The sequence below is a fragment of the Lathamus discolor genome, chromosome 1 (genome assembly GCF_037157495.1).
Source record: "Lathamus discolor isolate bLatDis1 chromosome 1, bLatDis1.hap1, whole genome shotgun sequence".
Taxonomy (NCBI): domain Eukaryota; kingdom Metazoa; phylum Chordata; class Aves; order Psittaciformes; family Psittacidae; genus Lathamus; species Lathamus discolor.
In genome coordinates this window covers 158,124,813-158,186,668 of record NC_088884.1, presented here as the reverse complement: position 1 = coordinate 158,186,668, position 61,856 = coordinate 158,124,813, and the positions used below count along the sequence as shown (strand labels likewise).

Below are 61,856 nucleotides of genomic sequence, written 5' to 3'. Positions count from 1 at the left end.
CACAATCACCATTCACAATCTCCTCAGTGACTTTATAGCCAATGATAGGATTTTTCAAGTTCATAGAAACTCATCAAAACACCTCCTGGTATTTTTTTCTTCTCCATCTAGCCATGCTCACTTAAAGCATAATCTGTACTGCTCCTGCTAGCGAGTGAGGGCTTGGTTTGATGCCTTAGGGCCCGCTGAGCACTTCTTTATTTCTGGCAGCTCCTTGGGATTTGTGAACTGGAAATGGGAATGTTGCGGGCTGCTGCAGCACTTTGACACGTTCCTTTCCCAGGGGTCATATCTAACCTCGAGCGATGCTTTGTGTGTACTGTTAACAAGTCAAGCTTTGCAGGGTCGCTCTCTAAAGTTATTGTCAGGAAACTGAGTGGTTTTATGCTTTCTTTTGCTGGTCTTCTGGGGTTAAGGTTTCATAGCTCTATATTTGAGGCTCCCCAGTTCTTTTGGGTGGGTGCTACTTGAGCCCATAAGTTCTTTACAACATGACTGGCGTACAACATCTTCCAGCAGAAGAGGACATGCAATATGCAGGGTGGGGATCTCCTTGAACCTCCTCTCCTCAATTTCATGGGCCGTTTCTGATCAACATAGGGCTTGGAAGCTGTCAGAGAGAGATACTCCTGTGTTTCTGAACCACCAGGAACTCCAGTCCCTGAAGCCAGAATCGTACCACAGCAGTGCAGGCTGTACTGGTTTATGCCACTGATGGCTCCAGCACATGACTAAATGCCACTCTGGTTCTGATTTAGCTGAGGTGTGAATGGGGAAAGGAGGGAAGAGGGAATATGGAAGTTTCATAGTCTCTGTGGATGTGTGTTTTTCCATGATGTAGTACAGCTGTGGCTGTGTACCTGCGCACATTTAGATTGGGACTGTGTGTTTCCTTGTTGATGAACACTGTCTCTATCCCTGCACAGCTCCAGGGAGATTTGCTGAAGCAATAACATGGCAAACACAGGTATGGCTGTGGGTACAGAGCTGTTATATGGCTGAGTGGGAATGTGCTGAGGGTGACTTTCTGAGGTAATGGGTTGCACCAAAGCCTCCCCTTCTAGGGCAGGGGTTAAGAATTGACTCAGATAAGAGTAGGTCCAAGTACTACCCTATTATAAGGCCTTTCAGGTGTTATTTGTGAGCAGCCTGTATTTCCAAATTGATTTTTTCCCCACTTATATTCTGACTCAGAGCAACCTCTTGCTCTAAACAGGCTGCACACTCACCCTGAGTGATGTTTCCCGCATCCAGGGCAGCTCCCCTCTGACAGAGCCAGCAGAAGGCATCGCCAGGAGGCTGTAATTAAGGGTGTTACCAGAGTTATTTGCTCTGTTCCCAGCAGGCTCTGAAAGGGTGATCAGGAAGAAACTAGAAATACTTGCTGGGCCTAATGAGGTAGGCTTGAAGTGATAGGGGTATCCCATTCTCATTTTCTCAGAGGGAAGTAAGAGAGCTTGGTGTCAGGTAGCAGACAGCATGGACTCAATGAATGAATGAATGAATGAATAGTAAGTTGGTTTTTAAGCTGTATATGTGATGGTAATGTTAATGTTTAGTGGAGTGTTTTTCATCAAGGGTCTTTTTTCCCCTTTCTTGTTTTGCCCTTGCTGCTGCTCATCTCAGTTCAACAGAAAAGGAAGACTGTGCAACCAAGAATGTCACAAGATTAGCTCTGCTTTGTGATAAGGCAAGATTTGGCCCATACAAAGTGCTGCTGGAAGAACAACAGTAAGCTGAGGAGCTGGTAGCTCCTGAATTTTTGGGAATTAGAAATCCCTCAGTCATTAAGAGGTTTTCATTTCATGTTAACCTCTTCCCAGGCTTTTCACTTTCAAAATGTTGTCTTCTATTGTCACAAGGATTCTGGGGAGGGACTCTTCGTCAGAGACTGTAGTGATAGAACAAGGGGCAATGGGTTTAAACTAAAACAGGAGGAGTTCAGGTTGGATATAAGGAAGAAGTTCTTTACTGTGAGGCTGGTGAGGCACTGGAATGGGTTGTGCAAAGAAGTGGTGAATGCTCCATCCTCTGGTGGTGTTCAAGGCCAGGTTGGATAGAGCCTTGGGTGACATGGTTTAGTGTGAGGTGTTCCTGTGCACCCCAAGAGGTTGGAACTAGGCTATCTTAAGGTCTGTTCTAGCACTAACCATTGTCTGATTCTTTGTTATTTAGCTCCTGGAGAAAAGGGGACATTTGTGTTGTGATTTTGGTTGCCTACTCTGAATCCATTCCTGGAACTGTGACCAAATGAGGTCTTGGTAGTTACTGCATTTAGCTAGGTATTTTAGAACTCCTTAGAGCTCTGTCCTGATCCTCCTTGCTGTGAAACTGATGGCAGACCTCCTGCCTTTCTGAAGGGACGTAGTTAGGGTGCATTGGCAGCAGCAAGGAAAGCTGTATTGTGAGTTTGTGGAGGGGATGCACGCTGAAGATGTCCTGATCTTGGTTGCTGTTACTTGTGTGGGGGCCTGGACAGTTGTTTCTCTTGTGTGCCTTTTCCTTCTCACATTTTGTCTCTAAGACAGTAAATGGCACACAGGAGGAACTTGCAGTGGTTTTCCATGGTCTTTCAAGTGTTTTCATTCCCAACAGCACTTGCCATAACATAATGATGAACCTTGGATTGGGTCATGGGAAGAGGTTGCTGAGGTAAGCATATGGGTAGTGTGTGTGATGCTCTGAGTGGTGTTTGGGTTTCTGCTGCCTGATCATCTGCATTCAATACCCTGGGCAGGAGAGGGGGAACAGGGTCTGAGTTGCATGCTCGGTGCACTTGTGTGCCCTTAAGGGTGCCTGTGTCTTAGCAGAGACTTTGTTTTTGATATTTTGCCAATGAGATCACAGGTGGCAGCTTAGTAAAATCATTTAAACGTCTGTAACATGCTATGTCAAAACCTGAATACAAATTATTGCCCAGATTCCACTAATTGATGCTTAATAGAAAGAAAAATAGTGCAGGAGAAAAACCCTCCTAGAAACAATCAATAAATTAAAGATGCTTGGGGATATAAATTCAGCAGTTAAATGAGATACTAATGAAGATGGGAGTTTAATGGTGAGTAGTCTCATTACACTGTTTTAAAAACTCCATTTGATGTAGATTTTGTACTGGTAAAAGGAAGACAGCCCAGTGACAAACATCCATGAGAACAAAAGTTGTTCTGGTATATGAACACAACTACTACTGTCTATTGCTAAGAAGCTTTACTTCCCCATTTCTGTCAGTTGTTGAAAGATCTGGGGGGGGAAATATGGAGCAGTTAATTAAAAAACAACTAATGACTGTTCCACAGGGTCAGTTCGTTTCTCGGAGCCTAAAATGTGCAGGATATTAACACATGTATCATTTTTTTGACACTGGAGGACAATTGCAGAGCCCAGCATTGCTGCTACTGGTTTTAAAGCAGAACTTAATTAACTAAAGATGGGCTGAGCAGGTTTGGCTGGAAATGGGCAATGGGTTTCCAAAGAGACGAGCTGCTTGCATATTGCCAGACTACAAATTAAGGATGTTGCTTCCTAACTCATCTCAGCCTGCTGAGCAGCACGGTGCTGTTACCACCCAGCTCCCACCTTTACCTCACGGCTGGATGTCATCCCTATCTCCAAACCCTTAAGCATGTTTCACTTAACCTGTTCTAGGCGTCTGCCTTAGGGTGAGATGAATTATGCCCCTAAAATTCCCATTTCTCACTGTACTGGGGACAATAACTCGGACAAATCCAGCATTTGCTGTCAGGTAAGATACCCTAGAGTGGGCAAGTTTGCACCTGCAGGCTGCAGCCCACTTGTGCTTTGGCTAGACCAACAAAGCTCTTGGGTAGAAAAAATACAGCTAAGTCCATTTCTGCACATGCTTCAGCCCCACTGTGGCTGGGAAGAGGTGGTTTGTTAATGCCCCTGCTTTGCTTTGACACTGGTGAGGCATTTTTCTTATGTCAGGGTGGAATTTGGTGAACGCAATTATTTTCCTTTATCTTGCAGTTACGTTTAAACTGCATCTCTGCTGGTACATGCTCTGTTTTGATTAATATTAAACTTCCAGATCATCTTTTTGAATTGGAGCAATTTCTTAGAACAAATAGACCGGAGAGCCAGATTTCTGAGTGATTAGTAGCAGGCTGAGAGCGCTGGATGCTTGGGGAGCTTAACGATTCATGGCCAGATTCATTCACCATGGTTAGAGTGGTGGGCATGTCACAGCTGCGATTCCTCTGGCAAAACCTCAGCCTGAAATGATTTTAAATCAGGAGTTCAGTTTTCCATCCCCTTTCTTTCCAGGTTGGCTGCCTTGCTGAAAGGGGGGAGGAGAGACATCCTCCCATCCCAGGATATGCGGAAAAATATCTGGCTATGAGGACCCGATGGGCTGTAAGTCTGTTCTTCCATTTTCTCTAAATTCCTGGGCACAGGCAAAAAACCTCCCACTGGCTCCAGTGTTTTCATCCCAGGGGATGCCTATCTGGGTGCTATGCAGGGTAGGGGGCAGACCTGGATGCAGCATGGCTGTATTTTGTTCTGGCTTGTTTGGTTTTTTTTGTGAGGAAGATGCTAAATGGGAGATGGAAAGAATGACTAGAAGAGGTCAGCTATAGGTGCCACATGACCTGATGTAATATGAAGGGAAAGAGGAGGCTTTCACTGATTTCAGCTGTAATCTAATGGTTCGGCACTAGTGGAAGTTCTGGCTTTAAGGGTTTTGGAAGCACAGCAATGACATGTTTCTGATTTCCCCCCAAATACACCCGATATTGGTATAATGCCAATGGGTTGCCGTCAAGCACATATAGTGCTGTTTCTGGACTAGTCTGCTACCAGAATGCAGCATGAAAAATAGTATTTGTAGCCAAATGAACACTAAACCCTTTTTTCGTTTATTTAGTTTTAATGCATAAATGGGTTACAAACAGTATGTGCAAAAGATGGATTTTCCCATGCAGGACATGAGGGGTGTGTGCTGGCTGAGCCATAGGGGGTCAAATGCAGATAGGTGAGATCATTGACTGTGCAGGAAGGCAACAGCAGTGCTTATGGGACAAGAACCTTATGTTTTAGGACTAAGAAAATATATACTTTGAAAACCAGATTTTGCATCTATGTTGACACTTTTGGCCCTCAAACTCATTTTTCATAACTAAGATACAAATTTACCTTCTGCATTGAATAAGGTCAGGTATTCAGCTGGGATTTGGACCTAGGCTGTTACAGAGCAATGAGTACTCAGTACCTTCAAAAGAATTAAAAACATGAAGGGCCCATCACATCTTTGGGAAAGCTGTTGTTGTTGCTGATCCTGTGAAGTTTTGAGCACTTGTTGAATAGGAATTCAGGATTTTGAGTGTTTCTGGAGACTGGGACCAAGGCCTGGGTACTCTATTATCAAAACTCAGAAATTACTTTAAGATGTTGAACATTGGCGGTGCATTATATCTTGCTGTGGAAAAGGTCATCCCTGTTATTTGTAGAGGGAGGGTTGCCTTTGCTTCATGGCTGGCTGACTTTTTGGGCTACATGGTATAATTTATAACTACTTATTGTTTGCAGACACTGGGCTGAGGATATTTTGTGTGTGAAATTTAAAATGCAGCCTGTTGTAGTTGGATATGTGGAACAGAATTCTTTTGTCTGGAAGGAGACAGACACCTGGACTTGCCACCCTTGGCTTCCTCTTCAGTTAAAGGGGAGGAAAACAGGGATTTGTAGGGCATGAATTATCATAAAATAGCTGTTTAAAATATTTCAGATGCACCCATCCACAAAAGTAGAGAGACATGCAGATACTGGCAATACAGAGAGATTGTCACTATCTCACATGGTAGCGTTTATGTTGTAGATGTTGGAGGTAGGCTGTGTTAACTCTTTTTTCCTGGTGTCTTTCTGTTCTCTGCACAGCTTGTGTAAAATCAAGGAACTGATGCTAATGTGCATGGAAAATTAAGAACCCACTTAGTGAAGGATTTAGATGCTTGAGCAATTGTGTTAAAATGCTCACCTGCACGTCACAGTGAAGTCAGTTGCCTTAAAAACATGAAGGAATGTAAATTCCTTAATAAATGCAGAACAATCTATCATATTTTTGGGCTGTCAGTCTCAGAATTTACAATTCCATGCAGAATTGGTTCAAAACTATGCAGAAATGCATTAGCTGTCACGGCCCATTTCTTCAGTGCAACTCTGTTTTTGAGTAGTAGCGTTAGCTTTTTAAGCAGGCTCCAGGTGTTTGATATTGATATGAGCAAATGAGTTGAGGTCTTCTTATGCCAGTCACTGCACAAACCCAATGTGGCCTTACATAGCAAGTGTGAAGTTCAAGCCTTGCCCTCATCCATGATTGGCTTGGGAGCCAAAGGAGTGTGGCCTTGCATGACAGCTAAACCTGAGCAAACTATGAGCTGCTGGTTTTCCCCACTTCCAGCCATATGTTCTTGTCATTTTTCCTGCAACTGTATGATCTGAAACAAAAAGGAGAACCAAACCAACCACAAACAAATCCTCATTTTCATCTGGCTATCCAGTTGAATCAACACCTGCAAAATCATGATATCTAGATCCCAACTGTGGGAAATCTTACAGCTCTCTTGGATCAATGCAAGTATCTTGTGAATCTTCACCATTAGTCTCTTGGTTACTGGACCTGCCACCTTGACTAGAATCTTGTCCCCCAGAGAATCTCCCTGTGCAGTTTGCAATACCTCTTTCCAGGCATTTTGCTAGAGTTAACAAATGGCTGTGTCACAAAGCACTGATTTGTATCTGTTTGACACTGATTTTGCTAGTTTGGTGTCAAAGAATAAAATCATAGAATCATCTAGGTTGGAAGAGACCTTTAAGATCATTAAGTCCAACCATTAGCCTAGTACTGCCATTTTTGCCACTAAACCATGTCCCTAAGCAGCACATCTACATGTTTAAGTACCTCCAGGGATGGTAACTCCACCACTTCCTTTGACAGCCTGTTCCAACACTTGACAACCCTATCAATGGAGACATTTTTCCCAATATCCAATCTAAACCTTCACTGACACAACTTAAGACCATTTCTTCTTGTCATGTTGCTCGATAACTGGGAGAAGAGACTGACCTCCACCTCAGCAATGAGGTCTCCCCTCAGCCTCCTTTTCTCCAGGCTATACAGCCCCAGTTCCCTCAGTTGCTCCTCATAAGACTTCAGCTGTAGACCCTTCGCCAGCTTCATTACTCTTTTATGGGCATGGTCCAGCACCTCAGTGCCTTTCTTATAGTGAGGTGGAATGAATCAGACTTGTTTTGTGGGACCAGTCTCTGACTGCATAGCTACAGGTGTTTTGTTGTTATGGAAATCCAAGTACTAGCCTCTTTTGTGAGTGGAGAATCAGAGACTTGTATCAATGAAGCACAGCCTTCCGTCTCTTCTCATCACTAGTTAAGTAAAACTGTATGGAGCAAGTATCACCAACCAAGACCTGGATAAAAACCATGTGCTGCTGTTAAACCCAAGATACTCTCCAAAGCTTTACATTCATTGTAAGTGACTGTGAGGAATACCTTTTAACTAAGTAATTTTCTTGTCAGACAAATAGTCTTTGAAGTCATGCAAAGTACGTACAAAGTGTGTGTATGTGAGTGGCAGGTGGAGAAACATCACAAATTACATTCTTGGCACATAAGAATTCACCTATTACTCTGTTATAGCTGTGATTTCAGTACCTCCCAGTAACCGCTGTTTGTCCAGGTGTCAGGTAGGTGATGGTGGAATGGCCAGATGTGAACCACAAAGGACAAGAAAGCAGCGCATAAGTTTGCATTAACCCTTCCTAGCCTGGACAGTATGTGCCCAAGTGAGCCTGCCCAAGAGGAGAAAAGTTGATGGGATCATTGTGTCCTATGATCAGACAGCACTGCGCCATGCAGGATATTAAAGGCTGTTCTTTTGAGAATCAGTTGAAGGAGAGGCACAGTTTATCAACAGTAGTCCTTGGAAAAGTTTCTCAACAAATGGTCTCTGGAGAGAGGACACATTGGAAGACTACACTTCTGATAACAGCCTGTTAAAATATCAAGGTCAATGGAAGAGAACCGTGTCACTATAATGTGGGCCATGAAATGGTTTACAAGTTGACACCAGTTTTCCCCTGAGTGTTCCTTCTCCTTTCCTCTCTGTGTAGTGTGGTGTAATTGTGTGGAAAATAACAGAATTTGGATCAAAACCAGTGAAAGAAACTCCTCGGGAAGGAGCAAGGAGAAAGTGAGATAACATCAAGTGGCTGTTGGCAGTTACTGCAATACATTAGTGTCTTCATCAAGATCCTAGACATAGACAAATAGAAAAGGACTAACAGAAAACAGCAGAAACACTTTTCCCTAGTAGTTTCTTAAGTAATTCATTAAAGAATATCATGAACTTGGTCAAGGCAGCTCCAGAAATCACTGAGAGAGGCTTTATTGCTGCAAAGCAAGCACTTGCTGCATGCTGTGCCACCTAGCCAAGCTTTCAATGTGGGCATCTCTCCTGTTCTGAGCAAGAGAACTCCTACAACACCAATCCTCAGTGATCTTAGCAATAAACCCAGGGTCTGTTTGAACAGAAGTGTGCTTCTTCCTAAAATTTTGGTACTTCTGAAGAGAGCTGTTTCTCTTTTGTTGCCTACTTTGTGTGTGCAAGTGGAGTTTCAGTTGCTTTTGCCCCATATTAAGCTTACTGCTGAAATGGAGAAGGCTTTGCCTGGCCTGCTTGCCCATCCTGTGCCCTTAACTAAAACTGAGCAGTACAACTGTTGCTTACAGGTGTAATCTCGGTTAAACCTCAACACCTTTCCCTTCTCACGACCTTTGATATCAGCAGTCAAGAAAAAACACAAGGGGAGAATTATAAAAATTGATTTCTATTTCACTAGAAATATTTCCCCTTTTGGCCACAAACTGAGACTGTTCTGACTCTAACCAGTCCTCCCTGGGGTTTGGTAACAGTAGCTCACAGGAGGATCCAGCTTATCTGAAGACCAAACAGTATATTTCTCATTTCCGCTTAGTGGTGAGGTGTTTAATTGCTGCTTAGTTTCACCAGTCAAGTAATTCACATTGATGTGTTAAAAGCAGCCAGCAGCAGTTAAGCTTCATTCAGGGGCTGCTGTGAACGATCCTGACATCTTTTTGCTGGTGCTGGCTCTGCAGGATGGAAGTGCTCAAATTTCTCCTCTCAAGTGGGCAAACAATCTATAGAAAATGAAGTCTGAAAAGCCATGAGGTTGTAAGGCAGCTTAAAGCAGAGGCTCTATTGGCTGAAATTTCTTGTCGTGCACAAATTCAGGTTGAAAATTAAAGTGTTGCCAACTTACTGGTAATTTAGGAGGGGAAGTATTGCTTAAATACAATGAGACAGGGTTGAACAAGAAACAGAGGGTATTCACTTCATAAAGTCCATGCAGGTTTATGTATCTACTGAGCAAACGCTGTCCTTAAGGATGTATCAAGTTATAGAGGTCGGTAGATATAGAGATGGCTATGTTTGAAGTCTGTAACTCTGCTTGGTGGACTCAGTCCTCACTTGCATTACTGTAAATGAGGTGCAATTCTTCCAAAGTCTAAAGCCCTGCCTTGCATGGCTGTTTGCACTTTTTGGCAGAGTTGTAAAGTGCTGCTGCTAGCTCAAAATCATAAAGAGTTTATACTCAGTAGCAATTTAAATCTACCTTATTTTCTGTGGGGTAATTGTGGGTCTGCAGTGAAGCAGCATAAGCAAATAGTCTGGCCTCTTTATTGATGTATTTATTTTCTTAAGTTACTTCCTTTTTTGTCTTGTCTTTTCTGATGGTCTGATACTGCCAGCCCTGTGTGGGAGCTCCATGCAAGATACAGAATACCCTACATGTCTCTGCGTATCTATAGGTACAGAGGCTGTGCAACTTGGAGGCAGATAAACAATTTATTTTCATGAGTTAGAAATGACCAGATAACTCATGAGTGACAGAGCACAGCAGAGCCAGAGTCAATGATGCATGAATGTACCAAAGTGGTGGAAGTAAATTGTTTGCTGCAACTTCTCAGAGTGGCTGCTGTGCTGGATGGGAAGTTACACTTGTACCACCTTTTGGGCAGTCTATGTAGACTTATAGAACTTGTAGCATGATTTGCTATGAGGGAATGATCATCGGGTTTTAGCTTCTTGGTGGGTCACACCATCAGGCTCGCTGGAGCACTATGTGGGCACTGTTGTAAAGGGCAGGCTTCGTGGCTGCCACAGAGTTCAAGAAATAATTTGCTTATATAAATTATGCAGTCAACTGATTAATATATTAAGAGGTGCAACTGCTGTAATAGCAGACTAATAATACAGAGCTGCTGCTCGTGCTTAACATGGTCATAGAATCATAGAATCATAGAATAGTTAGGGTTGGAAAGGACCTCAAGATCATCTATTTCCAACCCCCCTGCCATGGACAGGGACACCTCTCACTAAACCATCCCACACAAGGCTTCATCCAACCTGGCCTTGAACACCGCCAGTGATGGAGCACTCACAACCTCCCTGGGCAACCGATTCCAGTGTCTCACCACCCTAACAGGAAAGAATTTCCTCCTTATATCCAATTTAATCTTCCCCTGTTTAAGTTTTAACCCATTACCCCTTGTCCTGTCACTACAATCACTCTTCTTCAATTCAGACAATGCAAACAGACACAAATAAAAGGCTAAGCTGAGTAATAACAGCTGCCTGATATTCCATCTGCAAGCGTGAGGGTCTTTAGATGAACTGAAAGCCTTAGAGTATGAAATAGCCACTCATCTACAGAAACTCGTATCTTACCAAGGGGTCTGTAACTCCTGCTCCCAAACTCATCTTACCCTCTGTGCAATACTGCAATCTGATGGCAGTTTGAGAGATGGTATTCCACTTGTCTTTCAGTTAATGAATATGAGTTGAAAGGAAATGGTAGCATAGCCCACGTTTTACCTAGAACAAAGTTTAGCTGTGTATTTTTAGCTAATTAGTAGATTATTTCTTAAAAAAACCTTACATGCCAAAAAGACCCAATTTCCCCCAAATCCCACACCACTTGGCTGGAACCACTGGGTGGTTTCTCATACCCAACCCCCAGCTGTTTGCATTCATCGGAGTTTGATGTCTTCAAACTGAGAACCACAAACCGGAGAATCGATATCATCTACTGAGCACAGCATAAACACAATCAATTAATTCCTTTATATGGAAAACAATCTGGAACTCAGCTCACTTCCTCTTTCAGGCAAATTATAGCGATAAGAGTTTCCCCGAGCTGAAACCAGAAGCACCAGCTTTCTGCGCACTTAACCTATAATTGTCTATAACATGCGTGGAGGTAAGTGAGACGCAATTTTATTCACAAGAGTTCCATTATCTTTAATCAGCTTCTACATAATTTCCTTTGTATCCAATTGTTTTGGCTTTAAATATGTTCTACATTTCCTTTTCATGCCTGTGTAGCCAAAAGGTGAAGAAGTCAATTTTATGTTCACAAAAATACTCCATTTGCAAGAGTTTTAGCAGCGTGACTATTGAAAACAGGAATAAATAAAGTTGTTTTTAGGAGAAGAATTTTGAACCATTTAAGCACCTTTCCCTCAGCTGTGCCCTAAAATGCTTTACAGAGTAAACTAAACGCTTTATGAAACTGTAATATAATCCACAGCAGCAAGAACAAACAAGATGATAGAAACCAGAGGAAAGAGACCTTTTTGAATAGGCTGTTTAAATAAAATACAATGGTGCCAACAATGGGCCGCTTTCATTTGAGACCAGCTCTTTACATCTTGATCTTGTAATAACCTAAAATATGTAGAAATTTAAGGGAGTAAAGAAATCTCTGCAGTCCTTATGAATTGATATGCCCTAGTGAAAGGCTGTCCTCACTTCCTGAGGGCTGAAGTGGGTCAGCAATGCATTCAATTTGACAAGAAGAGCAGCCACTCAAAGCTTATTGCCGGGAAGGAGAAGTAATTCATCACAGGCATCTAAATGCTTCACTGGAGTAGGGGTTCCAAGCTGCATACTTTGGTCCAAGGAAGGGACAGACCGACTAGGGAAGGAATAGAGGCACACTAGTAAAATAATGAAACCCCCTTTTAAATTATTTTTTAATTATATTTCATTATTTGGGCTAAATAACACTGGTATAGTCTTCAAGTATTACATATCACATCTTGTTGCAGGAGACGAGGAAATTACTGCTGTGTGCATGGGCTCAAACTGCATTCAGTGCTGCAAATTAGGAGAATTTTTTACAGTTAAGGATGGTGCAATGCTGGAATACGCTGGCTGAGGATGCAGTGGGGTTTCTGATGTTTGAGATGGTTAATTAGACAGATAACCATCCTTCAGGAATGACACAGATGTATCTGACCCTGCTTTTGGAGAGCAGTATGGGTCTGATGACTTTGCATGGTGCTCGCAAGCCCTAATTCTCTGCACTCCAGTGTGGGCACCTTAAGATTGGTCACTGTTACACATGTGGGTTTGGAAAAAGAGCACACCCTACTTCCCAGCTGAGCATCTCACAGGTGGGACATGACCTGGGAGCTGTGTTTCTGCAGATGGTTGCCTCTGCTTTTGACTCAGAGAGCTCAAATGTGCCTTATACCTGCCTGATGTGTCTCCTTTCTGCTCTTTTGTGCTGGTGGCTCAGTCCTGCCTGGTTTTAGTGCTGTAGATCTCTTTCAGCCTTGTTTGCAGATTGCCTAGTTATGGGCAGGATCTCTCTCTAAATAATACTACTTATTCAAGAATGAGTAGAATCTAAGGAAACCGTCACCGAGCAACAGATTACTTTTTTTTCCTCAGCTCTTGACAGATCTCTGTGGTTATGGCTCCTTTTCACCACCTGACTTGCAAAGTGCAAGTTGCTGCCTGGCATTTGAAAGTGTTATTGCTGTTCAGAAGGACGATTTTCTGGCATGTGATAGGCAAGAACAATGTCTCCTACTTTTAACTAATGATTGGAGGAACTTAAAGGTCTTTTCCAACCTATACGATTCTATAATTTTAAACACTGCTTCCTTCCATGGATGTTTGGACTTTTATTGCTTCTAGTGGCGATGTCAGGACTGCAAAGCAGCTAATGGGGATGGATTCCCTCCTGCTTTTGCTGGTGATAATGCCAGTTGGCTGAGATCCAGGATTTGTTGAAGTGTGTTTGTGTCCCATCATGACTACAAAGCAGCCTCTGGTTCATGAATCCGCTGGAGAACAGCCAGAAAGGAGAGGCTGCCGTTGGGTCAACCAGAAGCTCTTCTCATCTCACTGTGTGCCTGGACAAGGGATCACTGAGCAGATTTGTCCCAAAGAAGCATTAAGCAGCATTATGTTTTCCAATACAAAATTCTCTTGCTTGTGTTGACCAGGACAGGGTTTCCTCTTGTCACCTGTCATGCAGCCTAATTGCTTCACCCAGCCTTGATTCGGGGCTCAGGATTCAAGATTCCCGAGAGATGTGATAAAAATCCTTTTCTTTCTCTCTGTTGTATGCATCACGCTGGTCATCACCATAACTCCCTGGAAGCAGTGCCTGTGATACTGCCACCATCAGCTCGGTGCTTAGCCCAGGGATGTGAGCTTCTGTAGCTTGCTCTGTCCTTGGCTGCAATTGCATGTACCAGCAACAGTGAAACTCTGTGGACCTTCACTTGTTTTCCTCTTGGACCTTAAATGTACAGCACCTTACACAGGGAGGTCCTGAGTCATCACAAGTCTCAAGTGGGTGATGTTTATTTTCCCTCTGTTGCCTATTCGCTTCCTGAAAAAAGGAAGATCAATGGAATAATTCAGCTCACATGACCTCTGGGAATAGAGGATGCTGCCAGTGTATTTTTTTTTTTTTAAGAAAGGGGGGAAAAAGGAGGAAAGAAATAAAAAATCCTGAAGGTTTAAATGCAGCCTCCTCCATGACCCCTCTCCAAAACCAGTATTACCCGAACAAAATAATGTCTTGCTTGTACTTATTTATTTATTTTCCTCAACAAGGACTGTGAGTTCATTTGTTTGTTTTACATTGCCTGCTCGGAACAGTGTAGCTGTATGAGGTTAAAGAGATCCTCCGAGAAAGATCCTATTGATTTTAATTACCGAGAAACAGCCCACAGGGACAAAAGGACTTTGGCTGTTTATTTAGCCATCGCTGTGCTGCAGTATTGTGTAAGGAGAGATCAAATCAGTTGCCCTCATTATTACAATAATAATAAGGCAGAAAAGGTGCCTCAGGGCCTTAGGATTTTTTCTTTAAGAGGCAATAACCTCCACCACTCCTCCCACTAACAAAAGGCAGACTTGAGGAACAAGGAGCAATTACTATTAGTCAATATTAATTCAATTAGACTCATGTTATTTATATCATGAAAAGGATTGTTTAATGTTTTAGAAATATCCCATCCAAATCAGGGGCCACATCTATTCATTTACAGATTTATTTTTATCACTGCTAAATGTACATTAAATGGTTTCCACCTCCTTTGGACTGAAGCTAAATTTAATTAGGTACTTGGTATAAACAGCAGCTAAACCATGTTTATTGGTAAAATGAGTGTTTATAATTGTATCTGAGTTGAAAATACACCTTCTTGGGTGTTAAACTGGAAACCGTCCAGGGATGAGCAAGTGTTCCTTGCCTGGGATCTTCTCCTACTTGTTCTAGGCTAACCTCAAGCCAGATTTATGGTGGTTTTGATGACAGCAGAAATCAGTTTGTTCTGTTTATGCTATTTGCTATTTTTGGAGCCTGCACCTCTGAATTCATCTCCACTTTGTGGCTTGGTTTGTGTTGTCTCATGAGAATTTAGTGTTTCCCCATGAGTATTCTCTTTCTTAAATACTTTTCAATGAATGCTTGATGCTTTTGGCCAGAAGAGCCCAAACAGCCAAATTACAGTGCTTTATGTGAACTGTGTCTCAGATCTCACTTGTACCTTAAAGAAAGATTAGCCCATATTCTTTTTGGCATTGATCTTGTAAAACTGCTTGAGTGACCCAAGAGCAATTCAGCAGATGGGTGTATGCAGGGGAAGGTTGTATAAAAGTCAGCGTCTTAACACAGAGGTGAGCAAATCTGGAAACAGTTGTTTGAGACAGAATTGGTCTTTCAAACACCTTGGCCAGGCCATGTGTAGGTGCATGTTGTTATTGGTATGGAGGAAATAATGGAGCTGCACATCATTGAAATTAAGTTGTAATTTAACTGTGATCTGTGGGAGCCTTATGCTTGTTGAGGACTCTGCAGAAGGACTTTAAAGAGAGCCCAAGCAGTTTAGCTGTCAGCATCATTTGCAGTCTTCTGTGCAAAAGGCACGGCAGAACTTGAGTCAATGTTTGTGCTCCAGCTCAGCAACTAACTTCGCACTTCAGGGTTTTCTTTATTTTCCTTTAAATCATGGCGTTAGGAAAGGATTTCCTGGTTCTTGCTCTGCTTCAGTTGAAGCTTTTTGAACTTCAGAGGATGTCACATGTTTTAACTGTGAGTTATCCTCTGGACCACCAAATCTGTGGCTCACTGACTACTTGTGTGTCTAAGAGAGATCCTAAGCATTTCAAGCAAGGCTCCTGCTGGTAAGGTTAACGCAGCACAGCACTGCGCATGTGTTGCAGTCAGTCCCTTGTTTAAATATGTTCTTCTGCTGATGGTGCTTCCTTCTATACCCAAAGAGGGTGTAGATTTGGCCAGGATGCTACAGAGGCTATGTCTTTGAGCTCAGAGTTGCAGCATTGCAGCATTGCCCTAGGATGTTGAAAAATTCCAGGTACAGGAGCTTTCCCAGTGGCTTGCTTTTACAAGATGGGTTACAACAGTTGACTCAGAATGTCTTAGTAATATTTTACCTTTTTGTCAGTGTATCAGTTCACTGTTTAACTAATTATCCAAAGCAGAATGTGTCTACTCCACTAAATTTTCTTCACCATGCTCATTTTTTGGCTGAATTTAACTGACATGGTCTGCTCCTGACTGGTAAGAGCCACTGTGGATAGTGAGGGTGGGCAGCAAGACAGATGGATTTAGAAGGATGATAAACAGCTAATAACAACAACAAAAACTAAGGTGGTTTTTAAAATTGTGTTTTAGGTCTTTAATTGCATCCCAGGCTTGAAGACTGCATGTTTCATACTTCCAATTTTTCCAGCAACAACATAGACTAAGAACATCTTCAGGCTTTCCATGTTCTGGCCGTGATTTATGCTATTTCTCTTCTGTTCTATTTTGTGATATATTCTATTTCTGTTATCAACCTGCAAATCAGAATTTGTCAATATGCGAAGTGTGTGTCTAAGAAGAAAAGTAGAATAATTAAACTTATTTGCAGTGTGATAATGTGGAAGAAGAATGGATGATGATGCTGTTTTGGACTGCAGATACTGTGAAGAAGGTATCCCCTGCTGAGAAATCAGAATTAGCTGCAATTGGAGATGGAGAAGTAGCTGCAATTAGTAGTTTGGGAGAAATTGATTTCTAAGGAAAGGTTAAGTTTTCAATGTATAGAGCACAGCTAAGCAAGTACAAAATGCAGGATGTGTGACAGTATGTAAAACTGTAAATATCCAGCATCTGAAGGGAGGCTATAGGGATTCTGGGGATGGATTCTTCATTAGGGACTGCAGTGATAGGACAAGGGGTAAGGGGCTCAAACTTACACAGGGGAAGTTTAGATTGGATATAAGGAAGAAGTTATTTACTGTGAGGGTGGTGAGGCACTGGAATGGGTTGCCCAGGGAAGTTGTGAATGTTCCATCCCTGGCGGTGTTAAACGCCAGGTTGGACAGAGCCTTGGGTGACATGGTTTAGTGTGACGTGTCCCTGCGCATGGCAGGGGAGTCGGAACTGGGTAATCTTAAGGTCCTTTCCAACCCTAACTATTCTATGATTCTATGATCATAATCTATTAAAACTGGGAGTGTGAGTGGTAATGTTGGCTGTTTGTATGGCTATATCTGAGTGTGCTTTTCTATATAAACTTTTTCAAGCAGCTGCTAAATGCTAGCTGAGTCACAGCACCAGCATACAGCACAAGGTAGGCTAACAGCCCAGGTATTTACTGAGTTGTTCTGGTTTTGAAATTTGTATGGGGATCACATATGTCATAAAGTTTCTAGGTATGGTCTCTCTTTCCACATACCTGGAGCTAAAAGCTGTGCTCCAGGTAGATTGAAATTAACAAAGAATCAGTCATAAATTGGAGAGTGACTTCAGGTAAAGTTATTCCTTTCATCTGTGGTTTAGCTTCCCATTGGTAACCTATATTAAGTTCTTGGTAAGATCTATTAAATGATTTCTTAAGTGTCCCTGATTCAGCCCTCAATGTGGAGGTCAGCCTTGGTAATGTTTCTGTAGTGGCTCCTCATCAGTCCCAAAGACCTGTTTGCCTTTTGTCCTCATCTCAGTCCTTCTCTTATCTCCTGTTTCCCTATCTTTTCATCTCTATGTCTGTGTCTGTCTATTCCATTTGCATACGAAATATGCCAGTCTCTTTTGTGTCATATATTCTGGATTTACCCCCCATTCTTTTCTTGTTCACCCAGGTTTGTCTTCAGCTCAGGTGAAGGGGCATCTAACAGATTCTACTTCAGTTTCTGCTCTTCTGAAAACCTTTCCCTTACTTAGTACTCACCTTTTCAGTAAATGCAAAAAACCTGTGGAACTCATTGTTGCTTTGAGATGAAAGGGCTGTTAAAGGACCCGAGAGGTCTTGCATTTCCTCTATGTATAGAATCATAGAATAGTTAGGGTTGGAAAGGACCTCAAGATCATCCAGTTCCAACCCCCCTGCCATGGGCAGGGACACCTCACACTAAACCATCCCACCCAAGGCTTCATCCAACCTGGCCTTGAACACTGCCAGGGATGGAGCGCTCACAACCTCCCTGGGCAACCGATTCCAGTGCCTCACCACCCTAACAGGAAAGAATTTCCTCCTTAGATCCAATCTAAACTTCCCCTGCTTAAGTTTGAGCCCCTTACCCCTTGTCCTATCACTACAGTCCCTAACGAAGAATCCACACCCAGAATCCCTATAGCCCCTCCTAGTGCTCTTAATGCATTTAGCAGTGTCTCTACTGCCTGCTGTATGGTGCAACATGTTAAAAACATACCCAAAGTCTAAGGATCATAATTTCCTTTGGGCAGAGACTCTCTCCTAGTTATGACTGTGTCTGAGAAATTTCTGGGAAGTTGAGTGAAGCTGTTTGATTTCTCTGGTGTATACAACCCTCTTTTATGAGCTGATTCTTACCTGGACGTACAAATATTTATGTATCTTAGCTAGACATAATGTGAATGGTATTAACTGAGTTTTGCAAAGGAATTTTGCTTGCTTCTATGGAGATTCACAGATGGGGTCCAATCCCCAATGAATTTATAGCAGATCAGGTCATTATGCTTGGGTGGCTGTATGACAGCGTTGTGACATAGAAAATCTTGCTGTTGAAAGCACTTTTGAATCAGGGGGAGAGAATAAAAGGATTCTCTGGTTCACCCTCTTGGTCATGGCTTTTGGTTATGGTTATAGCTTAACATAACTACACATTGAACCACTGTGCATTTTTATGGTCACATGTAGGGTGGTCGGCGCTTGCATAGGCACAAGAGATTTGAAGCTGTTCTCTTTTTGTTTTTTTTTTCTCTTTGAAAGCTACATTAATTGTTCTGATGTCTAAGCATCTGCCCGATATGCGTTGTTTCCCCTGCAGACTGAGGACGACAATAGCTAAATGCAAATTTATTGAACAAGCAAGCTACAAACCCTGAAGTTAGCACAATATTTCAATGGAAATCATACTTTGTCAAAGGCACATGTGTCAAATTTTCTTGCTGAAGATTATGGTTCATCAGTACCACAATTAATTAAAAATATCCCAGAATATCTCACCAAACTTACCCATTCCTCTGCTGTTTCTATATATAGCTTTTTAGCTTTATAAACCAATGACTAACTGCAGGGAGGCAAGTGACTTTTATTAATTTGAATACACAAAATGAAATGTCTTGCTTTATAAAGGAATTCACTTTTCTGTTAACTCATCCATTCCATTTTCAGTGGCAAAAATGATCTTTAAATAATTCTCCAGTTTTCATTTTATGTGTTTTTACAGTGTTAACTGGCAAAAGCTGATTCATTATCTGCTGTCCTAAGTTTACCTACTCTCAATAACTCACAAGTTCAGGTCACCCTGCAGTGCCGCCTTTCGCCTTCGCTCAGATACCATGTCTAACTGAATGGAATTGACCTGTTTAAGGCCTCTTCACTCCAACTGAATTATTTGATCATAGCCACAGACATCTGTTTGGGACAGTAATTGGTTGTTTATAACAGCAGAGGAGAGCCACCAGCAGCAACAGCAGCAGCAAGACAATAACGGCAAGGGACAAGCATGGAGGGCATGTAGACAGGTCCTGACAGACCACTGTCTGCTTGAGATAAGCAATGCAGATTAGTTATATGCACTCTATCTCACCACTGGGGCCTAATAATCCCCTTTAGCACTCATTCACAGTTATGTAGCAGACAGAAAACTAATACAGGGGAGAATGTGGTCCTACTGCCTTGCCACAAATCTCAGACACAGTTTCTGGAATCCGCGGGATTTTACCGTACAATTAGTTTTAAATGTCAATTTCATGGCAGCTCATGAGATGGAAAATAGAAGAATAGTAGGTAAAGATACCCATTGCAAACTAGATTATTTGAGAGTGAAAGATGGCTATTCAAGATGCAGCTGTCACTGCTGCTTCCTGGCTTGACAGCGACAATGTGAACATTGAGGTAAAGGTAAAGGATGACAAAAATGTAACTTGAAGGGCTGAATCACGGGGGAAAATAAAAGACACGGCATTTCTGTGCTGTTCGTGTACAGTGTAGAGACAATGTGGATTTTAATTGATTTGCAAAACCTTGTTGCAATTACCATGGAACACAAGATGGTCGCGCTTGAAGGTGACATGCCATGGCAGCAAGCATGTAAAGTAGTGCACAATGCACTGGGTTTGTCCTGTTAGAGCTGCACACGTGTTTCCCCTTAGCGTCAAGCCAAAACACATGACACAACTTGTGGGTGCTGCGAGTCGGGTTTTAAAGAAGACTGGAGATGCTGGGATTTGATTGAGAACTCTACGTTTGCCTACAAATGTTGAATTAAGTAATTTTTAGCTACATGCACAATCAAAAAAAAAAAAAAAAAGCATTTGCAAAAGCAGAAAAATGCCAGAAATGAGGCTTATTTTGGCTCAATTCCCTCTTACAGAAAGTGGGAGAAAATACAGGATCCCATATTGTGTTTCCATAGCCAAATTCTAACACTGCTCTTTTGATTGCTCAACTTTACAACCTTAATTTTATTCTAAATGCACAAATGCACACCCAGCTTGAGCATAATAACATACTTCTGCTAGGTGGCTTCCTTCAAAGACGGTTTGATGACAAGGGCTGAACCACACTGTCGCTGCCTGTTGATCAGCCCCACACCACATTCAAACAGACACAGAAAACCTTGTCTCTTCAAGGCTCCAGCAATATAAGTTAGGGATGGTGACTATCCACCTCCTATACTCATGGGTCATCCTGAAATTATAGATCCAATATATTTTCTGCAGTCCTGTGCTTTCCTGTATTCTGCACGTGGAGAATTGTAGGTAGAATTGCTTTCTGAAATTATGGCAGGTTTTGAAGTACACTGATGCTATTTTTTGTAAATTGATCTGGATTGCTGAGTATTTCCAGTCTGTTCTCATACAAGTTCCTTGTATTGAGTTCAAGATCTTTCCTAGAAACAGCTGCTTTTTGAAGTCCTCCAAGTTACTAGAATTTTCCTATTAATTTTATGTTCCAATTGAAAGTCTGCAATTTACCAAGATATTGTTATTTGTAATGCTTCTGAGCCAGTGCATGTAGGAAGAAAGTGCATTGACTGATACTAAGGCAGTTTGCTTGAATCCCAGACACAGGTTAGTGTAACATGGTGCAGGGGATAAAACCTAAAGATTGTCATAAATGTGGTTGTCCTTCAGCTATGCCGCTCATTTCATGGATAGCAGTCCCTCTTGGTGTGATGTAAGTATGTGCTCATATACAAATGGGTAAGAAACATTATTCTCCAGAAATGTCAATGTTTTAGTGGTGCAAAGAAAGTGACTTTGGCTCCTGAGATTTTCAAGTCCTGCTTCATGATATCTGGTAATTCTTTATTCAAGTATTCATGAAAGCTGATTGTAGGCATCAGTGGGAAAGGAAATCTCATCTCAAACCAATTCTTTTGAAAACATTCCTACTACTCGAAGTCATGTTTTTCAAATTTTTCAGTTTACAGCTTTTACTGAGTGGGGGGAGTCATATTATCATCAAGAAGCCAACAAAAGGATCCATGCTGCATCGTTCCACTAGTGACAAAGTGCTGTGTCTTGCTGCTAGTGATATCTTTACTTTGATGCCTGTTTATTCTCTTTACTAGCAAAGATAAACTTCCATGAACTAAAACTCCTTTTGTGTCTTGAGTGTGTTTGTTGTCTTCCTCCCTTCTGTATCCAGCGTGGAATTAGCAACATCCTGAAAATTTGCTTTTCTGATTCCCCTTCATTAAATAAAATGCTTGTAGTGCATATGGGGTACCTACTATGTAGTTAGTGGTGGTAAATACTTTCATTACACATAATGGCTTGCTCTCTCAAAAATACTTTTTCTTTACCATTTTGTTTGTGTCTTCTTGCTTCTATTTTGGCTGTGCCCCAGCCTTGTGGGTTTTTTTGACATGACACTACCCAGGCATTGCCAATCATGGGGTTATCTTTCTTCCTCTGATGAGAGGTAAGGTCTTCACTGCCAGCCTCACACAGTTTCTAGCGTGTATTACTGGAATTGTGTGCATTTCTTGTGGGTGTGAGTAATGAAAATTGCTGACTTAAAAGCTTGGAATAATCTTCTTTAAGCGAACTAATTTTAAATTTCTTGATTAATTTGATCAGTCTTTGCCACAGAAGATGTTTTTTTCAGATGCCTTTCTCTGTCTGATATTGCCAGTTGGATGTCCCAATATCCCATTCACGTTCTGCACAGCTGCCTCTCTATGCACATCTCCAAGAGGCTTCTGCCATGAATTTCACATGTAATATGGCAACCTGGTTTGAACAGCTCTAACATTTTCTTGGGGCATAAGACTTGCATGCAGAAGGCACTTATATTGAGTTTTCTTAGTTGTTTATAGGAGCTTCAAAACTCACCAGCAAGGGACAGAATCCTCAGCCACTATAAACCCACATAGCTCTCATGAAATCATAGCAGGGCTTTGTTACTTTGCACCAAACTACATAGTTTTTACCTAGGAATTTCTTTATTCTGCATTGCCAGCTAGAGAGTTACTGCGCAAACAGGCTGTAAAGCACGGCAATGTTCTTGACTCCATCTACATGTCCTATATTTGTTATCTATTTGCCAATAGACCAGACTGCAAAGGGACTGTATTTTTCAGCCAAACGACTTGTAAGTAGAAAGAAATCTTATGTTTTTGCCACTTTGGCTAAGACAAGAGCATCCACATTTTACATAATGAGAGAAATCAACTGTTTGTTATCAGTGCTTTTTGTACAATTGCAAATCCTTAAAGTCTAGCTGCTGCTTGGATTTAACAACTGCATCCCAGCCCTCCATGCATCAGGAACACGCAGGCTGCTTTTATACCACTGCAGTGAATACCATTATTTACAACTAGATTGAGCTAAAATTCAGCCTCATGTTCACATAGGGATCCCTGGCTGCTCAGAGGGAGCAGTGTGCTCCCATTCAAGAGGGGATTGCAAGTCTTTATTTGACTTCAAGTTCACATTTACTATTATTGTGAATTATGATTAAATGGTAAATTAGTGATATGAAGACAATTTACAGTGTCTCTGGTCAGTCCAGATTTCTAGGTGGCTGCAGGCTCAGCAACTATATGAACAACAGAACTGAAGTCCTTATTCGTATTTTGTTATGGGGTGGGCAGAGGCACCACTCTGGCTGCGGTTTCTTATCCGTAACTGTAATTTCTTATTTGGACGTGTGAGCATACCTGATTCCTTGTTATTTCATTGTGACTTCCCCAGTATGTTCCCAGCAGCACCACACAGTTAAGGTGTTGCAGGAGTGACCTGTATGATGGCTGTACGATGACCTGTATGATTCCTTCTAGGAATCTATTTGGAGATGCAAATTGCATCAGTCCCACACCCCTCTCGAGAACCCAACCAGAGCTCTGCCTTGTAGATGAGGAATCTCTTAGGTATAACAAAGAATGTGCTGGGACTTCTAATGCAATAACAAATTACAATTACAGCTGTTAACAAGTATTCTTATTACAACAGCCCATTCAGATGAATACTTATATCAGCCACATTTCCATTCTGCAGGATTCTTGCCTAACTGATTTGGTGGAGTGTCCTGCTGCCTCTCTGTGCCCAAGGCAATGATTGGTATCCTCTGGCTTATTCTCCACTCCTTCAGAGAGACAGTTCAGCTTAATGTTCAATCTAGTTGGTCTAATTATTCAAGCGTGGGTTCCTAATAGCACAGATTAGTCTGATCAGCAGGTGGGCTTCAAATCAAAAATATAATAATTGATATCACATTGGCCAGTCTGATCAACACAGGCTGATAGCATCTGCTTTACTCTGTGCTTTTTGTATTGTGAATCAAATCTCCAAATTGAACCAAACTATTTCTAGGAGACGTATTATCACCACTTGGCTTTAGCGGCCCTTGTGAGCTCTCACAAGATCCCTAGAGATAGAAAGCAATATACATTCCTTTCAGTTAAATTTAGTTTGGTTTTCAAGTGAAAAAGAGCCCCAAGAAATACAGAAAAGCCTAAGCTGTCCTCAGACGTAATACGTCTGGCTATGTTATAACTAAAAGATAAATATTCACCTTTTCACTTTTTTCTTTTTCCCTTTTTCTTTCACTTTATTTTTTAAAATAAGTCTTCTTTTTTAATTCTTTTCCTTTAATACCATAGTAACTTTCAGTAATGCCTAATATAACATGGCCAATTCCATCCCAAAGGATTTATTTGCTTTCATGTCCCCATCTCATTCAGAAATTGCTTGCAATGCAGCCTTTTACTTTGATTTTGCTTTCCAGATAATCAGGTAGTTTTTAATTTCAAGTAGGACCAAACAAGTACTACTGGCTCCTGGAGCAGGTGGTGGTGAATTTTGTACAGGTTCATAGCTCCTGTGGGATTTTACTCTGCTGCCCTTCATTAATTTTGGAGAAGGCTTTATCTCCTGTGTCACCTTGTTTGACACAGCATGTTTCAACACAACATGTTGTTGACGCAGCAAAAGAAAGAACATGCTTTTCATGTTCTTCCAGGAAAAGAAGAGCAGAGTTCCTGGTCATTGCCTTCATCCACAAATTTTAGGTGACTCCTAGTAATCCAAGGATTAAACTTGTGGAGTACCTAGAAGATAAAGTGGAGTTGAAAAGGTCAATGCTTTACTGAAATGTAGTGAACTAGGAGTAGTTTATTCTGTGCTGGTCTGGGCTTGCCAGAAGGTTATTTAGATGTGAGCCTCCCTAACATCAGTGCAGTGCAACCTTCCACCATGTACCCTGAAGCAGGACCTTGAAGTTGCTCAGGAGGTGTCTTTTGATCTGCCTGTGGTATGCTGGGAATTGGCTTTTGTGCCACATTGCACTGCATTTATTTTGGCCAGGTGGGAACTGATGAACAACACAAATATGGAACATTGGTCATCATCTGGGAGCATGCGGCAGTGTGTGCTGTCAATCTGAGATGATGGGAAGTATCGTTTCTGGATGCTGCTGAGGTTTTGTGTAGAACTGTTTGTAATTCTTTCATGGTTACCTTGTGGTTCTTACTAATTTTTGCATACACCTCTTTTTCTTTGATTTTGTTTAATGCCTTTGTGAAATTTAGGAGACGGGGTATCTTTTTTATCAGTTTCATTATATCTATCCTGCTTGTAGTATGGCCAGTTGCTGAAGTCCATCATGATTGATGCCATGAATGTCTGATCTTGGCTTGATTATGTGGCTTTTAAATGCTTTTATACTCTTACTCTTGTTTGATTTGTCTGCTCACATATGGTATAATAAAGAACCCAGTAGAAATGGTGAAGAAGGAGTTTGAATACAGAATGTGGTGATTCAGCATGTAAACTGGTACAGGAGGATTTCAGTTGAAAGCAAAACCTTTCCAAGGCTCTGATGGTATGGTCTTTATTCTTGATGATTCAGCTAATCTTTAGTTTATCCTAGAAAAGCTTATTTCAGGCAGCTTACATTTGTCTTACAGAGTCACAGTGTTTTCCACTGGGATATCTCAAAATGCTTCATACATTTTTTGTAATCTTACAGATTTGGCAAGTAGTACTATCAGTTTCATAGGTGAGAGGGCCTAATGCTGATACAGTGAAATGATCTGGCCATGCCAAGTCAGAAATTATCCAACATGAGAGACTTGGTCCTTGGCCTTTTGCCTCACATCCTTGACCATAGACATCATCTCTCTACCACAAGCAAAGACCAACAGTGGAATCTGTTTCTCATTTCCCTGTGAGAGCCTCTTGGCAAGACTCCCCTGTTCTGCCCAGGCCACTGTCCTGCTATTTCTGCAGTTCCTGGAGAAGACAAATATGCGGGAAATTGTGAAGAAGCAAAATACTCTTTACAATGTTTGCCTCAGGCACTGATTTCTTGCTTAAAAAATGGATCCACTTTCTCCTAGTAAAGGAGAAACATGGTTATTCCTTTCCCCTTCCCTCCAATTTAGATGTGTATGGATCTTCATTGGTATAGTACCAGATAAGGGTGATTGCTTTTCTGCCTACTGTAATGTGATAATTATATAATAACAGAATTAAATTCATGGCTTTGATTGTTCTGTGAATTTTGAAGGGAACTAAAATAACAGACTGATTATGTTTTACTGTGTATTTCATTGCTAGGTGAGTAACTTGGATCAGATTATCTCTCTTCAATTTCTACAAGTTTTGACCTCACCATACCTATAAGACTGTAAGTACTATAAGACAAGGAAGGGAAGATATTGCCCTAGTTATTGCAGGGAAAGAATCAAGTCTTAAGGTACAGTTTTCAGGGCTCAGAAAATGAAATAGATTCATAGTTCTATTAGTAATTTACATTGTTACGGAGATATCTGAACTGTTGGGTTGAGAAAGCTTTTCAAACTGAGTATGGATGTGATAAGAACTTGAGATATCGGGACCACCTGAAAAACCCAGAAACTCCCCAGGAATTGAATTTTGACTGAAAGTCCTGGAGAGTTCCCACATTCTCGTGATGTCCAACAGACAGCTGCAAACCACTGGGGCCACAGTGGTTTTATTTCAAAGATCTCTGATTTTTTGACTAGCAGGGTGTTTTCCTGAAAACACAAGGCTATGAATTTCAAAACCTTTGCAGCAGGGTCAACAGAGTCATGTCCTGTATATTAGCAGTGATTTGACTTAGAGACGGGCTAAATTTTAGACCCCAGTTCATTCTGTGCACCACCCTTAAGGTCAGCAGGACTCAGACAAATGCAAAATGCACCTTGTGGCAGATGCTTTACTTGCTATGTGGCAAATGGAAAGCTTTTTTTCATAACAGACCTTGATCAAGAACTACATGTGGGTGTTATTTCTAAAGCTTAACTCAACCGTTCAGCACAGGCAGATTGCTTTTAAACTCCAGATAAAATGACTAGCTAGGGAACTGGGGAAGAATATTCATTTGTTTTACAACCAAAGGTGCCTTTATCTTCAGATACACAAATGTGAAAGTATATTTGTCTCCCACCAATGAAATATAATATTGATGTCACCCTCCAAGAAATATAGTGTAATGTACTGCTTTTCCTTCTGTTTTGCACTTTATGTAAACATGCAAACACCCGTGACACCCCACTATGATGGCAGCCAATAGACTAAGCACTTACCCTCGCTGCTGTTGTGTAACCATGGGCAATTTATCTAAGTCTCACCTCTCTTAAAACACTTTTATCAAAATTGGCGGTCAAACAGCACTGAACCATGGTGGCCTCAATCTTAAATGCTGTGGTGCAGATTTTAATTTGGGAAAGATTAATGCACTCTCAAGTGTTAATGCCACAGCTTTCTGTTATCTACATTGATGGGTGTCAGCTAATTTCTGCAGAAGGATTGTAAAGCAAACTGTGCATGTTGATGTTTCAGAAACCTAAGCTCCAGAATGGCGAGATAATAGAGAGGGGAATGGAACTATTTTCTCAAATTTCTTTTAAATTAGAAAATGTTTCCCCTGTCTTTCTAAAGCTGAGCTACCGAGTCAATTCCACTCAAGCTGATTCTTGAAGATACAGGGAATATTTCATTTAAAGGAGCAGTAAAAGTGTCAAAAGATACTTTATCAAGGTGGCTTTTAGATTGAAGATAACAACCCATTTTATAACAAATATAGACCCCCATAGAGAGCTTTGTAATTTCCAATACTGTAGAAGCTCTTAGTTTCCATCATCTCTCATGGATTTTTTTAACTTGTCTGGCCATGTGTAATGTCTTAATCAACGTAAGTCCTTTTTTCTTCATTTAGTAAAATGACAATAGCTGGTATGCTTTGACTGGTTTATTTTTCAGCTTCATACAGTTTAGCAAATACAGCTGGAGTTTGGTCTGTTTTTTGAATAGACTTTCCTAACTGAAGAAGGTGTCTGTGAAGAAGATGATGCACAATAACTAGGAAATTCTATTTGTACAGACTAATTTACACAGGAAGAAGGAGGGAAATGCAATTAAGCTCATAAAACTTGCTCCAGCAATGATCCAGGTCAAGGGGCTAATAGTGAACTGCATGAATAACAGTCACTCACCCAAGCCACATTAAACTGTCTTGATAATATCATCTAAAATAGCCAATTATTTTGAGTGTTATGAAAAGGTCCTGTTGTTATTTAACAGTGGTTTATATGGGAAAATAGTAATAAAGGGTATATAGTAAAAAATAATTTCAAAGGGATTAGTTGCAATTCAGTTCACAGTAAACTGTTTTCATGCCAGATGGATGGAGGAGCAATGCTTTAGGTGAGAGTGAATTGCATATGATTTAACACTGATTTTTACACGTTCAGCCAAAGCCATACCACATTATCATAGAGCTAAGAGGAAAACATGCCAGAGCAGGATCAATTTAAATTCTTTCTTTTCTCAGGGATTTTTTCTTTAGTTTTAAATAGTCAAATGTTTTCTGCCGGTTTGTTTTCCTTAGCTGCAGGGTTTTTTTGTGCCCTTCAGGCAGCTTCTCTCTGAGCCTGTGAGATGGGCTGGCAAAGCAGTCACCTATGCCCAGGTAGCACCCTGCTCCCTTCCTCAGACAGCCTTCGTTAAACGTGTAACTACTATTCTTCCCTATTCCTTCTCCCCTGTTTCACTGGGGTATCTGTAGCTGGTAGTTTAGTTCTTTCCCATGTCTGTAATCTGGCTTTATGAAGAGAATGAAAACACTGAGATGTGGTTTATTTTCTAGGACACTTGCTTCCATACTGTTTGGACTCCTCAGCAGCTTCACCTTTGTGCATGGCAAGACAGTGCCATCAGCTCTATTTTAAAAGCAGGAGCAGAGAAGGAAATGGCACAATCAGTGCACCAGCAGCTGAGCCTAATTTACTACGAAATGATCTTTCTTAAGGCCATGAACTTTCTACTTTGGTTATAGTGAGTGATACAAGGGTGTGAGGGTTGTACAGCTGCTGGGTGAGTAAGTAGGGAGATGATGGAGCTGTGTACTGGCTAAGCAGGGTAGAAGAAGTAAAAGGATATTGTTCCTTGCTGAATTTACCAGGAAAGGTGTATGAGGGCAGTACTCACTTTTACTCTGGATTTTGGGTTCACAATTTCCTTACTTTAAATCTGCTCGATCTACAGAATATTGTTTGCCTGCATGAATTTTTATGAGTATTATTGCTTTTTGATCCTCATTATTTTCAGTTTAATTCCACAGTAACAAAGTGATTTCTTATTTACTTAATAAATTATCTCTGCTTTAGTTCTGGTTCACATAACTTTCTCGGTAAGACAACTTTCAGGAAGTATTTACTCAAATGATATGACTTTACTTGTTTCATGTTGTTATTACTTAGCGATGTACAAAATAGACTGAAAGTTGACATCCTCTCACTTCGATTTTGTCATATTATAATGGAGCAAAGTTTCTCTGACAGCTTTTCTGTAAACATGCTTTGTGCTGGAACTTGATAAATGCAGATTTTTATTCAATTAAAAATAATCAAACCCGGCCAAAATGTCAAAGTTATTTGCCTTTAAATACTGATGTTCACTATTAGGGAAGTCAGATATCTACATCCTCCACTGATTGTCCCTATACAGAGCTTAGTAGCACTTTGTAGTTTAAGTTTCTCTTCTGACTGCTGCAGACCTTCTGGTTGCAATATAATTGCTCCATCTTGGCTTCCAGATGATAACATTAAGATAACAGCGGATTTATTTCTCCTATCCTCTGTTTTACCTTCTTAGAGCCTTGACCCTGAAGTTCATACTACATAAAACCGGACTTCAACATCCTGAATCTGTTGGATTCTGATATGATTGATGACCAGAGGTTTATCTAGAACATCTTAGAGCATATCTATCCCAAGTAGTTTTCTGTTGCTTGACAGCCAGGATAGCCATAATAAAAGGGTTAAATTAACCTGCACAGACTTATGTGGCATTACTCTGCGCCACCAATGTTAAAAATAGACTATTTTACACTAGTTGGGATTTGTTTTCTTTGCTCCATTGTTCCCAGAGTAGATGTCCTCCTCCAATTAGACTGCAAACTCTCTACCTGGGAGTTTCTTTGATGGCAAGTATGCCTGAGTCTGTGACAATATGACCATGGTCTGGATGGTCACAGTCTAGCACCACAGAGTGATAAATAGTAGTAGCCAATAGCAGCTCTGGTGATCAGTGCTTTTTGTCTTTAGTATTTGGAAGGTCTTGATTTTGTAATCTGAAGTTTGAAGGTTCAAAGAAGATGAGTCAAATGTCTTTCTTCATGCCCCAATGGTAAATCTATATAACACTGCAAAGTTTAAGTGGGATTGCTGCTGTTGTTATCTATTACATAGGTCACTGATGATAAACTCACTACAGCATATTTTGATATTATTCCTTCATTTGCAGGAACTATGACTACTGTGTAAAAATTAACAATGCACTTTCCTGTGTAATTCATACACAAGCTTCAAAGTGACAGGGGTTCTGGACATTTGAGACATGACTGCAAACGGTCTTGCATGACTGTATGGGTTTTCATAGTGTTGCCTGTGCATTGAAACAGTCTATTCTGTCAGTGTGTCCCCATTGCTTCAAATATGTGTGGTACAGCTCGTCATAAAATTCTGATTGAATCTAAGCCATGTGTGTGTGATTAGGGAGACATCTGTTAATTGTTCATGAAATTAATTGAATGGTGGCTATCTAGTTGAGTTTTCATTGGATTTATTCCTAGGGGCTGTAATTGCTAGTTTTGTAAGAGGTATCCCACCAGCAAGCTATTTCTAAAAAGAAAAATCCCTCCTTTCATGTATCTCCTATCGGCCTATGTTTTGCTGTTGAATGTGCAGTTTTAAAACTGGGATTGTAGCAACTGTTCATATCAGAGTAAAATGCTTGTTTTCATACAGGAATTATAGAGTGTAACATAACTGGGCTTGCTGAAATGAATTCAGCATCTCTCAGAGAACAAAATCATTGAGCCTATGGACTAAATTTAACAGCCTAATAGAAATATGCAGGTGAAGGTACAATTAATTTTAATTACTAGACTATACATTGTTAGTTGCACAGCCATGAGTAAAATTAAAATGGCAATCACAATTAGAAAATTGCAACCTCATTGTGCAACAAATTAGTCACAAATTAAAAGTCCAGGAACTATTATACATCCACTTTATTGCTTTATGACCATTATTGCCCTGATATGGATTTTATTTCTCTAATGTTTTGTTCACCTCTTTATTCCTTATCTTTGTTTAGGATCTTTGGCTCCTTCCCAGATTGTGAATCTGTTATAAGAAATAATACAGACCAGAGGCATATCACTTCCCTGCTCACTCTTGGCAGGAACTTGTAAGTGGCCCAGTCCTGCCCGTGGGTGGCTTACAAAACATGGTTTGTCACTAGATTATTTCTGTGAGGTTTTCAGAGGAAGGAAAATAGTGTTCAGGGGGTAATAGCTGAGGTCTGTGTGTGATGTAACCCTTTTAAAAAAGGTCAGGCAAGTTAAAGAGGGGAATCTAGGGGGAATCTACATTGGTGTAAGTTAGACTCTTTCCTACACCTTCCTTCTGGCTGGGCACACTGATTGTGTGCATGGAGAGTTTTAGCTACAGGAGCATTTATAAGTCCCATTTTTAGCTGTTCTCCACACTGATTGACAAAATTAAAATTAAACATTATCCTATCCTTGTGGGCTTGGTGGTGATTGAAGCTGGCTTTGCCCTGAAACACTGAGGAGCCTTCATGTAGTGACTGAGCTGAACTGGTGGTTGCAAACACCTGAAATGAAGCACCTGAAAACACTGCAGATGTTCTGCAAGACCCCATCTGCCTGCTGTCCCACATCTGGAAGCTAGTTGTCTACCTGTCTGGGACCAGCAGCTCATATGACCAGGTCTTCACTTGCAGGTAAGTACTATGAGACCAACAGCAATCACCACTGCCTCAATGCTATCTTGAATACTCTATAGGGAGAACCTCTAGGCTGTACCAAGATGCTAGGATGACTCTTGTGTAAAACTGAGGAGCCACAGAGAGGACTAAAGCAACTTCAGTCCCAAAATCTCTAGTTCAGTCCAAGATGCATCAGAGAAGCAAGAAAGAGAAATTCTCATACCAGCATCTGACTCATGCACTCTGAATTTAGCCCACTCCCTGCAGATCTCCTAAGGGAGGCCAAGGCAGAGGGCTGCATACATTAGAGCTGGGAAGAGCAGTACATAGCAAGATAATTAATGAGAGTTTGTGGGGAGGGGAGCTGTGGAAGGGGTTTAAGACCAAACCATTGAACCCCAGCGTGATCTCTGTTCTCCACATGGTCTCAGTTCTCTGGGGCCTTTTCTGAAAATCACCAGTGCATAGGCCAGCTTGTGTGAGCCCCAGCAGCACTTTTGCTGTGCTTGGAGAGCTGAAACTCCATTTCAAATATGCAATTGAATGGCTATCAGAGGGTAATGATGTTTAGTCACTACCAATTGGGACTGGATTTTAATTGATGACCCAGAGGTGAAAGTCTTTATATTCCATTACCTGCTATTGCCAGTATTTTTCTTCTGTAATCCTCTTTGCTGAAATGTGAACACTTTGAGAAGGGGAAATTAAAATGGGACTGAACTTATGCAGCTATTTTTGGGTTGAGAAAATATATGTTTGCTCCCTGGTTATCTTTCTATATGTAAAGCCCAACAGAGACTCCTCAGTAGAATCCCAAAATCTGCTGGTTACTGTTCAAATGAAGCCAAAATATAGTTTATTGAAACAATTTACTTATTTGCTTTTAAGCTGCATATTGTTGATTGCAAATTTCCATAGAATTTTTCTTCCATATTTACACTGTTTCCAGCAGGAAGGATTCCCTATTATCCCAAGCAAAACTCATCTGTGACTGTTAAGTCAAGAACCAGAATCTTCCTCATGCAGTTCTGGGAGAGGCCAGAACCTGTGATTTACTGTACATTTATGCATCTCCTAGCACCTTATTGCACAGAGCCTTTTAAGGCTAACCTCAGGATAAAAGCTGAGGGAAAAATAATAATGTGATCAATGGGTAATTCATAAGAATTTCTCTCAGAGGTCCTGGGACTTTGTTATTATCAGTAGTTTTCATATCTCAGACCTCCTTGAGTTTTATTTTCTTGGTAAGCTAATAAGGATGATCTTTCTCTTGAAAATGAGGAGACATAAAATGAAACTTCAGCTTTAGAATTGGCTTGGACATCTTCTATATGGTCAGTGTTTCAAATGACTTCTATAGCAGTGAGTATGTAAGATCAGGGAAACCTCTATCCGTACCACTGGCTGATCTCCATTTACTATAGTGTTTTTTTCACTGGGAAACAATATGTTGTTCTTTCAGCATTAACATTAGTACTATTCATACAAGTATCTCTTTTACGACTTTAAATTTCAAAATAAAGTTATCACATCAACTTCTCTGTCTGTAAAATGGGATTCATGATAAATCAGAACGACATGCTCAAGACCATGCAATAATGCTGCAGAAGAAACAAGAATATTCTCTGGCTTCTTATTTATTGAGCCACTGTGTGCTGCTGAGACTCTTCTCTGTCCAAGTGTTATCTATGTCTTTATTGAGTGGTGCCAAAAGCACTGGCATACAGTGATTTTCTGGGTTTTAGTTTTCACATAATACATTTTAGAGATACAATTATAGGAAATGTGGTGAACTTGTCTAGATGAAAGTGTTGCTGCACAGAATTACTTGCTTGATTTTAACTCCTGCTTTTTGCTGGTAAGAAATTGGTCTTACCCATGAGTCAGAAGGTTTTTGGTGTTCAAACGCATGGAAAAGCTGCAATCCAAATATCTTGTGATTTGGGTCAATAACTTTGCATTAATATTTGCCGTTAGTAATAAGTGGGTAGAGCCTCATGGGAAAGCTGCAAAAATGGAAATGTCTCCTTGTAGACATGTGTTCATGAAACCGGGATCCGCAGCTGACAGAGCAATTGGAGAGGTGTCTTTAAGCTTTACTGTTGGAGTCCTGAAACTCTGTGTGACTTTAGAAATCCTCAGAGTGGCAGGGAGGAGGGGGAACTTGGGTCCCAAACTTCTTGTGAATCTCAAAAGTGTTGCAAATTTTCTATTCAGCCGTTTTATTTATGCTGCAAAAGATGTAAGCATTGATTCTGCAGCTATAGCTGAGAAAAATCCACATGCAAGCTGCAAGGTAGCCCTTTCTCTTAACCTCAGGTTCTGTAAACTGCGTAATTTCCCCTGCAAAGAACTAATTACAAATCTACATAATAAATTCTTTTCTTATAGTCTAACGGGACTCAACAGAAAACATGGGTTTGAGCATGTAGCTTGGAAATTAACTGAGCAATGTAACAGCATTAAAAAAATATCCCTAGGAAACCTTCATCTCTGATTTTATTTTATATTGTTATAGAGCTCATGCTTCAGTGATTTCCTTTCATCTAGTCATTGGGCTGAAGAAATAACAGGCAAGGAAACCTCTTGAGTATCTGATGTGTATGGTAAACGGCCATTTCAGGGACCATGCACTATGGGCCTCAGACTGAGAGTTTAATTTAATTGGTTGAAATTAAAAAAACATTCATGCCTCATGAAATTATAACCTTTACCCCTTGTGTGTCAGCTACATCTGACACTAGCCTTGTTGTTCGGAGATGAAATCCCTCCCCTATTTAAATGGAAGCTCCACTGGGACCCACATAAGCCTTGCAGACAGAAGAGGCAAGTGGCTGGTTGCTAGGTCACTACTTCAATGACAGTTAACATCAGCAGAGTTTCTTTTTAGAAGTTTGTGTGTCTGTTTTTATCTTTGCTGTTTGAAACTCATGTTTGTTACCAATACGTTCCTATTTCTTTTAATATTCATGTTTAAAAGCATTGGCTTTGTGTTCTCACTGGGGGAAATGAAAGGGACAGAATCATAGAATAGTTAGGGTTGGAAAGGACAGAGCTCCAGGTCTGTGTATTTCCTGTTGAGATATTGCGAACTGAGGTTCGATTTCTAGCTTGGATAGTAGTGTGGTTTGTATCAGTTGAACTCTAAATGATTATGCACGTGTCTGTGTACGATTCCTGCTATATTTTTCCTTTCTTGATGGTTTAGATTATAAAGTACAAGAACACTGCGTTTGTTTATTTATTCTGGATGTCTGTGCAGTGCTGAGGACAGGGACAGTGCAACCTCCCTTGAGACTGGGGGTCTGTCTTCAATGTTTCTGGATAGAGTTTTCAAAGAGGACCTGCAGCAAGGCAGGTCCTCGGTTTCCACTGACTTTCAAATGAACTTGAGGACCACTGGCTTTATATTCCTTTGAGGAATCTCACTATTATAAGTATGCCTATTGTATTTTTATATGACATACTAGTTAGTGAGATAAAACCTCTGCACTCTTGTAGAGCTGACCTGGCCCTTTAGTAGGAGATCTGCTTACAGAGATACCCCAGCTATGACTGTTGTCTGCATTGTGTTCATGCTGAATTTCTGGAGACCTGCTCAAAATGCTTTTATTATGTGAGATATTGGGTCCTCAGCTAGTCCAGAAGGAAGGTTACTACAGCAGTTTCAGAGATGGCTTCTCATTGTACCAGAACTCTTTTCCAGAAGAGCACTAAGTAATGTGAAAAGCTAATTAATCAAGGTGGCCCATTCCTTCTCAGTCTTTTGATTTCAACAGATGCATCAGTTGGTTTCAATTTTGTGTATAATATGGGTATATATATGATAGTATAAACATGATATATGTGTATAATATTGCATTCTAGTTATCCTTAACAAAGTTTTAAAGTGCAGTAAGAAGTTAAAAAACTGTTCATGGAATTTATTTGGGATCTGGTATACCTTTTATATATGAAAAATTAGGTCACTTATAATGGAGAAGAAATGAATGAGAAGAGACCAGGCAAAAGGATATAGCATAGAGGAGAATATCCTTGGATATTCTGAATAAGAGAGATGAGAAATAGGTAATGAGATGATGAGAATAAGAATAAGGTGATGCTCAATGAAAAGAGAGATAGTTATCACATACTGGTGGAGAAAATTCCCACAAGTTGTGTTTTTGTGTTCATTGCTATGGAATATCATTGACAGCAATTTAGGAAACAGAAAACACTGAGCACTTGATGAAAAGAATGCTCAGAAAGTTGATGCCAGATTGTCCTAAAACAGAGGAGCAGTGCAGCCTGTGGGATTGGTCTGAAAACTCCCCGAGGATTTTGGATTAAGTCCAGTTCTACTCAAACAAACTCAGCCGAAGGGGAAAGCATGTTCCTCTGTCTTCCTGGGGAGCAATGTGTGTATAGGTGGGAGTCTTGTTAACTGCAAGCCACATGAACAAGAAGGTTTTAATCCTGTGAAGGGGAGTGTGCTTCAGGGTAAGTAAAAGAATAGGACCATCAGTCAACAGATTTTCCCTGAAAATTGAGGAAATATAAGCCCCTCCCTGGCTCTGTTTTCAGAAGCAAAGCACTAAACAACGTCCTCCCCTGTGTAAGCCTGTTTAATGCTAACAGAAAAAGACGTTCTGTTGGAACATTTGGAGTTGAGGGGCTTTTAGCTCCTCCAGGGAGTGGGGCATCACTATCTGCAGATTGAATCAATCTGCCTCGGAAGCACGATGGCGAAAGAGCCCGTACATGATAACAAAGCGACACATCAAGGAAAGAGCCTTTACTTCTTTGAGCATAGATAAGACGGCTTTTTAAAAAGCGAGCAGGCACAGAGCAACTGCAGCCTCACCCAGTAGCAGTTTTAATCCTCTCACTTGAGATTGGTGGAAGATTTGGCAGGCAGGAGGATGGGGTAAGTCTCTTCTTGTTATCTGAGAGGAGGACAATGCTATTACAAGTAAGGCAGCAAGAGAATTCTTGCTTGAGAATAGATTTGCTAGCTAAAGGATAAACTCTTATTGGGGGTAATAATAAGATTGTCTGAGGCCAACTTTAGTGAAACTTATTATTCTCTCTCTGATTTAGTTGTCATTGGGTCTCCTGTGCACAGCACTGCAAAGGGCATTGCTACATTAACCCATGGATGCTACTCAGGGCAGTGGATGTTTGGCCAGCTCTGTTTCAAGACACGCCTCTCTTTCTGTTCTTTTCCTAGCAAATGGCTCTTGAGCAGCAATATATTCTTTAGAAGCTGATTTTTGGTGTGATTATTGTTTAGAGACCCATGCTTTAACGCTTTTTGGAGATATGCCCATTTAATGAAGTCCACTTAATGCGTAGAGATACCATGTTTGTGACATGGATCTCTGTCACATAAGCTAAAGAAGACCTTGGAGACAGCTCTTGAAGAGATTTCCATAGCCACTGATCCCAGCCACCAGAGGGAAACAGAACCATGTGCATTAATTCAGTCTGTTGTGTGCACCTTTTCCATGTGTTCAGACTTCTTGGACAGCTGAGGTACCTTAGGGCATCCAGTCCTGCCTCAAATGAAACCCAGTGGTTGCATGTCCCAAAATTACAATCGGCTAGCATCATAGAGGCTGCTGGGACCCAGGCGGGTTCCCTCATCTTCCCTTTTGTAGCTAGTTGATTGGAAGTCTTGTCGGAAGGGTGCAATCACGTCTCTTCTAAGTGCGTATAAAGAGTGCGTTTGGTGCTGGAACCAAACAGAATGGTGTAAAAAGTGGTGTTGCCACAAACACTCTGAAAAGGCTATTATGGATCTCTTTGCCTTCCGCTCCCTCCTATCTAATAGTTTTAGTTGTCAAAAAACAGCAGGTTTATTAACGAAATAAACACCTTCCTCTCTGAAGAAATAGCCCTTCTTTATAGCTGCCTCTGTCTAAGCTGGCGGCCACACAAATCCCATGGGAGAGATCAGCAAGAGCTTCTGCAATCTGCTGGCTTTGTGTGGTTGTGATGGTAAGAAGCCAGTGTGCACCACTGCTGCAGCCCTTACCTCTGTCTGGGGCTGCTTTACAGGCTGGGCTTGTGCACAAATCAAATGCATATTTGTGACCAGAGGAGGTCTTGTTGCTCTTCTATGATTCTATGGTTCTTGATCAGTAGATATGCCAAGTCTGTTGGTACATTTGACAATCAAAAACACCAGTGGCAAACCTTCCGAGGACAAAATTAGTTCGTTTTTGGGTTTTTTTTTTTTTTTTTTGTTTTTTTTTTTTTTTAAATTTCTAGAAATCTGGGGTTTCACATTTTCAAAAGTAGCAGCAAAATAATTTTTTACTGATAAGCATCCTTTTGGATGCTATTGCAGTCATGTCCCCTGGGGGTGGCATGGCAGGGTGTTGGACAAGCAATGAGTGAAGGAGATAACAGTGGAGATGTAAGGCTGTCTGCTGGCCCTTGGCAGTTTATCTGGTGGGATGGTGGTGCTTACTGGAGCCAGTGCCACCTAAAAGGAAGGAGACCCTTCTGCAGCCCAGAGTCCAGGGGCTCTGCTCTGTACCCACCAGCTTCAGGTGCAAGCTGCCTTCCCATTTCCTTCCCCATGCGGGATACCTACATTAAAGCTAATAATGCAGCTGCCATGGTCATGAACCAAATACACTCTCCACAGAGGGAGGAACATGGAGACAAGTGCAGATTTTTCCAGTTGCACCTGCATAGAGTGTTGTTGTTATCCTGAATTTCTGCAATATATCACCTTGGAGGAGGAAGGGACCGTGAATCTCTCTGCATGAGCTGAGCACAGAGGCATTGCCCATTCAGACATGCATCTTCAGAAGCAAACCAGAAAGGTATCTGTGATCATGAGTCCAGAGCCACTGCTGCTTTTAATGGCTTTTCAGCAAAATGCCCTGTGCCATCCCCAGAGCCCCTGCGCTCTCCCCAGCCCTCCTTCCTCCTCCTCCTCCCCCTCCACACAAGTATTTAATTTTGCTCTGGCATGAAATAATAGAGTGCTGTGTATCTATTACAGATGTAAAGAGATTTAGACTGCCACAGGTTTCAGTAGCACATTCAAAGCCCTAACAAAGCTGGGTATAATAGACTCTCCCTGCCATTATCCATTCAGCAAGTGTAATAAATGACTCGGCCGCAGCCTGCCATATACCACCCGGCCCAGATAACAGCTGAAAGGAGAAAATTAAATTTTGCTTTTGTTGAAACATTATGATTTATGTATTTGTAATATAGGCTGTGGTGGGCAATTGGAAAAAAAAGGAAAAGATTGCTGAATATACTTCATGGTTACTGATTGTACCGCAGGCCACTTAGAGTGCTGGAAATGCTCTTCTTCTCCCTGTGTTCCTTAATAATAATAAAATCATACAGATTCCCATTAACCTTTTCGCTTATGTTGATTTTATTTCTATATTTATTTGATTTTTTTTTTTTTTTTTTGCTTCCAGGTCTTAAGCTTTGGCCATTTCCTCTCAGCCTTGTGAAAAATAACAGAGTGATGGTTTATGGAGACAAGGCATGAAGTACCTCGGCGTGTAAAAATGATGGATGTAGGTAAAAAAATCTATATATCATTTTTAGTATTTTTATAATAATTTTCTTTGAATGGGGTGGTTCCCCCCCTTCCCCTCCGCCTCTTCTCCCCTGCTGTCTTTAGACTTGATGACAAGATATTCTGATATCCTCATCCTTGCAATATCTAGACCTATAAAAATAATTAACTTCTCCCACCATAGAAATATAGAGACAGAAACAGGAGTGCTTCACCCTGTAATTTATAATACTGCAGCACCGTCCCTTAATGTTGTAATCAGACCTGCAAAGTCTTATCATGTTGTAGAATATAATGAACTTACTTATTCATTTCAACATCACATTTCATCTTAGTTGTTCTCCACATTACTTGCTCGGCCCTCCCCTTTTCTAGAACACTGGCAAGAACATAGAAGTTTTCTCCCTTTCCTTTTCCTTTCCTTCACCTCCTTTACCTCTGGCATTGCTGAGTCAACAAACCCATAGAGGAGGCTGGATGCTCATTTGCCTGGGTTCCCTAGGAGCTTAAACACAAGTGGCTTTTAATATTTTTGTGGGTTTTAGAATTTCTTAAACCTATTTATGTGGCTTAGACAGATATGCTTGATCTCAATGGAACCAATCTGTTGAAGAAGGAGTTGGCTGCAATAGAATGGACAGTGGAGCTTGAGCCAGAGGATTCTCTCTGCTTCCCACGCAGAGCCTTGCAGTGTGCATCCTTCTTGCTCTGAGCATTTGTATCTCAAATATTGCCACGTAAGCAGGACCTGTTGGATGTTTTGAGGGATAAATTGGGATTCTTCCCATCTTCCTTTTGGCTGGCTGGTGGGAAGAGGAGTCCTGAATAATCTTTTCTGACCCTCAAGTCAGCCCACATTTAATGGGGGATTCACCTGGTAACGGCTCATCCAATAGCGACGATTTTGACTTTTTCTGAGGAAAACACCTTCTTCTGCATCTCACTAGAGATTTTTAACAGTATTTTGTCTTTCTTCACCAACCCTCCATTCACAGCCACAGAAAAATCAATTAGTTCTATAGTATTTCCTGCCCCTGCCAAAAATCTGCTTGCCTTTGGCTGACAGAAGCCCTTTAGTGGGTGCTCCTGCTGGAGCACTTCAGGAGAAATTGTCTATAACACTACATGCTACTCAATATTCCAGAAGCTTTAGCAGCCAGAAAAGCAGGCTCCTCCTGCTCTCCAGCATTACTTTTCCATTCTGGCTATGGACTAAACCAGGTCAGCATCACTATTAAGAAGCAGCTCTGATCTCCCTGAAAGATGGGTCAGGGGCCTGATTCTGACTCCTCTTGTGCCCTTTGCTATGTAGTAGCAATGCAAGGACGTGTTGTGAGTTATGGCCATGGGGACAGCCTGTAGCTCTTCTGTACCTTTTGCTATCCACCTCTTTTGCACTTTGATATTTCAGAGCCTGGCAAAAGTCTCAGCCGTTATGTCTGCCAATTTTTTGGGTAGGGCACATCTAGCAAGGTTAAAACCCACCAGCAGCAGCAGTATTGTGGTCTCACTGTATGTAGCTTTTTAAAACACCTGGGTGGATAGGGTCAAGCATTTAAATAACTCATGATTTTTAGACCCACTGAACCCCAGGCTGCGGTTAGCGTATATGGTCTGGAAGTTTGGTTGTGCAGGGGATGTTTTACAGCCAGCTCATCTCTTGATCAGTTATTCTGCTAATGCACACTGACAGATATTTTGTGAAGCAACATTCAGTCTATTTATTGACCCCCAGCCCTCAAATGCATACATACAGCAGAGCACTCCAGCTTATATTTAATGCTGAAACATTTGTAAGTACTGTATATCCTATGATCTATTGGACTAATGAAAAAGAAGGTTTATCACTGCAGTCCAGTGTAAATCTGCGGATAACCTTACTGTACAGTCAATTTATTCCTTTAACAGGTTTATTCCTTTATCAGGTGTTTGTAGAAGGTTTCACCATAAGTGCAGCAGAGACATAATTTGCTGTGGGGCAGATTTATTTGTTTCACAGGGTTATTATTTTAACAGTCTGATAATCACTATGAGTATGTTTCACCATTTGGTATTTCTGTGTGTATATGTGAAAGTGTGTTTATTCATTCCCTGAACAGGTTCATTTCCTTATCAGCTATTCATTCTAAAGAGTTTTATTACATATGCAGAGTGTGTAGGGTACTAGAGTGCAGTGATTTTATTAAGGGATTTATTTAGTGTCAAATATTCATTTAGCTGGGGTTCACTGTAACACAATCATACGCTTTCACCTGGCCAATTTTCTTTGTATCTTGCTGTTTGCTATAAACAACACTTTCCCTGCACTGCAGCCCCCAAGTCCTCTTTTGTTTTTTACACTCTTTGCAGGGAACTCCCCCATGCTTTGACCCGTTTCATTTATTTTATTCATCATCTTTCAGGTTTTTCTGCCTCATGGTCAAGGGATCTTGTTTGCAGCCTTATATGAAGTGTTTGTTTAAAATGAATAGGCTTAAAGATTCTTCTAAGAGGAGGAGGCTCCAGAAATGTCTCTTGAATGCTGCTTGGGAATTGCTTGAGTCCCAGTACACAGTCAGCAACTGACAAGGAAAGTAGAAGGAGGACAACGATCTCAAAACAAGATTCTGGTTTACTCAGAAAGTGGCTTCAATGCTTTGCTATGATTTAATAATTTTAATGTTATGTGAATATTAATTCCAGGAAAGAGTAGGGAAGGAATTGTTCATAAGCTGTAGGTTATATCTATCTTTAACTTGACATACAATGAAGCTCTACCATAAGGAAAGAAATCCAGGAGCACCACTGAGTCTCATGCTGGAATAAAATACAATCCTATTCTAATATTCCTGATGTCCAGGGTTGTTTCAGACTGATATCATAGAAGCCAGGCTTGGTGGTTTACCTTTCTATCCCCACAACTGTCCACAGGAAAAAGCTGCATAGAAGTTTATGTCGACTCTCTGTTCAGTGCTCTGAAATGGCTGGTGGTCATGGAGGATAGAGAGGGTGAGACTGCACATCCCAGGGACTCAGATGCAGATTTTCAGGCATGTAGAATCTTTACTTTGAATTATTTACTTGACAGTTGCTTTGTAGCAGTGTGGTTTTTTTGATCCAAAACGTATAAGAATCAGTGAAAATGTCTGAGCTCAGTTAGTTCTGCACCAGCATTGTAAACTAAACTATAGTCTTCTGCATGACAATATAACTGTCTTCTGAATGCTTATTTGATTTCTAGAAGAATGGATCATGACGCTCAACTGGACTAAAAAATGCAAAAGCATCTTAACCAGCAGCAGAGCCAGTGAGATAATGTTTAATGCTGAGTTTTCTGGGATCAGTGTAAGATTCTGTGTAATAAAGAAGTCATATGGTTGCTTAGGTCTAGAATTCTGAGTCTATATTTAATGTTTATTGGAGATAGCAATGTCTGAGAACTTCTGAGTATATACACAGACATACTGAGGTTAACAGTGATGCTTGGGCTCCTTATTTACACATTTTCTTGATAGAAACTAGGAATTTTGCTGAGAACATAGGAGCTGACACCTTTCAGATCTTAGTTTAATGTTATATTTATTTGTAAAAGTTTGGTTGTAATTGTCTTCTGAATGTTTATGTTGATCCCAATATGCCCACTGATTTTTCTTAGTTCACCAGCATCTTTTAGGGTTTTTATTGTATCCTGATTTCCTTGCTGTTGTTATTTTCCCATCTTGCGAGACATTCAGTCCGAGTGCTGTCCAAGCCAACCTTTCATTGAATTGCCTGAAACTTTTTCAAGTAGATAGCAAACTATTAAACATCGCAGTATTTCATTCTAATAGAGGAGCAGTATAACTTCAACTCGGTTGTCAATACAAGATCAAAACTATTGATGAAGACACAAAAATAAATCAACATTTGTCCATAAACAATTAATCCATTTATCAGATGAAATTAATACAATTTAAACATTCAATCAGGTCATCATTTGCTCCTTTTTTCTTTACAACCAGATGTTCGGCAGTTTAGTGGGTGGGAATGGCAAAATAAGCTGCTAAAATCCATTGGCAATGGCAATAATTATTTTCCAGATAGTAGGAAGTCGGTGTTAGAACTGGTTAGACTGAAGAACCCCATCTTCACAGAAGTTTTGGGAAGTTTTTTCTATTTTATGCTGGAAGAAATCACAGTTCTTCAAACATTTTTGTAAAGCAGAGCCATATGAAAATACCAGGTCTGCACTGGAAAGAATGAAGTTTTGTTTTGTCTCATCTCTGAGGTGTTTAGAGAATCCATCCTGATCTGTGAAACCTTTTTCTTGATAATATACTTGAAAGCAATATTTAAGTGCAAAGCGTTTTCACACTGACAAAAATGCATTTTCAGGAGAAAGAATGTTTAATTGAAAATGTTCTTAACAGCTCTGGTCTGAATGAAACTACCCATCAGTTTACTCATCACTGACTCATTAGTATGGTATTAAATTTATGACTACAGTGAAAAAAATCAGCTATGGGTAATTGAACCCCTATTGTAAAGAACCGTGTTAAAATGTACTTAGTTATGCTCAAGGCTAATGTTATTTGTTAAATCTCCTAAGAGGGAATTAGCAGTTGAAGTTTTGTTTTCATAGTGTTAATTATTGCTCTTGATGCTACCATGAAACCTCCTTGGCTCACTGTGACTTTTCAGGGGGAGTCTGTGTGACAATTTTGCTCCTTCTGGGGTAAACAGCATCATGAAGGAGGAGCAGGGAATATCAAAAATGGGACAAGGGGGCAGGTATAATGTTGGGTGATGGACCCAGGGCTAAGCAAACCCCACTATAATGTTGACTGTAAAGAAGTATTCTTTTTATCCCAACAAAAAGATCCTGATTTACGTCTAGCTGCTACAGCTGCCCATTCTCCAGGTTGAATGACACCAGAACATAACTGCCTGCTATGTATTGAATCCATTTCAGTCAGAGACCAGAAAATACGGAGGTTGAGAGAGAAGAGATTCAAAGATGAGTAAACCTCAAAACTCAGTGCAAAAAATCCCACTGTATAAAGTATGAGGTTTGCACTCAGGTTGCATGTTTTACAGTGCAAATATACGACACTGCAGTGACCCATCAGATCCTTTTTCCTTATTTAGAATATGAATATATCTGTGTGTGTGAATGTTTCTGAGAGGTTTTTTTCTTCTAGTCCAAGTGCTACTACAGTACAGATAAGCAAGATCTGTCTGGTGGCTTCAGCTCCTTTATTAACAGTGAAAGATTGTTCCAAACTGCACCTACTTCAAAACTGGTTTTGCAATGCCAAGCAATGGTGCTTGCACAACTTCCCTTGATAGATTATTCAGGTATATCTTACCTGAGAATTCTGGGGGGAGATAAGCAATGAGATTTAGACTATGTTTGTTTTCAGACCGTGATATCGAAGTTTCATATTGATGTGAGCATGAGTGGTAAATATTTTTTTCAAGCAGTAGCCTCTGCAATGTGGGGTTCTGGGTGCCTTCAGATTTCTTTATACTCAGAATTAAGCCTTTGCCCAAGTTTTGTAAAAGTTCAGCATATCTCTATGGAAGTTCTTTTTCAATATCTACAGCGAAAATAACAGATCTTTAGATTTTTAAAAGAAAATGAGAACATCTTGATTTTGTTTGAAATTGTCAAAATGTTTGATGCAACCAAGCTGAAAACAGTTTTATGAAGCAACTAATTTATTCTTATTACATGTAACATATATACAACTGTATATAATAATATTAAATGCAATTATTTTATGCATATTGTCAGAGATCAGGCCCACTCAAATATTCCATCTAGAAATAGTCCATCTGACTGCAAGAGTCTACTGGAATGATAATTTGTGCTTGCTGCAAGTCTGAGAATGGCTAAGAGCAGAATCTTTGATTGAATGAAAGGTTGCTTTGATATTAAGTCTGTTTCAACAGCTGAATCAAGCTAGAGCTTTGTAATTCCATGTGGTTTACAGGATCAGTTTAAAACCGAAATGTTATTTGATCAGATTTGAGGATGTTAACTTCCACCTTCTATAGCACTTTATCTGCATCTGACCATGTCCTGCTGAATAACAATTCACCAAAGAACCTGTATCAACCTGAAGTCATTTAAAAAGAAGAATTATGCAAATGCTCTCTCTTTATTTGGCTGTGCAGTGAGGGATCTTTCAAAGAAAAGAATAAGATGTAATTTCAGCACACTTAGAAGTGGTGCTTCCAGGGGAAAAGGAAATCTTTGAAGAAGCAATTTGTAGGCAGAGGTATTGTGCTAGAATGTGTAAATTGATGATTATTTACTAGTGAGCCTGTGAAGGAGAGAGACACACGGCACCTTTTATCAACGGGTGGCTGCTGCACGAGAAGCAGAAATCATGATGTTTTTTACAGTGTCTATTTTCACTTTCATTGCTTGCCAAGGCTGTAATGCTGATCTCTCCAAATTGCAAAACGAGAAGAAATCATTTAACATGGCAGCTCCGCAGAAGCTTGTGTGTCTGTAATGGCATTGCTCTGTAGTACAGATTATAGCTTTGAATTATGGATTATTTGAGTTAGATGATGAATTACTGCCAGGAAAACTTGCTATTTGCACCCAACTGAAGGCTGGAAGGAGCTTTTAAGGTCTGAAAGGAAAATCAGTTCTTTGAACCTCTTCATGGGAAGTTGCTCCTTATCTTTGAGGAGAAGTATTAGTGCTGAACTGCAGTCATGCTCCCCTTTGTTCATCTTCCTTGCTCCCTTGGAGTCTTACATCTGCCTTTCCCTCTCTCCTGTGGAAGAACAAAGGCAGTGATGGGGGCTTGAATCTCCACAAGTGAAAGCAGGCACTGAACCCATCTCTTGCCCTGCGGGCATGCTTCCCATATCTCTGTACAAGGTTGGAGGTTAGACATCCATGCCCTTCTGCTTGGAAAACAGCAGTTGTAAACCTACATATATACAGTGAACTGTAAGGTTGTTATAAAGTGAAATAAGAAGCAGCTAAATGAAAACACCTTCTTGAAAATGTAGGAGAGAAATCACCTCTTTACAGGTTTTGCAAGCGCTCTCTCTCTCAATGCAGGATCTCAGGAGAGGACCAGTAGTGGCTCAGACAGTAAGCTTGAGAATGAAATGTCTATGTGGAGACAATGGCCATAGAAAGAAAACTTGTAAACACCATTAAACTGCCAGTGGCCAAGGACAGGCCCTTTCTGCTGGCTGAATCTGATTTATGGCAACGAAAGTGGTGCTCTTATATTCACAGCTATGGCGTACCTAGGATGGGCAAGTCAGAAGGGCAATTAAGTGGTACAGAGAGCTCCCTGAAGAGGGAAGAAGTTCACTCTGAAAATTAGTAAAGAATTTTAGGGCAGGGAATGAAATCTCTCCTTATCCCTTGTGCCACTTGCAGCTCAAAGTGTAATTGCATGCTGAGAGCTCCAGCATTTGTGCGCATCAGCTGGGTTGGTAGAAGACATCCTTTACCAAAACATCTGTCCAGGCAGTGTCAATGTGCAAGAGCCCTGTTGTCCCTTACGACAGACAGTACAAATATGATGAGAAGCCTTTGAAGACTTTTCTATTCCTGTCTGGAGATGAGCAGAATGAGTTGCAAGAAGCAATGAATCAGCATACTTCAACACTTCTTGATACGTTTTTTTCTTTAAGGGCTTATTAGACTCTTTCTGGATTTGCCCTGAAAAATCTAAATAAAAGAGAAGATCCAAATTATCACCAGTGCAAGAGACCTTTTCTGCTGTTTTATCTATGAGAAAAAATGCTTTCTCTATGACAGTCCTCTGATGTACACATTGCTGTAGATATGCCACTGTTTAAAGAATGGTCTGTTTGTTGGTTTGATAGCTTCAAAGAGAGAGTTTTTTCCCTCCTGGAACAAAGCTCTTCCTTAGCAAGATAAGTACAAAGTGTTTAATAGTGCCTCTCTCTCACTTTCAAGATCTCTTTCTTTTTTTTCCCTTTATCTCTGCCTACTCATATGTATTTTAAAGGGGACCTGATATGCTGGTGTCATACGTTCACACTAGCTTAACAAATGATGCTGCTTCCATGTAATTAATGCGAAGACATTGATACCATTAGGTCAAATGGACCAGCTCTATCTGAGTTACTGCAGATGTCCCTAGCACAAACTCTCTTTTTCTAAAGGCAGAGAAGGGATATGAACCATCTCTCTGCTTTTGTTCCACTGGGACCAGACTTTATGGGCTGTGCAAGATGAAGAAACCAAAGGATGGGAAAGGATTGGGGGTTTGCTGCTGTGCTGAATGTGCCAGACTGGGAGGACCATGTATAGACTAGCCTTAAAGTGCCTGGCACTGGCTTGAACATGAGCGCAGAAAAAGCTCCAAAGGACATAGATGTAATGTTATCCTGTATGACCAAGCAGCCTTTTTTCCAACCGGATTTGCCTATCCCACATTGCCTTCAGTCATCGTGCTTGTAGGAAGCGTGGGTAAAGCCCTTCCCAAATCTTTGTTTGTGAAGCCAAGCCATCAATCAACCAAACTTCAAGGTATGTTATTAATATAACATACCTGAAATGGTACTTATCTACTGCAAATTGCCAGCCATCTCTCTACAATACTGCCTTGTAAAAACAAAAGATTTTCATGGTACAGCCAGGAAAAAGATGAGGCAGGTGGTGGCTTTTCACTTACAGAGACTGTGAATTGTCCTGGTACATGTGGTCTTGGTTCTGCATGGGTACCTTGCTTTTCCTTTGCCTGTTTTTTTATACAGCACCTTCCCAGTCTGTACCTGTCTGTGCTAGGCTCTGTGCTTCACAGGGAAGGGACTTGGCCTTTGGTCTCACATCTCCAAATTTACAGCATCATAAAAGCTTTGTTTGAAGTGACTTCCACTTCTCCAGGCTCATTGGCATTGAGATGGCTTTGGACTGGACCATGTCTGTAAACACCTGGAAGAACTTGAGCACATCCTTGTGAAGATATGTGTTCCGTGAGGGGGATGTTATAATGTGAGACTAGCTGATCTAGGTCTGTGTTACACATCTTATTCACTGTCAGTTTTAGATACCTCAAAATTCACTCACCTAAAACCCCCAAATCACGTATTTTTGCTTTTATTATTTCAATGAAGATAGGAAAATAAAAGGAAAAATTCTACATAATGAGTTAACATCAAAATGTCACCAGACTGAGACGATTTCATGTGTGCATAATGTCATTTAAATGTAAATATGTTATATCTTCAGATATTTATAAATTGAGGCATTTTAATATGATTGCAGAATACAGATATTTTGTAGAATTTCAGAAGTTAAAATGTTAAGTATTTTCCCCCAAAATTTTGCTAATGATTGAAAAGAATGCTATATGCTTTTCTTTTAATGCAACTTTCATTTCTATTCTTAAGTCATGTATATGCAGAGACTGGTTCATTTAAAGTCTTAACCTCCGTATGAAGCCTCCTATTGTTACTGGACTATTTTGGTCAGTCTTTAATGCTTTACATTTTTATTTAAATTTTTTTCTATGGGCTGAAATTTTGTTTTGCAGCTGTTCTTTTTGCGTAGTTTTATAGGGATGGATTTTTCCCCATTTTTTTTTTTTTTTCTGGGGGTAAAATTCCTCTCTTCGATCAGCACTGCAGATCTACCAGCAGCAGTGCAGAGCTCTATTGCATGTTTCACAATCCACAATGACCCTTGCCACTGGGTTTTCTCTTGAAATAAACCTGGGATATACTCAGGGCTTCGCTCAGCCTAGTGGTAAACAGTGGAAGTCATCAGTTGTTAATAACACAGTCATATCTCTTTCTACAGCATGGAGACATAGACCACACCTGAGTGTACCCACAGCACAGAGTCTAGCAGTGGGGAGAAAGCATTCCTGTTCTGGTGGTTCTTTCCTTTTCATCCTCTTCAGGTCCATTTGGATTGTTTTGTTTTCCTTTTCCCATTTACTTTGATGTCTATTTGTGTCTCCTCCTTCTACTTAGCAGTGATACTGTGTCAGTAAAGTACCCCTCAGCTGAAAGTGAGGAACTTGCCTTTCTCTTCTGCACATCATCTTCAGTTGCTGATTGCATTGGGAGATGCAATACAAAACATGGTCATTACGAAGTAGTCAGTTGTTTATGGCATTCTTGAGAGTTAAAAATACCAAGTCCTTTTGCTTGTGGACTGTAGTTTCAAAACATTCAGCTATAAAGTGACTGTGAATAGCTGTTGTGAAACTGAAGTTCAGATTTAAGGGTGGCACCTCAGGCCTTGAAAACATAAGAGAACTTTTACACGTTTTCATCTTTGTTACTATTTCTTTCTTTGCACATAGCTAAGGGAGAATCCAGAAAAGCTGATGTATTATGGAAATTTTACCTTCAGATTTAATCAGAATACATTTAAAGATGTCATAAGCAGATGAAAAAATGTGAAAGCATCATTTGTAGGTGTTGGGGTGATCTCGGAAATTGTTGGAAGTAATTCTGTGGAGTGGCATAAATTTGATTGAACATGAGTTTAGTCTAGTTTGCAGTTTTTTGGCCTAAAGACTGCTGGTTTCTTGCTCCCATCTTCTGAGGATCTCTTACTATTCCTGGCTGAAACATCTACAAAATGTCTGCATATATATAGTAGTAACAAGATAACATCATTATGTTTGGGGTTTTTTATATATATATTAGATGTTAGTCACCTAAAAACATTTGTTTTATCTTAGAGATATGAAATTGCACATCTATAACTTGCTATTGTATTGAATAGATTAGATATCAAGGAGGTATTGTAAATGAAGTAGGCTTTGATTATAACTGTACATACGGAGTATCAAGAAAGAACTACAGAAATATTTCTCAAAAAGAAATGTCTGTGTACTGCTTATAAACACAAGATCTTTTTCACTGTAGTTTGAATAAATATTCTAAATGTGACTTAAATATAGTATTTTTCCATTAAACCAACTGAACATGAAGCACACCAGAATAAATTGTTGATGTTAGCAAATTCAAGGTATTTCCTTAAGTCTTGCTGGCACCAAGTTACTTATTTCTGTGAATCTTTAGTGAGCTTCTTGCTGCTGCCACCTGGCTAGGGTCTGAACTGCAGAAATGGGAGAATTAAAAGTGATGAGCTGCACAATGAGACGTTGCAGTTAAGTTCTCTAATGGGACCCATAATGGGTTTACATTATTTGTCTTAGCACTAGCTGGGAGCCTTTGATGAAAGTGCTTATGAATTACATTCTGCAGGTTTTTTTCACTCCTGAAATAAAACATGAAGAACAGAATGCTTGTGGGTGCAAGATCACATAGAGATCTGATAAAGACTGATTCCTATCTAATTTTCCCACCTTTCTTGACCGGTTCTTATCAAGCTTTATTGGGGCAAGGTGCACTGCTTAGAAAAGGTAGATGGTTATGGCAGATGGCCATGACATTCAGCTTTTCCCTTTGGGTGCATATGCGTGCATGTACATATTTAAGCTTAGTTTAACTGGGGTAAATACTTTTTACAGCATAATGAAATAAATACTTGTGGAAACCTTACAATGTTTGATAACAGCATTCTTGTTTAAATAAGTCCTGCAGACTTGGCCCAGTGAAGGTTTTGAAGCTTGGTTCTTGTTTCTGGTGTGTGTTTCAGGCCATTTGGAAGTCTGGACAAGAAGGCAGTAGAAGGTTGCAGATTATCTTGGATGCAGGGAGGTGAGGAAGTGCAGGGCTGCTAAACAAACCAGATAACTATTGTCACTGTCACTAGTATTTCTGTTCTGCCAGTACCCCTTTTAAACAGATTAAACCTCTTCAGTTACGGTTTAGGACAACTTGATTCTTTCTTGTGCGCTCTTTTTTGTGGTGCACATCCATGTGCTCGCTTGGTGCGGTGCATTTGGTTTATAATACTCAGAAGAAGTTTGTTTGCTCTGGAGTATTATTATTTTTTACACTAGTATTTACAGCAGATTGGCATGGTAAGTGCCAACACTCCCTGCACTGTGCTTTGCTAAAGAAATAATGTAATAAACTTATTTTATCCAAGCTGCAAACAGGTGCTTGCTAGCCTGTGTTTTTGCTTTTACATGGGTTAATGTTCTGTTGTTATGCTAATTGTTCCTATTCATTTCTTACCAAGTCTTTCTAAGTAAGCAGGGATAATTGCACACAATTTAGAGCATTACAACACAACAAAGCAAATGTCCTTTAGGTTAAAAAGGTTGGGACATTAACACCAATGCTTTCATTTAAATAATAAAATACACCAAGATGTGCAGTTATTTTGTAATGACGGTAAGCATAGGAAATAAGGTGAGTTATCAGGTCTTTTTGGCATGCTTTCTCACCTTAGAGGTTCAGGTAATGATGCAACAGGAATGGAATTTCTGGTCTTTCTATCAATAACAACAGAGATTTTAAAACAATAATATCAATACTGGCATAGGTTCCCTAGCTTAATACTTACTGAGTTTTCCACACAGTAAACCATAGATATATACCCATATATATGTGTGTGTGTGTATATATATATGTATATACATGTATATGTATGTAGCTATAAAAGACTTACATTCATTCATCTCTGATTTCTATTAAAGGTGGAAAGATCCATCATGTACTAATGAATACTTTCATTACTGATTAAAAGCAAAATTCTGCTACCTTTATTAGCATAGTATCTTTGTCAAAACATATAAGAGCATTCATAGAACAAAATGCTTTAAGGTGTAACAGTCTAAAAGTCCCGAGAAATTGATTCTGTCACATGCTAAACACGCTGGCTTTATTTGAGCCAGTGTTGGACCCCAAGGCTTGCAGGACCACTTGTGTCCTCACAGGTCAGTGCTTTAATGAAGTGGGGACAAGAGGGTCAGCATGTTGCAAAGTTGAGCCTCCAATGAAATGAGACTGAATTAGGATACACTAAATAGGACTGGATGCAAAAGTGGTTTTGTGAGTAAGATACTGAGGTAGGACAGCAGATTTTAGGTATGAATACATATAATTTGCAGTGCATCTATGTATTGGGGTGCGTGTGTCTCTAGTGGGTTAGTTCACTGCATATTAAGCCCAGGGCCACCGTGTCTTTGTTACTACCGCTACACAGTCTAGCTGCATTAGCGTTTATTACTGCTATTATGTAGGAGTTGCATCTTCTAACTACAGTCTAAACACATGCCCTAGGTTTGGCTTCCAGCTGTATTTGGGATGGCCCATGGGCTGACCTGACTAATCTTTGCAATACTTCAGTTCTCCTGCAGTAATGGGAGCATCAAGTAGGACAGAGCAAGGCTGTGTTGCTTAGGAAATGTTTGGATGTTGTAGGGATGGATGTCAAGGAAATACTGTTTGAAGTGTTAGATTCTGAAGTACATATGTTTGATAATGTACATCATGCTAAAAAGTGGTGCAATGTATTTTTTATTGGTTTTTAATATAATAAAAATATGAAAATACAACTGAGAGAAGTTTGCTTTCACAGGTAGTAACAGAAGAGCCCCAAGTAACAGAAAAGCCCCAGAGCTATTTTTCTTACGGTGTGTAATTCAACAAGGACTAAATGGGAGTTTACCCACATTTGATTTTTTTTTCAGTAAATGTGATAAAGTTTTGACATTTTTAATGTTTTAATTTATAGGCAGAGAGCACATTTGGTAATTTTTTCCCCCTCTTTATGGAAAACAGTTTCTGAGTGAATACATAATCTAAATTCAGGTTGATCCCCCAAATATCGTCTCCCCTTGGAGAAGCGGTGTTCTGCCAGATTCCAGCTTAGGCCACACTTACTGCTGGCATTATAATTTCAAAGATGAAGCATGACCTCCCTGATTTGACAGAAGTGACAAAAGGATTTCCCAATTGTCATTCTCTAGATAGATAGAATGGAATTTGGTACCATCATTACCAAAGACACATTTATAGAAAACAAAGTAGGCAGGATTAGGATTTAAAAAAGAGTTTATTTTCAATTTTGATGTTTTAGTGTGTGTTTGTGGGGATTTGGAGTTTTTTTTTGAAGGTTAAATACAAAGTTTCATTGCCATTTTAATCTATGAAAACTTTTTTAAACTATTTGGCATGTTCTGGTTTACAGGTTTTCCAGAGAAAGTAATTTTTTATTTAAAAAACCTTAATTTTAACAAACAAACAGTGAGAAGTAATTGATTTCTGTCTGTTTTTTTTTTTTTTTGTGAAAGACCAAGGTACTTTCTTGCTTAACTGTGCCTTTTATTGTTTATAAACTGCTGTAAGAAAGCTCAACAGAACACAAAAGAATTTTTTAGATGCTTTTAAAAAGTACGCAGAAAATTGACATTTACAGTTCTTAGTTTTGCTTAGAAGTACTATCAGTGACCCAGTAATTCCAGTCTTGATGACAAATGAGCCCAGATGATCCATGTATTTCATAGCAGAAACTGTAACCAATTTCACCTTACAAAACTCCCAGCACCATTTCTTGGAGCAGGATTTTGCCTGATGCCAAAGGATGGGCTAAAGTGAGGGCTGATTCTCCATCACCAGCTTTGGCTGCAAATCCCTCTTTCCTTTATCATCTAACACTGTTCTGTCTTCCCTTTTAGAGAGAGGTTGTGATTCAGGGATAGCAAGTCACTTGTTTTAGGGCTTAACATGAAGACTTTTATATAGCTGGGGCTACCAATACATTTATCATTTAAGAAACAGCATACATATACAGAATTACAGTGTACGTGTTTTACAAACAGCTCTGAGAAATAATAGGTCACTTTTGGGGTTTTCCAACCTTAATAACATCTTCTTTTTGTCTGCCTCACTTATGTGAGCTGTTCTGCTGTACTATCGTATCTTTCTTGTTTTGAAGTCTGGGGAGATAAACTTTTTGTTCCACTGTATTGCATCAAGAATAATTTTAGGAGAATTAATGAAATTAAACAAGAACTACAAAATATTAAAAAAATCAGTGGTATTAAAAACTGGGACATTCTTTGAAGGCTTTATACTATATAAAAATATGCAGAAAAAATTCTGCTAGATGACAAAAGATGATGTTATTCTCTATCAAGGGCAATGATAGAACAGCAATCTTGGACAGATTGTATATACTTTGAAGAGCAAAGACTGTTATCAGCAGGAATTCAAGATAAAGTTTACTGTAGAAAAGCCCTACTGACAAACTTAGCAAACATCAGCACTTTCTATGCCAGGATATATAAAATGAAGTGATGAAGCAGGCAGCAGAAGGCTAACATTAGAGGATGCTGAAACAGGAAGCTCCTGTTCACACCCTAAAATTAAGAGGATTCATAGGGTTTGTTGGAGGAAAAAGTAGATCTCATCTCCATACAGATGAGATAAAAAGGAAAGCAATATTTCATAAAGCATTGTGTCTACAAATTGTAGCCAAGGGACCAAGTCAGCCTTCTAAAAAGCACTAGATTTTTTTTAAGCCACACACAAAAAAAAAAAAAAAGAAAAGAAAATGAAATCAGGCATCCTTTTGATCAAAATCCTCCATAGCAGATTACCTCTGAGTGATAAATGAACTCCCAGAGAAGATGAATGAATGGTGTAAACCCCTGTATGTACTATTCACTAACTGCAGAAAAGATCTTAATTCAGCTAAAAGGAGCGCTGCCTTGGATCCCTGTCAAACTAAAGAGACAGAGCATGGATGATTACATTCAGCATCTGAGAAACTTCAGTGTAATTGAATCAACCATGTTATATTTAACTGCAGAAAAGATCAGAGGAGAAAGTGTGAGGTGCAAGGTAAAGAGATCTCTTTTGCACCCTTGATGGCTAAACCAGAGGGTGAAATGGACTCTGCTTCAATGGAGAAGATAAGGAGGTGGGGATGATTTAGAGAAATGATGAGGAATAGACCGTGAAGGTAAATTGGTAGAGAAGCGGGTGTTGAAGCTGGCACAATTGGAAAACCTATCAAATAAAAAACTCCAAAAGTTGACACAAGAAACATGTATCAGGACTGAAAACTGCTTTGAACACAGACCAGTCTGACCAGACATCTTCAACTGGAGCGGGACAATACTTTGCTATAAGTATGGAATTGTAGCTCTGTTGACTTAATAAGAAAACAATTCTCATGCTATAGCATGCACGGTATTCCCATTGAATCCAATAGTCATTTTACTTAAGAATTTTACCATGGAAACTAGCTCACTAATGCTAGCAGAGTGCCAGCAGGCTAATGAAGACAAACGGAGAGTGAAAATGACAATAAAAAGGAGAAACAGCTGACTGAAGGCAGAGATACAAGATAACTGTGTCTTTAAAAGATTCCTGTGTTTGCTCTTTGCACTAAGCCGACATTTCCCTTTTCCACAATTGCCAGAGAATGGTTTTCAGTCAAGGAGAGAGAGTTAAAAATGCTGTTTGCAAACGGACCCCTTTACTGGCCTTTGATTCCTGGTCTCCTATCCCAGACTGCACAGTTCACTGGAAATTCCAAGTAGATGGTGTTGTTTGAGGATGTTAATTAGCTGACTCCTCTTTCCTTCCAGATTAAGTAGTGATGGGTCAGCATCAAAACTCCATGTCCCATGTGCTCTCAGCTGTGATGGAAGGTCTGCTGCCTTTCCTGGTGTGGTTAAAAAATATGGTTCAGGGGAAGCTGAACCATACATCCATTACAATCTCAGAGGCACTGCTGGAGAAACTGGAGTCTAAATCTGACCTAAGATCTCTTGTATAACTAATAGAGATATAGAGCAACTCCCCAAAGGCTTTTATTAGGATTAAGTGAATTGTTCTTTATAATGTCTTTCTTTCTACAAGGAGTGAATAGTGTAGACATGAGATCTAAAAGCTAGGACAGATGAGTCTTGAGTCCAAGTCTCAAGGATAATCATGGATGGGAGGGTGGGGGACTTTTCAAGTCCCAGATGATCAGATTGGTTTTAGGATGCAGCCTGGGCTGTGGCATAGGGGCAACCTGCGCTGTCCTCATCTCATAGGTGGTAACAGAGCACTGGCACAGCCTGCTGCAGGGTCATGCTCTGAGTCATTGAGTGGCTTCTGCAGAAGTTACTTTGAGATTACTCTGAGTGTTAAAAGGGGACTGGGAGCAAAGGGTGTTTTGAAGTAAAAATGCTTCTTGTTATTCAGAGGCAAGGTGGGATGAATTTTCCATTGAGAGTTAAGTCTATGAGGGAATAGGTTTTAATCTCATCCTAATAAGCATAACTCCTAAAACTGTTTGACATGGTTTCTTGTTAGTGATGTGTTAGAAAGGTGTTCACCATTTTGTGGTTGTGATTTGAATTTTTGTGTGCAGATTTGCCATGTCTCTCTTCCTGAACTGGTTTTAGTGAAATATAGGAAGAAAATCAAAGCTTAACTATATGCAATCAAGTATTTTCAAAACCTTTCTTGCAAGTTTTAGCTATATAAGAATCTGACCAAGAATCCTGGATTCACCCTGAAATTCCTGCTGTAAGGAATGGGTGCTGATCATCTATCAGAGCTCAGGTAATGGTATATTCACTACTAAATTCCAGCTGCTTTCTTACGTTTGGGAAGAGCAATGTGTCCAAAAGTAAAGTTTAAGATAATGTTCTGTAGCAATATAAGCCAGCTGTGAAGCACTATTGAATCAGGAATTTGCTTTCTAATCTGTTGTGGGTTCTTTTTCTGTTGTACATAGAGCTAGTGAAAATTTCTGGACAAATTATCTAAGGGGAAAAAGTCCCTTGCTTGAAAATATAAAATTTGACACCAGAATTCTTGAAACTTTCTTTAAAAAAAACCCCCAAAACCCCTCAAGAATTAAAATTTCCTGGATTTCGTTTTTCAGACTTTTTGTCTTTTCCTTCTCTGTTGCTGGTAAATTGGGATAAAAGTAGATAAATGAGAAATTAATAATTGAATTATTTTAATCTACACAAAGTTTACTCAATCTTTGTTTAGAACAAAATTGATTTTTAAACATTAAAAAATTGTCATTGAAAACTTGTCCTACTTCTGAATTGATTTTAACTAAGAGTATGGAGTGGCTGCTGTTGAAAACAGCCACATTAGCTCTGGCTACTCATTTTGTCTGACCTAATGGTGAGATTACTGTGTATCCAAAATCACAACCTTTGGCATCTGCCTGATACTACTCCATAATGCTACTTCAGGAAGAATATTTTTATATTTTTATATTAGGGGTATTTAAACCCCTAAGCTGAGTTACAGTGTATCCCTCATTTCTCTAGGCCAAAAATTGTCTTGGGTTTTGTTCTGGTATAAAACATAACATATATAGAAGACACAATCTCTGAGGTGCTGAAGTAAACTTGAAGTTAAGTGCAGACCCTTGTACTCATGGTCTTCACTGGGTTTGCTGTGACCAGATCCTAATCCAATGTCTGCTGTGCACCCAAATTTATTTAATCTGGGATTGGACTGTCTTCATCTCCCTTCTCTCCCTTTGCCACAACCCCAGTGTTTGACAATATTGCTTTTGCCTTTAATAATACCTTGGAGCAAACACGACAAATGCCTGTTTTCAAGATGTTCAGGCGCATCTTGAGAGCATGTCAGGTAAATGAGGCTGTTTATGAGAGGTCTGTTATAGCCAGTTCAATAGTATGTAATTTAAGACTATGTTTTAGACTAAGGGTGGGGACTTTCATGTAGTGGGTTAATACATACATGACCTTTAGCACATCCTGACCTTCCTCAGCCTGAGATAATGTTCCATAACAAATTTATTGTGTCGGGGAGATGATTTGTCAGCCAGCAGAAGTAACTGGTAAGAACAAAAGGGAGGAGAGACTGAGAGGAGTCTGCCAGTTGGGAAAGCTCCTTTATTTATTCTCTGCATCTAGACTGTAATTCTTTATGTGCAATGTCTGAATACTCACCTATGCTGTCGCTGATAGCTAACGAATACTTCTTGCTTTACTTGTCTCATTCCTGGTCTTGTAGTTTGTCCCGTTACGCTATAAGCTGGAGAGAGCACAGAACCTTGTCTGCTTGGCTCCGACTGCCTGCTGCCCAACAGCAGCTATATTTACAATGCTGCGTAAGTTAGTAGGTAATAATTCATCCATAAATCACATTCTCTCTGGTCAGAAGCTTGGCAAGCAATATGCAGCTTCAGAGAATTTCTGCACAAGAAATTCGGCATAAATGGAGATGTGTATATCCATTCTGATAATGAACTCTTTGGAAAGCAGGGTGAGAGTATCTGAGGTTTTAAGTCACTTTATTGTACTGTATTTATTTTCTCCGTGTTTAACAACCATTGCCTTATATTTTTTTAAACAGAACTGAACTTATTCCCTGAATAAGGGAATATGCTTAAAGAAAGAATTTCTAGTGAATGTTTACTTGTCTACAAGTGGCACTGTCAGTGGTTGTATTTCCTTTTTTCAACTCCTTTGTGAATATTTATAGGCCTTAACTTTTATCTAAATGTATTAGAAATTTTATGGAAAATGACCTTTGAAGAAATGGATTCAGTTGCTTTAGGACTTGCAACCATCCATGGAAGCGCAAACTGAAACACGAGGTTGCTGAAGTGACCTTGTGTGTTCAATGAAACTATCACACCAATCTGCACTGGACTTCTGAGTATGAAAATTTGTAACTAATGAGCCACAGATAAACTGCAGTACTAATACAGCAAATAGAGTTATCAGCAAGAAATACGGTAGAGCAAGCAATGGTAAGGTTTTGGGGTGCTATGCTGTTTTCTCTTCCCCCCTTTCTCCCTTACCACATTTTTCTCTTGTCTTGGCAAAATGGGAAAGAAAACATGAACAAGAGAAGACAATGAAATAATATTTACTGACACAACATCTATTGGTTTTGGATTCAAATAACGTAATTTTTGCTTAGAGTTTTTACAATCACTGAGATTTTATTTTTTGAAAAAGATTTAATACTTAAGTTATAAAGATTTCACCATCTATTAGCAAAACCATATTTTCCATTTTTTTCCTCATGGGCTCTACACAATTATGGTCATATCAGCTGCTATGAACACCTCACTTTACACAGCTCTTTGCATCACATTTAAAACATTGTAGATATGACAGAGAATGAATTGCCTGTCTTAATTCTTTTGCAAAGGACAATGGTATTAATTTAAGGATCAAGTTCACCTATACTTTTATGAAATTAACTCTGAAATTATATGTCTGCAAATATAATGCTGATCTTACCGAGTAATACTGCTGCTGAGCACATTAATAAATTATTGCTGTCTCCTATGATTACAATAAAATATTTTAAAATGAAATCCAGATATGCAATTAAATTAATGGACTCAAGGAGAAATATAAAGCTATAGGATGTAATAGTGTAAAAGGCTATCTCATGGTTGTGTGAGCCTTTTGAGTATCAGATAGGTTTTCATTATCAAGAGATCTGAATTCTTTTAGATCCCACATTGACATTAAAGGCAGGATACCATGAAAGCAATACTTACTATTAAGATACATATATACTTCAGAGCTAAAATAAGATTCTAGTTCTTGGACAAGCATTTCAAGTTCAGAGACCTCATCCCTATTTTTTAATGCATTCTTCTCTTTCAGTCCCATTTTATGAAGTTCACCCTCCGATTTCCTCTTTCCAGAGTCCTTGGAAGCATCAGAAGTGACATTGAGAGCTGGGGTGAAGTACTAAGAATAATATTATTTGTGGAATTAATTTTCTTATAAAATAGAGCCTTTGGGAACAATAGACCAACTATAAGTCTAACGGGGTTACAACGTATTACTGCATTTAGGTGTTCAGATATAAAGGCACAGGAACCTTTCTGAGTAAGAGCATGAGTGGGAGTCCTTCCTTGGAGCATCTTCCCTTGAATGATACTAGACTTTTGCTATTGTTAGCAGTAGGAATTGTTTAATACGTTAAGGATATGAGCCCAAATAAAGGGGAACAAATAATTTTTTATGTTTTTATTTTCAGTGGTACAAGTCCATGTATTTGAAGGGCTGAGAATTTGGTACAGGGGAAGATTGTATGGCCTCAAATTGATCTAATGCCTACTGTTCCCTTACGGTAGTGTCTTCCTGGCAAATTCATCTTATAATGGTCAGTGTTGATTGTCTTTTTTGGTCAAATGTTGTTCTATTGTTCCCAAAGAATAAGAAGAATTTTTACAAGCTCTTTATTCCTTAAACAGTTTTCCAGTGCCCTTTGAAATATTTCGGTGTATTATACGAGTGATCATACATGAAATATCCACAAAGTAAATCAGCCACTGTGGTCCAATACCATCTTAATTGAATTGTCTATTTATTTAAATTGAAATAGTCAATTGCAGGGGTATATTTGCCAAGGCAGCTCAGCTTGTAAACCAAATTTATTCTGTATCTAACAGAAAGAGTCCTACATAAAATTACAGAGCGAGGAGCCCCAAGTATTAGATGTGCATCTTTCCCACAGCTGACTGTGACTTTAAATTGGTCTCAGAGAAAGAACAGTGCATTTATAATTTAGCTTGTCCTGAAGGAGAACTCTTCTCTGTGGGAGGATCCTCTTTAATTACAACTTCACAGTAATAAGATGAGAAATGAGCAAGCAAGAAAGTACTGCTGGAATGAGACATGATAAATCAGTTTGTCCAGGAAGCACGTTTATACCAGATCTATCACCACATTCAGCACGGCGCTATCTTTCTTATTTCAATAAGGAAATCTCATGAAGAAATTTTAATTGCATACTATTAGGTGAAAGTCAATGTCCCATAATGAGCAAAATGAAACCTGCGTTTTTTCTTCTTTTATCTTCATGCTTTGAGTTCCCAAGGATTAACACAAAATGATTTGCCCTTAAATTGCACCCTTTTTTTTTTTGTTCATTTGTCTGAAGGATGTAGATTTTAGGTAATTTAAAAGGCACCAAAGCTTTTGCTGTGTGCTTCATGCTTGCAACTTGGGAGTCAGAGGGGAAAAAAATTCCAATTTTCAAAGTCTCCTATTGTTAAGGGTGACTGAATGGCAGCCTGCAATTATATGATTTCAATGTAATTCATTCAGTAGGGAAGAGGTTGGTTCATAGATGCCTGGCTTAAAAGATTGGCATTGCTGTGTGATTAATTTCCAAACTTTGGAGGTATTTTCAACAGCATACAATGGAAGCATGTGACAGTGACATTTTCTGGATTTCTGCTAGGATTGCTTTATAATTGAAGTGCTAGGCTTGTGGGGATCACATTATCATTGGAGTTTCATTTTTCATTGGCTGAGTGTATGTTTGTGTGTGTATACATATAGAAAATATATAAAAATGCATCCACAAATATACTTGTGTGCATATATGTGTGCATATATGTGCGTGAGCGCGCACGCATGTGATGTGTGGAAGTGTACCGGGGGGTTTTATTATGCAGATGTCTTTACAGCGTGCTTGAATTTGCCCCTTTCATGTAGATTTTTAAGAATTACTTTTTTTTCTCTTTAAATGGGAAAGGTAATGATGAGGTTTATTTTTGAGATATTTGTAATTTAATGCTTGATTTAGGGTATTTAAGCAAGTATTTGTTTTGCGAAAGAATTACACTTGTAAGTTGTAATTACAGGCAAAAATCGCTATAATGGGCAACTGGGAAGTACCTTCTCTGCAATGGTGTTTTATTTCGTCCATTATTTTTTATGATCAGTGGATTCATAGAATCATAGAATGGGTTGGAAAGGACCTGAAGATCATTCAGTTCCAACCCTCCTGCCATGGGCAGGGACATCACACACTAAACCATGTCACCCAAGGCTCCATTCAACCTGGCCTTGAATGCCGCAAAAGATGGAGCATCCACA

At 39.9% G+C, this 61,856-nt stretch overlaps 1 long non-coding RNA gene across 8 annotated transcripts; it reads left to right on the top strand.

Annotated features, from left to right (window-relative positions):
* Positions 1–1,413: 1,413 nt before the first annotated feature.
* On the top strand, positions 1,414–42,339 carry LOC136007434 (uncharacterized). Of its 8 annotated transcripts, XR_010609701.1 has the most exons (6): positions 1,414–1,511; positions 1,627–1,731; positions 2,596–2,652; positions 4,285–4,374; positions 11,226–11,318; positions 12,169–12,448. It is a non-coding gene; the product is annotated as an uncharacterized LOC136007434 (long non-coding RNA). The 8 variants fall into 8 exon arrangements; XR_010609705.1 differs by lacking the exons at positions 1,627–1,731; positions 11,226–11,318; positions 12,169–12,448 and adding exons at positions 39,059–39,160; positions 41,565–42,339; XR_010609703.1 differs by lacking the exons at positions 1,627–1,731; positions 11,226–11,318; positions 12,169–12,448 and adding exons at positions 25,926–25,995; positions 28,480–29,241.
* Positions 42,340–61,856: the final 19,517 nt, after the last annotated feature.